Raw genomic sequence first — 71,080 nt, forward strand, 5'->3', positions numbered from 1 at the left:
TGTGTGTGCGTGGGTTTTCTCCGGGTTCTCTGGCTTCCTCACACAGTCCAAAAACATGTAATATGGTGATTAGGTCAATTGGACCCTCTAAAATTGACCGTAGGTGTGAGAGTGAATGGTTGTTTGTCTCTACGTGGCAGAGGACATGGTCTACAAGAATACTGGATCAAAGCTGGACTCCAGCAGGATTGAAATTTAAAGTTTGCAAAATAAACACGTGGATTTCCAAATCATTGTTAATAAAAAAAATGCATGTATACAATTTTATATACATGTACAAACAGTATGTGTGCATTTTTATTAAAAAGTAACTGTAAAATTGTGCATGAAATCAGACAGTATACATATCATGATTTATGATTCAGAATTCTTTCAGCCTTTTTTCAGTTTTCTGACAATGTTGCACATTTTCTTCTTGTCAAATTGTTTCTAGTTACTTGAAAACAATATTTCTCACGCACACATTTAAGCAACGAAAATTGAAAAGTAATCGCAGGCCCCAGCGAGATTTGAACTCGCGACCCCTGGTTTACAAGACCAGTGCTCTAACCCCTGAGCTATGGAGCCCTGCGTGTTTCAACGAGAGTTCAAAATTGGTTATAAAGCGTACACAGACTAAGACATGTCTTTGTTCGTTGTATATTTAGTTTATTTCCAGATAAATGTCAATACATCGGTGACACCGTTGTCTTACATGGTTCCTGCGCAGAGTTCTGTAGTTCAGAGTGAGTGAAGTACGAGCGTGGACTGGGATAGATTATAGAATACCCCGTTTGTCCACTAGATGGCAGCATGCAACCATGTACAAAGAAAGACGGGATTGACCTGCAGGAAGACAATCTTCAGGACGTTACTGCTCGAGACTTTCAGGGTCGTTTTAATGAACTTTTAATTTTACTGCTTAACTCAGACATGCACCGTGGGGACACCTCTATGACACATAAAGCAAAGACGTGTTAGAAACATTCGTGGATTTTGCAGCCCCTGTTTCTACCGGTTACCATGGGGATTTCTGGGCGTGGAAAAGGGGAAAGAGCCTGGGGGGGATGTTGTGCTCCCTGTCGCTGAGAGATCGGTTCCCTCACACGCCAACTCACTCCACCTTTTGTGTGGTGACACTCAAGGATACGATCAACATGGCGGAGTGTAGTTGTCCTCGTTGTGGACGTGTTTGTTCCTTTTTCTGGTTCTCCTCTGTTTGTTACACATACTAACGTGAAAGAGCGGGGTTTTGTTTCTTTCACTTGGGCTTGAGGGGGACAGACGAAGAGCCATGGTGGAGCCGAAAGGGTAGAAGGTCCTGAGTTTTGTTCCAGAGAAGCTTGGGCGAGGAGAGGGGACCCAGACCTTCACACTATCAGGTGGGTTAGCAGTTTTAAACTCATTCATCACATTAGGTTCAATCATCACAATTCACCCAAATGCAGTTTGTTAGTTACACTCGTGTGTATTCAAAACCCTGTGTGTGTGTGTGTGTGTGTGTGTGTGTGTGCAGAAGTGTTTCAAGAGACTTTGGGGCCCCAGTTTTAAAACTCCTGGGGGCCCTACATACGAAAACAAAAGCCTATTTATTTGCATGCAGTTTCTACAGAAGCCAGTCTGTTCTGACAAACTAGCTGTTGTTAGCATTTCATTTAAAGGGGGATTATGTGGACTAAAGCCATTGATTTTTACATCAACGTCCAGGCTCAGTTTCCCATGGGACATTTGTCCGGGACAGACATTTTCACAATAGAATATCCAGTAATATATATATATATATGTCGTTCTATATATGGAATTATGTGAACTATCGTGCACTTTGTGCTCCTATCACCCACCCCCTACCAAACAGTTGGTTCTTCCCACACAGTTGGATTTTTTTCACTTAACTGGCCCCCTCCTGAGCACATTTGAAGCTCATGTGGCCCCCAGGTCATTTGAGATGGAGACCCCTGCTCCAGAGCCACCTTGAGCCAACATTTGTGCAGCCTCAGGGGCTGCCTCTCAGTTTGGGGGGCCCAGGCAATGGCCTGCATCTTCTACGTCACTGCAGGGCCACTGTCAGCGTCACACTGCACTAAACCTTGAGCAGTTGTTCGCATTTAATAATAAATGTGTGAGTTTTGCGTTTTGATTTGAGTCTTCAGGCCTTTCCCTCCCAGTGTGTGTGTGTTGTGTTCAGTGAACGTGTTCTGCTGAGTTTGCGCTGATAGAAGCCAACACTTTCTCAACATGTCACTGGTGCTACGCCCCAAACACACACACACACACACACTATGTAACTAACAGCCTGGCGTGGCAGCTCACCGATGCCACGGTTTCCAAACTGATAGACGTTTAATTGCTGCTCCTGAAGACGGAGCCGCCAACGTGTTCGTGTTTGAACGAGACTTTGAGGCTTTTTCTTGCACCATGTTCGGGTCCGGCTAGCGAAACAGGCCGCCGCTGGAGATATTTACGACTCACGGGAGAAGCTGCCCGGTCCGCCCGGGAGAAAGGAGCCGCCGCAGAAATAACAGTGGCCGCTTTGTTGGTCTTGTTGTGACCGCGGTGCTACGGTGTTATAACAAAGGGAAGGAGGACGAGGAGCGGACACCGTCGTTTCCTTCTCTCCGTTGACCATGCGAGGTGCTCGGATCTCCGCGGAAGAATGTGTCGCTCTCTCCTGGCGTTAGCTCAGCCTCGGCTCAATGTAAGCTACTAAACTCTAGCGTTTTGGGGAAGAGTGTGCCTGTTATTACACCGTCTAAAACACACGTTAGGGCGATAAAAGGAGTGTTGTTGTGTTGTTGTTGTGTTGTTGTTGTGTGCTAACAGCAGCCGCCGCTTGCTTTCCCTCCCTGTCTCGCGTCTTAACGCCGCTGCTAGCGAGCAGCTAACAGTTTCTCGGTGTTATGTCTTCGTTTCTCTCTCCAGGGCCAACAGTAACAACATGCTTATGGCCTCCGCCGTGGTGGTGTGGGAATGGCTGAACGAGCACGGCCGGTGGCGGCCCTACAGCCCCACCGTCTCCCACCAGATAGAGGCGGCTATACGGAGCAGCGACCCCCGCGGAGGGAGTGTCGTCCTCGGCCAGGTGGACAGCCGACTCTCGCCCTATATCATAGACCTCCAGTCCATGCACCAGTTCAGACAGGACACAGGTAAGGACCTTAGAGGGGAGAGTGGGGAGAATGTGTGTGACAATTGTGTTGTTGTTTTTGTGTTTGTTTTTATTGACATAGAAGTGAGCTGATGTGCTGTGAACAGTGAACATGTATAATGACATTCAGACTATCACACGTTGCTGTGATTATTATTCCTTGGGTCACACTTTGATTACAGATTGATAGAGTTGCTAATTTGAGGATCTACTGTTGTCTGTTTGCAAGGGTAGATCACTTTTGTATTTGGTAGAAGGCGACGTAAACACAAGCAAATCCAAGAAAACATTTTCCATTTATTTAAGCTAAACTTGCGCAAATGTCCTGGATATAACCTGAAAAAGTTATGTTGGCTAACATGAAATATCAAAACTGAAGCAATGCTTTTCGATACATCATTTTTTAGAAGTTTTTGATTTATTTTGAGTCTTTGCGGATGAGAATCACAATTTAAGCCCTCTGTTTGCAACTGGATAGACCTACAACCAACCAGACCAATGAGCCAGATGACGTATGCAGAGCTACCTTTTCCATCCGGAAACACACATGCTTGTTGTAGTTTTCTACGAGCGATGCCTGTCAAAGTTAACGCTTTAATCGGTTGCCAAAATTAACACGGTAAAATAATATAAATGCAGTTAACGCAAGAAGTTTGTTTACTTCTGGTGTGCTCTGACCTCTGGCATGAAAGCGGAAATGGCGTGTTTCCACTGGCTCACCGCAGCACGGTTAAGTTACGTGTCCATTAGCATAGGTACTACTTTTTTAGTACCTGCCCTGGTGAGGTTCCAAGCGAGTGGAGTTGATACGATGCATGACATCGCCAGAGTGCCGTCACAGGAAGAGACGTCTGACACAGAAATCAAGCCGAACAATACCGAACTGTAGATCAGTTAAAACTACAGAACAATCCTAAAAATGTGGGTAAATCTCCAACAACTACCAGGGAAATGTAAAAAAAATGAATAAATCTCAATATTTAACAGAGGGGTCAGGTGTGTTTAGCAACAGCACTTTTGTAGTGGAGATGCAGCCTAAGTCGTGTTGAGCTGAGGCGAAATCACATAGTTCTATGTGTAGTTCAGTGTCTGATTACTCATTCATTTAGTCGTTTGAAGAAAAGCAAACTTTTAATCATGATTAATCTACACTAACGAATTTCAAAATGTGAGATTGATTTGTTAATTGTTTTTAATCTATTGACAGCCTTAGTATCTAGTAATAGCATCTAACGACCTTTGACCTGGGGAACTCCGTGGAGGAAGTCACAGTTGAATCTAAAGACGGCTGCTCTCTGGTGGCCGCCGTCTTGGATGTATACAAAAGCTGCTAGATGACACTTCTCTGTTGTTATCATGTTCAGCCTGCTTCTAGAGAGCCAGGGGTTTGTGATTGTTTTTTTTAGGAGATTCTGAAATTGACCAAAACTGCATCCTCCTGGTTTTTAATAAGACAGTTTGACTGTCTCTGGTAAGCCGTCAGCCAAAGACGCAGAGATGTTTCACAGTCTGTGCCTGCAGAAGTTACCAAGAATGATGCAGCTGTGGTCTTCTGTTGTCCCCTCATGACACAGAAAAATAAACACCTTTTTCATTTTAGGCCATGTTGAATCCCTCGGGGCTAACTGCTAAAACTTACTGGAAGTTAAGGAGCTGGCTTTTAATTTAGCGGAAGTTGTAAGTGACACACTGTGCATGTGGTCAATTGTTAAAGTAGGGATGAGCCGATATGATATTCGGTATCAGTATCTGTCCATAACTTGTCAAAATCACTGGCTTGGATATCGGACAGATAAAAATGTAGAGTCTGATACAATCCAAAAATCCTATATATTGTGTATGACTGTAACAATGGAAATCAGCAACAGCGTTTTAGCTGAGTCATGTTTGGGCTGTTTATTTCTATTTAATAGGAACATTTGTTACACAGTTGGAGGATTGTGTCTTTAAAATAGCTTCAAATGGCACAAATGTGTTGTTAACAGCTTCATAGTTGAAAAATGACTGCGTCACACAGACATCAGTATTGGCAGATACTGTATCGTACATGAAAAAGGGCACTGTGCCATCTCTAGATAAAAGGGGACGGACTCTGAATTAGGGATTTCCCGATGTATTATTATTATTATTATTATTTTGTATGTGTGGAATGTTAGAATAGGCTTGATCAAGTGATGTTACTTAAACAGAGAACAATAGTCAGCAACAGTAGGTATGAGAAAAACTCACCCATTTATTATTTGAATAAGCCCTTCAAGACTGTGTGTGTGTGTGTGTGTAGAAGTGCTGTTGCACAGAGAGAAGAGGTGGCAGATTGTTGGGTTGAGATCCAGCAGCATGATGATTTGGGGCAGCTGCAAATGACCACTGCACCAGTGAGAACCACTGAACAGCATTCTTAAGCCTTTATCCATGAGCAATCCACACACACACACACACACACACACAGAGGCACATAGCAGCTACACACACGTCACATGAAGTAAAAAAACAGAGAGAACTTGATGCTGGAGAAAGGAATATTCTTGGCTTAATGAGCAGAGTTCACAGTAGTTGCCCTCTGCCTCTCTCTCTCTCTCTCTCTCTCTCTCTCTCTAGTCCTTTCACAACTGTTCTTTCTCCTCCTTATACAAGTGTTCATTTTAGGTTTTGGACAATTTGAAAATGTCCTGTCACGATCGGAGGTGGGAGAAATGACCAGTGATAATATTAAGACACTTAACCCCCATGTTGCTCCTGACACCTGTGCCAGCAGCGTGTGAATGGGTATGAAAGCCGAGTGATGAGAATGTGCTGCACATACTGTAGACGCTCTGCATGAAAGTGTAGTTTGAAGCAGCTTTGAGAATACAAACCATTCACCGTTCATGACTTGTTATATACAGTATGTAGAACAAAGATGTTTTACATACATTGAAATGTCATAAAACAAACCTTTTTACTTGCATTTTTTGAGTTTGATAACACGGCGATGTTTCTGTCAAAACTGACGCATGGCTTCCATTTTGTATAATTCAGTTTCAGGTTGCATTTCTTGATGCAGTGTCAGACTGTGTTAAGAGACGCTGGTTTTCCAAAGTGCACCCAAGTCCATGTGTCTGTGTCCATCATGGTAGCATGACGGTCATTCACATAATACCACCTTAGGGCTCAATGTTCACTCATATGCGGCAGCTGTTTCCACTCTTTGGCCTTTACACACCAAGGTTTCCTTGACTTTCTGAATCTTTTCACAATGTTATGAACTATAGATGGTGACAGACCATAATTGAGAGAATCATTTTGTTTCAACTGAATTATCTGATGAAAGTTGGCACTAAATGGTGAACCCTGACCCATTCTTGCCCATGGTAAAGTTCTGTGCACATGCCTTGGCGATCACTTCTTTCTATGCCCAACGCGCCGTCCCTGTGCGCTCTTTGCACGCGGGTCCAAAATCTGGGCTGCACGCCGTCCCTGTGCGTTGATTACACACCAAGCACACGGTGCACATTTTGCATACCAGGAAGTCCCTTTGGTGGATGTTTGTCAGTGAAAACACGGAAAATCTGGTAAATAAAGGTTTACGTTATTGAATAAATTGGATATTTTTGGTTTTATTGCATTTTAAGAAGCATCCCAACTCTTATAAATGGGGTTTGTAGATGGTCAGAAGCACAGTGGTCATTTACGTTTGACTTTGACGTAGGAAAGGTTGAAGTATGCAAGTGTGTGTTGTGGGGGAGTTGCAGAAGGAATGAGATAATTGGGGAGTCTTCTGTGCCGCCCCCTCCCTCTTGTTCACTCCACCGCCACCATTGTTGGATTTAGTTATAACAGATGTGAGTTACTTCATTGTGGCTTTGACACACACACACACACACATATGTGTGAGGTGAAAGACGGAGGCAGAAGGGAGGGGTTGTTTTGCTTAGAGGCCATGGTTTTTTTTCTACAAATGTGAACTTTTCTACAAGTTCACATTTGTAGAAAATAAAGGGAGGACAGACGGACAGAGCAGATTCTGTCTCATTTGTTTCAGTGGATTTTATTTATTTCTCCCTCAGTTATTAGCATCTTTAAAGTGGAGATGAAGCAGTGAAATATAGGGCAGGGTATTGATTTAAATGTTTCAATACAATATGGATATCAATACCTGGACATTGTTGATCATTCCTGAAAAATCCTTTTCAAACCAATAGTGTTGCATTTGTTGTTTACTTTTATTTTCAGCTCTATGATATTTCAGACCGTGGTTTCATTAACAAAAAAACAAACACAATGTAAACCTTACCCAGGTTGGCAGAGGCTAATGTGAAGATAAAAAAACTTAGTTGTTATGTCAGCCAACACTATGAATAAGCACATATTAACAAGATAAGCATGTGTAGGTTCCAGTTTATCCATGAGGCTTCCTCAGTTCTGCCTGACTACTGCTTACCTGTCTGCAGCATCTTTATTTAAAACTAAGCAGGTCATTTGAGCTGTGAGTGAGGGCCTTGTTGAAGTCTCTCGGGTGAAACTGGCAGCCTGAATTGTTTCACACAACGGACATTAGAAAACAAAATTTAACGTAGCAACACATACCGTACATATAAATGAACTGTTATTTATTAAAATAAATAATTGCGCACCAGCAGCAAATTGTAACAGCATTCAAAATAAAGAGGAATCAAACTTATTTGTAAACATTTTGTGCTAACAATGTTACCTTGTAACATCTTTTGTTTTTTATAAGGGACTGTGGTTGAAGGAGGCCCCGCCCACCTGGTGCCGGTGTTCTCAAATGTATTCCATGTACTTGTCTTCCTGACATACTGTCATCACTTAAACCAGAGCAAGCCTATAAAAGCACATGCGGTCTCTTTTGGGGAATGAACTCCATCTCTGGTCGAACCTCCTGCATACACTGAGACAGCCAATCACAAGCACTGTTAGATCTCATCAAATGGCATACTGCATGCTTATTGGCTCACTGATGAGATGATGAGATTAATCTGAAGGTGAGTTTGATATCAAGCCCTTCTGAACTATATGACTGTAGTTTGTTTTATTTATTTATTTATTTATTTTTATCTTGGGCAAGATTAACTACAACAATCCTATTATTTTTAAATCTATTAGACTTGCCCAGTTATGTTTGAAGGTGATGTCACCAGGACAGACTGGCGCTGGTCAAACTTACTGAAGTAGGTTTGATAAAAGTGGATGTTTGGGTTCTGTCGTTCTGCATCTCTCTGGGATGTTCCACTGAGGAGAGAGCCAAGAGTTTAAGTAACTGACAGAATTTAATCCCAATCAAGCTCCCATTCTATCAAACACAGCAGAGTTGAGAGTGGTGTAAAAATCACGTCAATCCACTTTGACTTTGAACCTTAGCAGTTCCAGACTGTTGGCGACCATCAGATCCTGTTCATGCTGACTAAATTCAAACCACTTGTACTTCAACTCCCAAGAGGAGGGTGTGATCATTGAAATGGAATAGGCTTATGTAAATGCACATTTTTGACTTGTTAGTAAAAATCAGAGAAACATCTTGTATTTCTTTAAAGATCAACACGTCATCAGTTTCTTTGAAGGGCGTTGTCCAAAGTCTGAAGGCATCTTCTTTCCTGCTCCAGCAGCATGTTGCTTTTCTTGCTCCAGCTGGTCCTGTTGAAGGAGACACATTCCCAGACCCCCACAATGCCCTGGGCCATTGGGGTCACCGTAGAGGGGGTAGGGTTTGGTTTGGGGGACCCCGAAGAGATGAAGGTTGGGGGGAGGCAACAAGAGAGGGGGAGGCGGTGACACCAAACGTTTTTTTTTCTGTCTGTGTTTCCCATTCAGGCAGTTGGTTTTGTACTGATGTCATGGTGCTTAAAGTGATGCTTGACGTTCTTTAAATGTGGTTGTATGAGCAGCACTGACTTACTGGCTCACTCTCACTGAAAACATGGTTGCCAGGTTTTTACAGAGAGTGTTGTCTTACAACTTAGTTGTACAATATAGATTCTGCCGTAGGTTTTTTGTCCCTTATCACATAATTCACCTGACGACATGATTTCAGTGTGTGTGTACCTGTATTTGTTCCCTTTTTGGAACCTTTTCTGTCATAAACACTGACCTAGTCCTCATGGAGACAAAAAATCTAACTTATTTCTAAGTGTGTGTTCACAGTGTTCCAGTTGAGAAGTCTGAGAAAACATACACACAAACACATCTCCTGCTCGCCAATGTTGGCAATACCAGTCGATAACAACAGCAGTCGGGTTGGTGCGGCTGCTCCGAGTTTCCGAGTCGAAAATCTAAGTTCAAGAATCTATTTTTTCCACTACAAATTAAATTCACCATTAAGGGCTAAGATTTTAATGGTGGTCAGGTTAAGGTCAGGGTTAGGCAGCCATTGGTTACAGTTAAGAGTGGGATAATGCTTTGTTTAGGCTGACCCAATGAATGGAAGTCAATGCAGTGTCCTAAGAAATCAAACTGTGCATATTTGCGTGTGTGTGTGTGTGTGTAATGGCCGGGGAAACACTGTTGCACTGCTGGTAACGCTCGGGCTTTATTTTAGGCCAGTACAAACGTTTGTTTGGTCATTTCATGAGATTATTGACCTCGCATCAGGAAAATCACAGTGCCAAAAAGTCAAGCAGTAAATACAGAAGTTTCATATATTTACTGTGTACTGTAAACCACCCACTACAGTGAAAGTTAGAGGTGCGGTGCAGTGCCACATGATACTTGCCTAGTTGTAGTACACAGATTTATATGTGTACAAATGATATGTTCTACAATTGCAGTGATGTGATGAGCTAGTGTGAAATGGGAGTTTTACTCCGATTCACTTTAAGTGACCCCTCTTACACATTTGTAACCTAACAAAAGAATGAATGAATGAAGGTAATTGAATATCATACTTCCTCCTGGTCCACCTGCTTTATCTCACTCCATCTCTTTCTTTCTCATCTTTACTCTCGCTCTCGGTTTTACCCGTTAGCTGAAAGTTGACTCCGAGCTTAAGACTCCGGGGACGTGATTCATTCACAGTGAGATGAAGAGAAGGTCAAAGTAAGTGGCACACCAGAGTCAGAGGTGATGGCGTCAAGAAAAAGTGGGAGTGGCAACAGAAAATTGAAGAATGTTTCTGCTGCGAGACTGAAAAGGTCAAGTGTTTTAAACTGGAGATGCAGAAAGAAGCTCGAAGAGAACACTGACGAGCTGTGTTTGAAAACAGTGCTCAGTTAAATTAATACAAATTAAATGAGCTTTCATTCAAAGTGCAGGACTATGCCACTACATTAATGGCACCTTGCATAGCTCTGGTCAGTGCCATCTTAGGTAGTGAGGAACCGGTGGCAGTTTAGGAACAGATCCTGATCCCTATCCCTAGTCAGCACTGTGGATTCTGCGTGTTCGTTCTGTTTTCCACATCAAGTCGTCATAAATCACCAGGAAATGGCAGGAAGGAAACTCAGTGGAAGGAAGATGAAAGAGACAGAGGGGTCACACCACAGCCTTTTTTTGTTGTGAAACTCTGCGTGTCGAGTTACTGTTACTGTGAGGCCTCTGGTGGGGCATCACCCTGCTCTACACAACTCACACTCTACAAGCGGATGTATAGAAGCGTCCTGTGTATTGGTGAACAAAGATTCCCCCCCAATCCTCGTTTGACTTGAAACAACGTTATTGTTGTTTTTGCTTTAAATAATAAAATAAATAATTTTGCTTTGGAGACAAAACCAGACATTTGGAAATATCATCATTTTGAGGTTTGATGAACACTGGTCGGTATTTTCTGACATTTTATGTACCAAACTATTTCTTGATTAATTGAGAAAATAATTGTCAGATTATTCAATTATGATATATATATTTATATTTAGTTGCAGCTCTAGAAATATTCATACGAAGGATGGAAATAACTATTCATATTAATCAATGAATCGTTTGGTCCATAAAATATCAGAAAACCTTAAAAAATATTGATCGTGTCCATCAAACATGGAAATGATGATGTTCTCAATGTCTTATTTTAATCATGAAAAAAAACTTCAAACCGATTATCGATTACCAAAATAGTTTAGTAATCGATTAATTGTTTCAGCTCTAGTGATATTAGTTTCAAGACAGAGGTTGTGGGTTCAATTCCCGGCTCCTCTAGTCTACATGCCGTTGCTCCTGACAGCTGTGCCGGCAGCGTGTGAATGGGTTTATAAGATGAGCGGTGGAAAAGGTGCAGTATGGAAATGAGTGTGAATACAGTGAAACTGTGGCATAAAGCAGCTTTGAGGGTGATCAAGACTAGAAAGGCGCTCTGTAAATACAAGCCGTTCAGTCAGTGAGCAAGAGGATGAAGAAGGCATGTGAGCATGGAGTAGCCTGCTGACATCGATCTGTTATCCATTGTTGTGGTTACACGAGCTCCTGATAGTTGAATGAAAATTGTGTACGTTTTGCCTCTTGGCTCATGCCGGAGTCACTACCACAGGCAGGTGTAAGATGGTGAGGGGAGAAATAATGTTATTAGGAAAATAAAAGCCTGGACTGAGTTCATGCAAGGACTGAAATCAGTTTCAGCTGGGTCACGTCACAGAGGATGGTTTTCTGTTTCTGATGGGTGGATACAAAGTCACAGAGACATGAGGTCACTAAGTTTTAGGTGATTTAATATATTCAGAGGCCTCTCCCTGCACAGTTCTGACCCTTAGAACTGATACTATCTTGACTAACAGCAGTTACAGTTACTAGATGACAGCCACTATACAAACATTCTTATTCTTTTACCGTTAATAGCATTTCTGTCGTATTTGTTTTGCAGTAAATAAGCCGTACACATAGTCGTGTTAAATCTTTTCCCTAGACCTGTTGCTACACAGTGTGTGTGTGTGTGTGTGTGTCACAAATACCATGTTAAGGTTGTTATCAACTGGTATTGGTTACTGGTATACGGTTGCATCCATTGTTATTTCCAACTTCTCTCTGAAACGCAGTGAACTCGGAGGGGACATCACTCCAAAGTTCCAAAGTAACTGACTGTGGTCCAAAATAATTGGAAATAAAAGTATAAAAAAGCCATTACAATAAAGGCAAACAAAGGAAACAATAAAATCTCCACAGTGAAACGTCTGTCACCCCCCTGAGGATTTCTGAGTCATCACCAAAAACACTGTCGCTGCATTTACATGGCGTATACTTAGAATCCACTAGTGAAACTTGTTGTGGGCTCTTCTCGGTGGTTTCTGCCGTACTTCATCCGTTTGCTGCCACAATGTTGCTTTCGTGCTTCCGCTTCAAACTCCAAGACTGGTGATATAAAACAAATCACTTTCTGTGCACGACAACACAAAAACTAAATGGCAACAAAGTTGTTCAGCTGAGCATGAGACAGATTTATTCTGTTATAGCCCACTCAACAGTGTGTTTTTTAAATATCTATATTTCAGTGTGCACAGTAGCAAAACGTACATTCAGATTGAAGTCAAATAGCAAATGAAACCTTAGTAGAAGGATGAATAGATTTTTATCTAATCATAAAAACACTTTCCCACTGGACACAAACCCCGAACATCTGGCTTTTGTCTGCAGTGTGAATGGAAACAGTCGGCAATTCAATCACGGGTCAAACAACCCTGCAGCCCAGACCTGCATTTTCATGTCACTCACATGAAATATTAAGAATTTTACCCACGTGATTGTTCACCGAGATCAGTCTGCTGTGATGAAATCTGATATTGTCCCATTAATAATGACGTCTTTATAAACACACACTGAACATCGCTGATCAGATTCATTCGGACATTATCACTGAAATGTTACAACTGCAGATTATTTTCATCATCGATTAATCTGTCAATTATTTTCTCGATGAATCGTTTGCTCCATAAAATATCAGAAAACTTTAAAACATGTTGATCGGTGTTCGTCAAACCAGGAAATGATGACGTCAAATGTCTTGTTATGTCCACAAACCAAAATAATTCACTTTTAACGATGTCTTTGTTATCCTGAGCAAAGAAATGAAGAAAATATTCATTTAAGAAGCTTAAACAATCTGGTTACCGATTATCAAAATAGATGTCGATTCATTTAGTAACTGATTAATAATCGATGAATTGTTTCAGCTCTAGAAGAGAGTGCATGCTCATCACAGATGCTGAATTTTCCCACAGATGAGAGAAGCACAGCTTCGGTCTACGATGCATGAAACGGGAACCTAACATGTGTTCCTGGGCTTCTCAGTCCAATACCATGTGTCGGCATATATGTGTGTGTGTGTGGCATTGACAGAGAGGACAATGCAGACCAGATGGCCTCTCTCTCTTTCTCCACCTGCCCCAGGCTTCTTTGTCCCCTCATACCCTTCCCACACTGCTCCCTGTATTCCCCTGTTTGCTCAGACTCGGTGATGACTGTGATACGTGTGTTTGTGAATTTAGCTGCTCCATGCCTAAAATAAATAACACATCTATTTATCCACCTGGTTTAGTTCATATGTGTCATTTCTTAGTAACTTGTATTAGTAACTATCTTAATACTAGTTTCTTAAAAAGAAAAAAAATATTTGTTTTTTTACACCTACACAAACAAACAAACACATCTACAACTTTAGACACACTGTGTTTACGCTGAGAGAGGAAACATCTCAATTCATGTTGTCTTGTCTCTGACACACACACACACACCACAGTGTGAAAAAGAAGACCTTGAAGCTGGGCCACTCACACACAGCTGCACATAAAACAGTTTGAGTCCGTGTGAGTGGAGAGAGTTGGGCTCGGCTGCACAGGTGTGGCGTGGTCCACTGCAGAGGGTATCCTGCTGCCCCGCCCTCTGAGCGACGCACAGACACGTTAGACTTCATGAGATTGAGATTTTACTGCATGTACTGTAGCTGGACTGGGGCTGTCAGGATTACGACCGGGTCTTTCTTTCCCAGAAATATGAAAACAGGTTATTTGAGATCAGTGCTTCTCAAATTACCACCTGAGAAAATATTGAGCTCTCGACGTAACGCCATTATCACCAACGTTAAATTATAGTGGTGTTAAATAGGCCAAATCCATTCTCTCGTCGTCATCCTCTTCCTCACACATACGTCACACGCTGGTTTAGCCAAAGCAGATTAAGATGGAGTGAGAGATAATGTGTCTCTAATTATTATTATTCATTTTGAAACTTTTTTTTGTTTCTGGTTAAAATTCCTCAGCTCCAGTCACATGCCCTGGTAAACACAGTAGAACAGTGTCAGCAGCAACACTGCAGTTGAATAATACTTTTAAATCTACCTCCAGAACTCCAGATTAGGAGATTATTTCGTATTGGAGTAATCTGTCTGTTACTTTGTTTTATCCATAAATGTTAAACAGCATTTCCAAAACACTTATGGAGCAAGGAAACAAGAACATGAAGCTGAAGCTGTTTCAATTATTAACCCGATTGAATATCGTATCAAAGTAGCTGACGATGAATTTAATAATCACCGAATTATTGATTCATGTCCCAAGAATCTGGTTTTCCATCACCAGGAGTTTGCTGATCACATTTGACAGATGCTGCAGACATGGGGTTACAGCGTATCCCAGCGTCTTTCACTGTTATCTGCATAACACACCTTCCACTTTGCCACACGGTGTCCTGCACAAAAGAGTCTGAGGTTTGTTGAGAGCACTCAACTCAACTCTAATCCCTTTCATGTCGAGGCTCGCTGTGTAGAATTTGATATGGATTTTACATTCATGACACAGTCAAAGAGGCTCGTGATGTCTGTGCCTGTTGTGAGGACCAGTACGATCTGTGGCATCATTTACAGTCTACGGCAAACTCTTCATATCTAACCTACATCCAAGTGAATTATTCATCCTCTCTCTCTCTCCATCTCTCTCTCTCTCCATCCAACCAAACAAACAAAAAAAACACCCCCATCCATTGAAGTCCCTTCTTTTGATGTGTGTGTGTGCCTGTGCTCCTCTGCCAATACTACCTCTTTGTATTAGTGTCACTCTTACACACACACACACACGTTCCTCGTGTCGTCGTGGCATTAACTGAGTAACCCGTTTCCCCTGGAGACAGAGGGAGTTTGTGGTTGGTTGAATATGGTCCCACAGAGAGAGAGACAGTGTTGTTATGTTCATCATCATCGTTATTTACCTGCTTGTGCTTGGATTGCACTTAAAAGTGAAAACACACGTTTGTTGTTGCGTTCGCAGTTTGTATTACTGAACATTACTGACGTGACTGTAAACTCTGGCTCAAGAGTGTTTACTGTAAACCAAACTTTAATGTCCTTGTAACTCGTCCAGTTTAGTTGTTTTGATGCTTACGACCACAAATGTATTTATTATTTTTGCTTCTGTGACTCCAGAGAGAGAGAGTGTGTGTGTCATCTTGATTTTAAGTAGACTGATGATCATATGTGTCAACATGAGGACTGATCTTCAGAACTGGGGGTGGTGTCAGGCCATGTACATGTGTTGCATCTGTTGTCCTAACACTTGGACTGCATGGCTATAATTCATATTTAATAATGATTTCTTTCACAGACATGCAGCTTTTCGTCATTATCACAAAAAGAAAAACGATTTCCCAGAAATATTCACTTGGATTGGAGACGCCGTATCGAACGACATAACAACTAAGGGTTTCTTTGTTTCCCCTCTTGTTTTTCAGGAACCATCCGTCCGGTGCGAAGGAGTTTCTACGACCCCGCCTCGGCCCCAGGTCAGGGCTGTCAGTGGGAGTGGGAAAACGATGCAGGGACATGGACACCCTATGACATGGAGGTGGCCATTGCCATTGAGAGTTCCCACAACCGCCAACAGCCCTGCCTGGACCTGACACCGCTTGGCTTCTGCTACCTCATTGACTTTCAGAACATGACACAGGTTTGTATAAACTCAGTGACGGGATCGACATGAGACTCCGCCTCTTTCCTGAAAAGGCCATGTTGAGATTTCAAGCTGTTTTCTTTGTCCTGCAGGTGAACAGACAGAGCCAGAGGTGTCGGAGGATCCAGAGGCGCGCTGACATGACCTACCCTCTGGTGTCTGGTCCTCTCCCTGTACCCAAAGGTGGAGGTGTTGGAGTGGGTGGAGGGCTAACGGGAGCGTTGCTTGGTGTTGGAGTGTCAGGGGCCAGCATGGGGACTGGAAGCTCTGTCTATCCTAATGGAGGCTTACCAGCTACTGGACTGGGCCAGCCTTGTTCCTGCCAGCAGTGCTTGTTGGTCCTAAGTGTGAAGAACAACACAGGAGGAGCAGGGATACAGACTCTAGCTCGACGCCCCCTTACCGTGCAGCAGCCCAAGAACTCGGCACCCATGGCCTCCAGACCACTGAGTCCATCCAAATCAGCCACTCTGGGGCGAGGACAGCTGCAGAACTCCCTCTCCAACTCCAGCTACTATCAGACGTTGCCACATGGCCTCGCTATCTCCAGAAACACTGCCTCTCCCAGAAGGAATGCCCAGCTCTTTGCTCAGTCCCTGGCCGCTCTCACCGCTGGCACCTCCTCTCTGGCTCTCACCTCGTCTTCCAACAGGCCGCCTCCGCCCTCCCTCCCGCCGCCACAGCCGCCATCATCCAACCCCAGCGCGAACCCTCCGTCTCTGCCGGCCAAGCTCTCCTCATCCTCAGCCAGCGATTCAGTGCCAACTGCCACACTAATAACCCCAGCCTGCAACGTGACCATGCCCCCTTCACCTGTGCCATCTCCATCACCAATGGTCATGAAGCCACAGCGGGTACCGTCGTCGACAGCGTGCCATGCCCCATTACCACAGAGGTCAAGCTTAGCCGGGCTGAGCAGACCAGCTTTACAGAGGATTGCTATGGCCCAGTCCAGAGCACTCATAGCATCAGGGTGAGTGGATGAAACACACACACACACACACACACTGAGGTTGGGTACTGAGCTCAGTATTTGACCAAATGATGTCACATGGTCTCATGTTAAGTCAGTTCATGATACCTGAAGGTGCATCTTAGTGAAGAGATCATTCAGTGATTGTTCTGAATGTTGAAACAGAGACGTTTGGATTCATTTTTCACTCAAACTGCAGGTTTTTTGTAATTAAAGAGAGTAAATGACCAAAAAGAGAGACATTTCATGTCCGTTCACACACCTTTTCTTTTTCCCATGTCATGCAGTCCTGTTCTAACTATTTTAGGGCTAACAACTAACAATTATTTTCATAATCGATTAATCTGTTGATTATTTTCTCGATTAATCGATGAATCGTTTGGTCCATAAAATGTCAGAAAACCTAGAAAAATTGTTGATCGGTGTTTGTCAAACCTGGAGATGATGATGTTCTCAAATGTCTTGTTTTGTCCACAAACCAAAATGATTCACTTAGAATGATTTCTTTGTTATCCAGAGCAAAGAAATGAAGAAAAGACTCACATTTAAGAAGCTAAAACAATCGGAAATCTTGTTTTAATCATGAAAAAAAGCTTTGAACCGATTAATCAATTATCAAAATAGTTGTGGATTAATTTAGTAATTATTTATTAATTGTTTCAGCTCTAAACTATTTATCAAGTCTGTACAGAACTGAAGTGACAAGTATTCAGCACATGTTCAGTCGTGCAAAACGACTGCTTACAAATCTGCTCGCCTGCGCATGCACCTTTAAATATACACATATCACATACCAATATCTGTCCATGCAACTGACTGCTGTCATGTGTTGTTGTGGTATTTCCTTTTGTCGTTATATCTCGGGGCATTGCAGCCATTTGGCATAGAAATTGTGTTTTGTTAATCACTTAGCAAAGAATGACGGACACACAGTGTGTCCTGTGAGAGGACAACCAGCAGACTGAACACTGCAGGTTAAAGGTATAGTTCAGTGTGTTTTTTGCAAAGCCGATCATTTAATCTCAGTATTTAAATGTAAAAGTATTTAACAACGATGTCATTAGACCATTCAGGCACAGTGGGCATGCATGTGCCGGTGTAAACAGGAAGCTCTGCTGTACTTATGCTATGTTCCATTTACTTTGGAGCTGGGAGTGACTGAGTGACCTCAGAGTTCACCACGTTTCAGAGAGAGGTCAGTAAAGGCCGTGAATGCAACTGTATCCCGGGTTAGCCACTGTGCTATACCAGTCGATAACAATGCTCTACAGACAGCGTTTGTCTGTGGATCAAATGAAACGGTGCAACGTGTGCGACTGATTTAGACGCTAAAAGAAGCTGTGTTTGTATGGTGGCAGTTATCTACCCATCGAAGGCTCGCTCACTGACCGCGGAAATTCTGAGTTTCGACTACAAATGGAACGCACCAGTATTCAGAAAGTCCTATTAATGAGAAACAACGATCTTTACACGGAGACAATGTTGACAAAGTGGATGTGAAAGTCATGTTTAGTGTAGCCTTTTCATTCTCAGCCAGTTGTCACTTTGTGGCTGATAAGAATCAGGAAGTAAATGGGAGTCATTAGCAATGAGATAGCCATCGTAAAATGTAGCGAAATGTCAACTTTTTGACAAAACACGGCTTTGTTTCAGGAAATGTCTTTGTCTACACAAACCCCCCCAAAGCCTGCTCTAAACACTGTAGAATACATGCCAGGCATGTGCATACACACAGTACTGTGTAAAAACTCTGTTCAAATTAAACTTTATTTCAATAAATAAACATTATATACAATATATACAATCACAGAAACAGAGACGAAGTTCAGGGCGACTAAGGAAAGAAAATAAAAGTTCTCATGAAACAAACGGACCGATTTTAACGTTTTTGTGACTTAAAAAAGGCAATTTTAAGTCACATTCTTCAGGATTGCAACAGGACAAACACGTTACATTTCACTTTCCTGGAAGTCAACAGTGATTAATCATCCCATGTTCTGGTGTAAACAGCAGGTGTTTGTATCACTTTTCATGTGAAAAATCCTCCCACTGCACAGCAAGTGATGCATTTGCAATTTGACTGTTACAACAGAGGTCAAAGAAATGTGAGTCTTGCAAATAATCGCCTTTAAACTGGCTGTGAGGTCATGTGGATTTTTATTTTGAAGCCCCCCTCCCCCTTGGCCCTGTTGCTCATTTCTCTGCCCCTCCTCCTCTCCTCCTCGCCTCCTCTCCTCCTCGGCTCCTCTTGCCTCTCCCGTCGCGTCTGAGCAGTCTGGGCCCCTCAGAGCTTCATTGTTGGTCTCCACGGTAACCTTTGTTGGATTACCCGAGTCTGGGCCGCGTTAGTAGCATAATGTGGAGCCGCCATGATTTCCCTCCTTCACAAACTCTGCCCTCAGTTTTTTTTACTTATTCCTTCACTGCTTTTTTATTTCTACTTCCTGCTCTTTCCATCTATCCCTCTCTTCTGATTCATAATAGTTAATAAAGCTTAATTAGGTTAGTCGGGGTGGGGGTAGTGTGGTGGAACACCCCCCACCCCCTCATATAGATGTAGCCACATATTTTTTGGTGGGTGGGGGAGAGGTATGTTGACAATGGTGCTGGTTAGCATTGTTGCCACCATTGGCCCAGACAAACACAACCATGAAGGAGACGTATATAGGTGTGTGTGTGTGTGTGTGTGTGTGTGTGTGTGTGTGTGTGTGTGTGTGTGTGTGTGTGTGTGTGTGCGTGTGCGTGTGCGTAGACAGTCTCAGACTCAGACAGAGTAAGAAACAACAGGCTCAGACTCAGACAGAGTAAGAAACAACAGGCTGATGGGAAGTGGGGTGGATACAAGACAAAGAAACGAGTCAGCAAACTGTCAAAGATTGATCACACTGCTGTGCCAGAAGGAGGTGACACAGTCACCACTCACTGTAGCTGGTACATTGTTTCCCAGCTGTAAAGGCGTTTAACAAACAGACACACACTGTCCTTCTCAGTCACACATGGAAGGTAAATATCGACGATCCACAGCTGCAGTGGAAATACACTCTCTGTCTTTGGTGTGAGGGAATATGAACGAGACAAACTAAACCAACGAGAGGAGAAAAACATTTGATAGTTAGAAGTTCTTCTTATATGACTCTCAAAAACAGGCGAGAACTGAGAGGAGGAACTGTGTAGAGAAAGGAAAACATTAATAACAAGCACGCGTGTGTGAATTTCCATCATCAGGATCAGGAGTCATGGGGAAAATCAGGAGTATTTAATGTGAAATATAAAAGATATTTTACATCGGAATGGATGATGGATGTAAATCTTGTGTCCTCACTGGCAGACATGTCTTCATTTGACTGTCACTACCTCATGTAACCAGAGCCATCACCAGATATTTGTTTTATTCCTCCCTTTGAATCAAATATTCCCTAAAATCATCTGTTTTATCAACAACAACAAAAATCATTCAGAGGTTATGTGATTTCACTGTAAGAGTTTGAAGCACATTGTTTTTCATGATTGTGTCAGTGGGTCAGCAGAGTAGTCACATCCTCACATGTTTGGTGCAGAGAGACTGTTATGAAGTTCACCACTGGGTGCAGCTCCATGTTTGGCTGCTATACACAGCGATGCATCTCATCTTCTCGAATCTTAGGAAAGTGTGAACAAAAATGTGGTGACACATGCTTTGACCTCCAGAAAACCTTTGACCTCCAGAATAACTGTCGGCACTGTTTGGCTTGTCTTGCTCGTAGCTGATAAACAGCAGGGTTTTTGTTTAAAATTAGAAATCCATAATCCAAACGTCCATCTGACGTTTTAAGTAAAAGAAAGTTATGCTGCTTCCTTTATCCACTACAGATCCAGACTAAAATAACATTACTAGACCACTTCTCAGTGTTCCCCATATCCTGAATTATTTGTGGCCCCACATAGATGTTTTGTGCATCTCATTGATTTACTTGGCTTCTCTTTAACTGCTCTCTCTCTCTCTCTCTGTCACACACACACACACACACACAGAGAGAGTCTGGTTTCCATGGTTTACACGTGACATAGATGTACATTAACCTCCTGGAGACTTACTCTAACCTTAACCATAACTACAAAAGCCTAACCAAACAACATGTTTTCACCAGAGAAGCACAGAAAATTCAGCGACCGAAACTTATCGGCTGAAAATGGCAAAAAAAATGTGTTTTTTTATTTTTGTTCGGCCGAAACAGGACGTTGTGATGACACATGCAAACACTGCGACCAGCACGCGACTGTCCAAGATCAGTTTGTTGCACCAATAAAACGGTTCCAACACGATGTGAGCACACGGTGGAACAGCGGCGCAGATCATGAACTCGCCGTGATACATTCGATGAGATCCTCCCTAAATATTTTCATAGATTCTTAATGAATTTATTATAGATATATTATTCTTTATATCTATACAATTGCCTTGACTTCAGTGAGGTGAGTAAACACAGTCCCTGTTTCCTGATTTTCGGGTTTGGGTGCATCCCTAGTTTTCACCGTCAAATGTGAACTGCATGAGTTTACATCCAGGACAGTGTTTCCTACACAGAACATCTTTAAAAAAAAAGTTTGTTTGGTCATTTTCATCATTTTGAAACATTCACATATTTGAACAATTCATTTGTCGAGCTAATGAAGTTGTAATTATATTTATGTTTAGTCAGCAGCAGCAAACGTCATCACTCTGATTTGTGAATTGTGTGGTTTCACCCTCGAGCAGAGAACGTCTGTGTGAAACTGCATGTCCATAAAGTGCAGCTGTATTTGTGGGGGAGTGTATTATTGTCTGTCGTCTAAATCAGTCCAGCCGATGTCCATCTGGCCTCAGGGGAGTGGGAGGAGGCGAGAGGGTGAGGGCTGCAGGGAGAGGGGAGGACAAAGCTGAGGGAGTGTGTGATCTGGGGGGGGAGAGAGCGGAGAGTAGGAGGGGGCAGGATTGGGGTCACCGGGGGTCAAGAGAGTGGAGTCTCAGACAGGCCCTTCCCCTCCCCGGCCAGAGACGGGATCTTCCTCATTATAAGTTCCCAAGCCTCAGTGTTGTCACTTTCCCTGAGAGCTTCATTGTTTCCTGTTTCTCTCCAAATAACTTCCTCCTTATTTGGGTCATGTTTATAGAGGACATGTATCTATACATAGATACTGTGCATGTCTATTGTAATATGTCTATTTGCTGGGTGTCTTCAGTCTTCATACATCTGTACTTTTCTCAGGGTGTCTGTTTGTTTTTATTGTAGGAGGATGATGCTGATTAACACTATATGTATCACATTATTTATCATTTCAAAAGATTTATGAACACAGTTGCTCAGTTTGGAACAGGAATCCCTCCCCACACAGATATACATTCATGAAGAAAACCAGTGAATGTGTGAATTATGTAAATCAAGTGAAACTGAGAATTAATTCTCCTCATGACGATGAATGAAGAGTTCTCTGAATCATGATGGAACAATTTAAAGTTCACCTCTACTGTTTGTTTTTCATATCACTGTGTGGGAATAGCATTAATAAACCACGGTGATAGTTGGATCAACACCTATAAAGACTTCTAGACACCTATAAGACAGTTGTAAACACACATTTACAACTGAGCTGCTGTAAATGTGTGTTTCCCCCCTGGGGGAGGAATAAAGTCAGTCATTCATTCATTCATTCATTCCTCACTCACTAACACAGCAGCCAGTGAATTGTATTATTAACAGGTGAAGTGACTGTGGTGTCACTGCAGTGGTGAAGAGGACGTCACTGTTCCTTGATCTAGTCCTGATTACAGGTGTTTCCCCTCCTTCATCACCAGCAGGTAGCCTATTTAAAGCAGATAGACCATCATAAGATCTTAAACCACTTTGTGGGCGTTACGACAGCCGAGTGCTCACCTCACAGAGCGAGTCTCACGCTAATCTGATCCACGTCGATGGAAATGTTTCCTAAATAATGCTCACACCACGTCAGTCTTTATTACACTGACCACGTCAGTCTTTATTACACTGACCACGTCAGTCTTTATTACACTGACCATGTCAGTCTTTATTACACTGACCACTGACCACGTCAGTCTTTATTACACTGACCACTTATTCTTTTGACTCTTTATTCTTTACACTGACCACGCCAGTCTTTATTACACTGACCACGCCAGTCTTTATTACACTGACCACTGACCACGCCGTCTTTATTACACTGACCACGCCAGTCTTTATTACACTGACCACTGACCACAGCTTTATTACACTGACCACGACCTTTATTACACTGACCACGTCAGTCTTTATTACACTGACCACGTCAGTCTTTATTACACTGACCACGTCATTCTTTATTATAATAAAACATTTAAATTTACTGATCAGTGTGTCGTGATATGAGACGATTGAAGGTCTGGTCATGTGTTGTTTGTCTGAAGCATGGTAAATAACATCACACACACACACACACACACACACACACACACACACACACACCATTGAACCCATTGCCTAGTGTGCTGTCATCTGTCAGTAAGTGGGCTTAAGTGAAAGCAGTTTAGTGCACTGACAGTAATCCTGTTAAAACTAAACCAGCAACAGGAAACAACAGATCATTAACACACTCTGTCTTTACTCTACGTTGATGTGTTGGTGTAGTCGGGTCTGTCCCTCCCTTCACTCGCTCAGATGTAGTTTGAAGGAGGTGTTGTTTTGTCTGGACCTCATACATATATATGTGTGTGTGTGTGTGTGTGTGTATATATATATATATATATTTGTATATACATTTAAAAAGGTTTGTCTGTCTGTCTGTCTGTGAGCAACACAGCTCAAAAATGAATATTTTTATGAAATTGCATGGAGAAGGTGATGTGAATCCACATTTTTTAACCTGTGTACTGACATGTTGAAAAACTGAGCGGCACAGATGAGATTTGAACCCTGTGAGTAAGTGATGCAGGTCAATTTAGCAAGCTGTTCATGCTGTGCACCAACTTAGGTCTCCTGACTTCTTCAGAAAGAATTCAAAGAAGTCAGATAATCAGTGACTTCATTCATTCATTCATAGATTTTTGATCCACATAACGGTCAAAAAACCAGGATTGCGCTGAAATGAATCACGACAAAAACACATTTGTACATGCGCACAGAGCTGCTTTATCAGAGATGACGATGACAGTGATCACACAGGCTTTGTGATGAAGCTGATAATCCCCAGTGAGCAGCTGTATGACGCTCATCACATGGAAACTCCATGGATAAGCTCTGATCAACACACACTCCAGCTGACAGCGACACGGGGACACTGATGTGGAACAGAGAGAACTGCTCTTTGTGTCTTCGTTCTTAACAGGATACTCATCTATTCAGCTGAATTTTGGTTTTCTTCACTTGTCAAAAATGACAGTGATTTGTTTTTCAAAGTGAGTGTGGAGTGTTCAGTCTGTGTGGTGGGTCAGCCGTCACAGAGGACGTTGTTAAACAGTGTTTGTGTTGTGTTGCAGTGTGCCCACCGTCCCAGTGAAGAACCTCAACGGATCCAGTCCTGTTCACCCTGCACTGGCTGGTAAACACACACACACACACACACACACAGCTGTTGTCGGTCTGCTTTGAAGCAACATTGATTTTGATTGTGATTGTGTGTTTCAGGGATCACAGGGATCCTGATGAGTGCTGCTGCTCTGCCCGTGTGTCTGACCAGGCCTCCTAAACTGGTGCTGCACCCTCCACCTGTCAGCAAGAGTGACATCAGACCAGTGCCGGGCTTTGGCCACTGCTGCAGGAAGACGACAAAGAAGCAAGCTCGCAAAGGTTAGTGCGGAACAACACGACGCAGACAGCTTAGATTTTAGCCACTTAACAAAGGGCTCACATGATCAATGTCGTAACTATGTCGTAACAATAGGATTCTCTCGCCTGGAAGCTGAGGTTATGTGTCATCATGTGACACCACACCACAGTCCAGAGAGAAAATCATTGATTTGACATCAGGACATGCAGGAGGTGTCACAAAAATGATCTCACATTTCGAGCAATCGTGATTAAACGTTTGCATTTCAGACACCATTCCTTAATTTAACACAGAACAATGTGATTTCAATGAGACTCAGGCCTATCAAGTGACAACCAGGTCATCCATCCTGCCGTCCTGTAACATCACAACAAAATAATCCACCCGGAGAATGTCCTGAGAAACTCAGACATTCACGTTGTCATGATCACAAAAGAACAAATGAACCAACAAACGTAAGAAACCACAGTCAGCCACGCAGGGTAGGAGTCCAAACAGCAGTTACACTTTCTTTCCACTCGTTGGCGATGTGGAGGAATTCCTGTGAGCAGGTCTCAGCCAACAGCCAAAGGATTGCAACTTCCTGTCATTGTCGATAAACTGCGCCGTGACATCCAGGTAGTTCTGTTTGTTTTTACCTTCTTCAGCGACTGTCTCCGCTTCTGGTCTCTGACTGACTGCAGGCCGGCGTTCATGTCAGACACACCACAAGGAAACAAACTTGTGTTAAATGATTCAATCGCTTTCATCTCGACTGTGTTAATCGCAGCGTTTAACGCGTTAACTGTGACGGCCCTGGTTTATACCTAAGAGACACAAACTCACCACATGGGCAGCAGTAGAGCAGCAGCTCCTGTGTCCCTGCAAACCAACAGCCATGATTTTTTTGGTGTGGGAGAGAAATTTGGCCTTAAATGAAGTGGTTAAGGTATTTTTCTCCTCACTTGCAGCCATTGTCGCTGCATTAGCCTCCGTGTCTCACGCTGGTTCTTGGCACAGGGGCCAGTGTGGGGATCTCTGGCCCCTGTGCCCAGATCAAGACCCCACACTGGGGTCTTGATCTGCACTGCCTGTCACTCATGTATCACTGCTGACCCTCTCTTCTCTGTGTGCAGGTAGAACTCCAGAGGAGGTGGTAAAAAAGTACCTGCAGAAAGTCAAAAATCCACCAGAAGAGGTACGGTGTGTTGTGACATTCTGTAATGCTACTGTCTCTCATAATTCTGGCTTTTATAAAGGATTTTGATTTTCCTTTCCTTTTCCAGGACTGCACCATCTGTATGGAGCCACTGGGGGGTCCGTCTGGATACAAGGGTCCAGGGGTGGGGCCTGTTTCCAAGGCAGAGTCAGTAGGGAGACTAGCACAGTGTGGCCATCAATACCACTTCCAGTGTTTAGTGGCCATGTATAACAACGGCAACAAGGATGGCAGGTCGGTCAGAGACACAGCCGCCCACAGCTGCTTCCTTTAAGAAACTCAATCAACACCACCTCTCTTTTCAGTCTTCAGTGTCCCACGTGTAAAACCATCTATGGCGTGAAGACAGGCAACCAGCCTGCAGGGAAGATGGAGTACCATGTCATCCCTCACTCTCTGCCGGGACACCCCGACAGCAAAACTGTACGCATCATCTACAACATACCGCCAGGAATTCAGGTAGTGCCGTGAATTTAACTCCTCCCTCTTTTTACACATGAGCCGGGCATGGCAGCAGTGGGCGGGGTTAGGCGAATCATCAGTGCCCACAGATGTGAACCCTCCTCTCCTCTCCTCTCCTCTCCTCAGGGACCAGAACATCCCAACCCCGGGAAACCCTTTACTGCCAGAGGCTTTCCCCGACACTGCTACCTCCCAGACAGTGAAAAAGGACGCAAGGTAAACACAAGCCACTGTCGTGACACACAGAGTCCACGACAGAGAACACACACAAGTACACCACTGTCCTCATTCTGGCTCGAGCTCATGTAACAACTCTCCAGAGCAGCAGGTGGCAGCAGACCCACAAACTCATCACACGCTGACACAGATCTGATCATGAGAGTGTGATTGTGCGCGACAGTCAGTCGGCCTCTGATTGATCTTATTGTAGTGTGAGTTGTGTTATTTTGGTCCTGAACTATGACCTCTCGTCAGGTACTGAGACTGCTCCTGGTGGCGTGGGACCGCAGGTTGATCTTCTCAGTTGGAACGTCGAGCACTACAGGAGAGTCTGACACTGTCATCTGGAACGAGGTCGGTGCTCCATACATGGATCCTCACATAATCTGTTGGCTTCTTAAATGTCAATATGACAAAGACATCTTTTTGGTTTGTGGACAAATCAAGACACTTTGAGAACATCATGACTCATCAAGATCGACATTTGTCAACATTTTCTGATCAAGAGATTAACTCAGACAATAATCAACACATCAGTCAATAATGAAAATAATCATTTGGTGTTGCTCTAATGTTCAGTAAAACTGAGTAATATATATGTGTGTGTGTATATATATATATATATATATATAGATATATATATATATATAGATATATATATATTAACCAAAGTATAACATACAACATATATATTTATATACACATTTTGCCCCAATTGCAGAGGTCTCTCCGTTCCCTTGTGGTACCAGAGTAATGGTACGGTGTAGGCGGAGCTAGACCCATGACCCAAACATTTACACAGGCATATATGCTTCATGTCTATGTTCAACATCTCATTCTCTGTTTTTGGTGTGTCTGTGTTGCAGTGTTACAGTGCCACATACAGGCCTGGCACATGTACTGCAGCATGTAGAGTAGTGGGGAGGGGACAGTTGTGTCATCTTGTCACTGTAACCTGGGCAGTCGTGGGTTGTTGCTCGACCACCACTCTTGGAACCAGGTTGACTTTAGCTTGGTTTCATGTCTACAGGAGCTTGAATCAGTGCTCTCTGTGATACGAGGATTATTGTTATTATTATTATTCTGTCCGACTAACTGTAGACTGTCGGTTCAGAGTTTATTCTGTGACGTATGCACATCAGATCTGTTGTCACTGTAACTTGATCTGGGGTAAAAAAAAATCTAAAATATTAGATTAGGAAAATAATTAGGCTTAAAATGAAATAAGTGTTTTTAAGTGACTTTTGTAAATAGAACTTTGTCTATTCCATGATATCTTTATTCAATATGCTGTGTATTTATACTTCATTTAAAAACGTAATGAACAGCAACAGCCATAAAAACCAGGAAACGTCTTCACGGATACTTTATCACGATCCAAAATCTAAGATACTGTATGTACTATCATGTATCGATGTTGATATAATATGGATCTATTGCCCAGACCCTAACTCTAAGTCCTCTGTCTTCAAGGTCCACCACAAGACAGAGTTTGGCTCCAATCTGACGGGCCATGGCTTCCCTGACCCCGGACACCTGGACAACGTCCTGGAAGAGCTCCGAGCTCAGGGCATCACAGAAGACGACGCGCTCGTGGAGAAATGAGAGGACAGATCGAGTGTGAGCGAGGACAGGAGTGTGACAATTACCAGAGGACAACAGAGGAGGTCCACCAGCACTTAGAAAAGGAGGTGCCATTCTGTCCAGACTTTCCAAGCAACACAAGCTGGAGTTTGATGAAGCAGCACCACAGAGAGGAAAGCAGTGCAGGGGAGGTTCACTCACTCAGCGAGGTACTAACTGTTTGAAAGTAAGAATGAAACCGCTACTAACGACGTTTAGGACAAGAAACAAGAAACAAGTTGACTTTACTGAGACAAGGAATAAGAGAGACGGAGAGTGGGGTGCTTCAGAAGGGTTCAATAACGAGAGGGAGTGAAAGGACAAAGGAAAGAAGACGTGGGGGGAGGGGGGGGACACTGGAGGAAGGACAGCATGATTAAAGAAGCAGAAAGAGAGACTGTGGAGTATGAATGTAGAATAGGACAGGAGTAGAGATTTAACTTGTGACACACTGTTTCTGGTACTTGATGATGGAAGGACAGACAGACAGACAGACAGACAGTGTGAGTGCTCTTTGTTCAAACCACCTGCCTGCTCGTGCTCAAAGTCCTGTGCCGTTGCTCCCTCTTGTGGTGTACCTCATGAACTGCACCTCGCATTTTCCAAGCTACAGGAACAAAACAAGAACGGTACCATGGAGTTATTTATATCCACCTGAATCCATACTATAATCCTCATTTAACGTCATTCCATAACTTTACCTCTCACGTATGACTTCATGGTTTTATATGACGTTATTTTATTTTGTTTAACTTGACAAAAGACCAAACTAAGGCATCTGAGCTTATTTGAAGTCTTACTTTTGGGTCAGTGTGGTACGAGTTAACCTTTCATACACAGGTACCAGTATTTACATGTAAATGTGTATTTTATTTTGTCCCTTTGTGACGGTTCATTGGCTGTAGATGCTGTTGTGACGTAGCGATAGTTCAACACCAGTGAGAGGAAGCCGAGTCCATGCTTCAGTGTCTGGTTCTAGTGGAAGACGTTTCAGCATCCACACCGTGTGAGTGTGTGTGTGTGTGTGTTTAAAAGCACATGCAGTCTATATGCAGTCCTCATGTGTGTGTGAGTGAGTGCCAAAAACAAAGTCCTTTGAAAAATGTTGAGTTTCGTTGAAACTGAGACCTTTTGAACCGAAATCCCTGTTTGGGATTTTCCATCGTCGTCATCAATGTGCTGGTACCGACTCATGTGGACACACACGTACACACAAAGGCAGTATTCAAACAATAATGTGGTCGCGTGGACCTGGTCAGTGTTAGGACCTGGTCCACACGAAGAGTGCCACCAAGGACAGGATCACAGCATCATTTCAAAATAATGGAACATTTCCAGATACTGAGATTGATTTGACTCCAGAACGCCGTCATCACATAGATAATTCATGTTTTTATAATCAATCCTTCTTTTCATTCATTTTCTTGATCAATCGTTTTAAAGAGAGTTGCACAATAAACACAATTGAAACACAATGTGGGCGGAGCATCTCAGAAGGGAAACCTGAGATTACCACATAACTGAGATTAGAGATTAAGAGATCATCTGAGTTAGCTACCGTCCCAAAACTTCCTTATTTACCAGGTGATCCTGCCTACTGGAGCTTTAATCACTGACCAGTGAGCTCATGTCCACACACGTGTGTGTGTGTGTGTGTGTGTGTGTGTGTGTGTGTCCTCCCACTTTAGTTTTTGATGCCTCGACTTCTTAATTATTGCTTTTAATCTGAAACATAGTTACTTGTTAGCATTATATTATAGATTAATTTGCCTTTTTTCATATATGTTGTAGTCATAATACTCTTTTTTTATTTGTTACGATTGTTTTTACTGTTTAACTGTGTACAGCCTTGAAGCTGATTTAAACTTGTCTTTTCTTTGGAAAAGGAATTTGATGGTAGACTTTTATCTGAGTGTAAAACGTGTCAAACCCAAGTACTCTTGCTCGTCTGTGAGGTAACGGACACTTAAAGCTGCTGTCAGTGACTTCCTGTCCACGTTGAGGGGGCGGGGCATTTATTTACAGACAAATAGCCTGATGGGGCGTTCCATTTGGAGTCAAAGCAACCTCATCAACCCAGATATGGGATTAGAAGACCACTCACTGGTTTCACACTCTTTCTATATTTACTTTTGTTTTTAACTGTAGACACATGTTGCTGTGCAGTCACTAATGACCTGTGCTAACAGCGGCTCGCCCCAGTTACATTTGTTTTGTGCGACTTCTCAGCTGGAACATGGTAAATTCGGGGGCGACGTCACTCCCAGTTCTGCCCCTTTATGACTTCTGGCTTGTGATTGGTTACAGTGTTCTCTCACATGTGTCCTTGAGTTGTTGACTGTTCTCAGACAAACAGGACCTTCATCAACTCTCCAGACTGTCTGTCAGAAGCTTCTCCGTGTAACACGAGTGTGGTCACATGATTGTGTCAGAAGTATTTCTTTTCTCCACGGATGTTAAATCTTAGAGATTATGTCACTGACAGCAGGTTTAATTTGTTTTCTTCTTTTCTTTGTTTACATATCGTCTGTGCAGCTCCTGGTCTGCACTGAGCTTCAGCTCCTGGTTTCATGTCCTCATCTCTTTCATCAGCACAGCGATTCATGTGCAGGTGACGTGGTGAAACTGGTTTATTTTTTTAAAGCTATGAAATGTTCTGAAGATGTTTTTTGTCCCTGTGTTGGAGCCGTTTACTTTAAAATGACACAGTTACTTACATTGACTTTAACGTGTCTGTCTGTTATTAAAGGAAAGGCTTTGGTTAATAAACGTTCATCTACTGAGAGTTTGTTAGCACCTCGCCTAAATCGCTGAGTCTCATTCCATCATGGTATTATGATTACTACGATTATTGGGGATTAAAGGGGTAGTTCAGTTTTATTCAAGTGTGGTGGTATGAGACACTGACACTGGTGCTGTCAGTTTTAATAATGCTTAAGAAAATCTGTGGTTTTAGCTTCTGGTCTACTGCTGCCTCGTCACTTAGGTAAATGTGGATAAAGGATTTCAAATGCCAAGTCACAAAATAGCCCATTTGAACGTAATATTGGATGCAGCAGTGGAGCAAATCCTGTGCACTGTGACATAAAAGCGCTGATGTTATCCGTGGTTGCAGAACAAGCGTCAGCTTCCAGTAAGAAGAGGATCTGAAGTATCGCGATAACTCTGCAAATACCTGAACTCTCCCTTTAAAGGCTTTGGTGCGGGCCGTCTGCAGCCGTCTCACACCTGTATCTCACACCTGTATCTCACCATGTCAGTCACTCTCTTCATTGTTGATTTTCTTTCCGATGGTTCATGAAGGCAGCACCTTCTCTGCGTGTGTGTGAGTGTAAACGTGAGCCTTCAGGTTGGTTGTCGTCTGCGAGGCGGAGACAGAATTCAGTCCTGTGATAACAAATACAAAGTGTAAATAATGCAAACATAAATGCTGGAGTATGGATGATTAATACAGCAAAAAAGAAAAAAATAAAGAATGAATGAAACAAACAAAATATTGTTTTCTCTTCTTGCCTTTGATCTTCCCGTCAACGGAATAACATGCTGTTCCATTTATGGCTCCAAACACCATACACCTAGGGGTGGGAATCACAGGTTACCTCACGTTACGATACACGATACGTGGCCCATGATACCGATAATATCACGATACAACCATTCTGTGATAATCAATGTAGTAAATATCTAACTGAAGAACAAAGTGCATAAACTCGTCCTGTAGATGCCTCTGGTACAAACTCATTGTGTGCATTTATTTATCATCATTTTTATTATTATTGTTATTATTATTATTATTATTATTACTCTGTGATAATCAATGTAGTAAATATCTAACTGAAGAACAAAGTGCAGAAACTCGTCCTGTAGATGCCTCTGGTACAAACTGCACTTATCAGGCAATGGTAGATACTTGAGGTCTTAACTACAGGTTTCTGTCATGTTACATATAATATTTTATAAGAATGTGCAGGAAATCGATATTTGAGGAAGAAAAAAACACTGTTCCCTGACCGGGAATCGAACCCGGGCCGCGGCGGTGAGAGCGCCGAATCCTAACCACTAGACCACCAGGGAAGTGATGGTCGGTGTCGTACATGCCACTTCATATATATTAATATAGCATGAAATAGGAGGTAAATGTGTCTCTGAAGGGAAACTTCCAGTGTTCCTTTCTCGTTTGATGTGATGTGAGTAGGAAATAAAAGTTAGCGCGTGTATCTATGTGTGTGTGTGTGTGTGTGTGCGTACGTGTGTGTATGTAGACTTTTCCCAGCAGAGGGCGCTCACTACCCGCTTGTGTTCTATACCCGTTTGAGTCTCGATTATTGAAATAAGTGAATACAAGAGGTGTGTGTATAATGGTGATGTTATCAACTCATATTCTGAATTATAATCCCCACAGATTATGAACAATAGATGTTTTAGTGTAATCTACAGTGGTGAGACAGTAATAGTAACAGTTATCTCAAGTAATAGTTCGATATTAAATGGTCAACTTTACTTTGCACAATCACATGCTTAGTTACAGCAACGTAACTAAGAAAAAGAGGAAATTATGAAACATTCTATACAGTAAACATACAGTTTATAAAGTGTGCAGAATCTTTTTGGATGGAATCAACAGGAAGAATCTGACTATGACCATGGGTGTCACTTCCTGCCTTTTTGTCTGCTCACTTCCTGTGCTTAGAGTCTGATTATAGCAGCTGCATCCTGTGGATGTTAGCAGTGGGGAACCTTCAGGGCCTTCTACAACATTAATTATGGACCAAAAAATATGAGTATTAAATGATATATGTATATGTTGTATATATATATATATATATATATATATATATATATATATATATATTAAATGTCATTTTATTTAATACAATACATTTAATACATTTTCTCTCATCTATGTTCTAAAGTTGAGTTTACTGTCAAGTTCTCATCAGCAATGAAAGGGTTACTGCCCTGTGTTTTAATTTGGAGAGTGATGGGTCAAAAACAAAGCTCCTCGGCCTTCGTGAAGTTTTAACAGCGCACGTCTAACTGCAGACCACGCCCCCCCATGAGTGCTGCGCGAGGTTGAGAGCGCGGTGTTGTGGCTAGCTTGATAGCATTGATAGCTTTGTCAAGGCGGCCTTTCACAGACAAACTTCAAGTCATAAAAAATGGAAGTCCAACTCCAGAAGTGGAATTAAAAGAAAAGGTTCTGAAAGTGGAAAAACATTCTTATTAGTTGTTGACCGGAAGCTGCACAGTGAAAACTACGGGCTGCACTTTGACTTCCGCCGGCTGAACATTGAAGTGACAGTCATGGACAAACTTTGGCAAACTTTGAGTCCAGGAGCCATCAGACCTGCTGCACTTTGTGACTGAGAGCATGCCGCACCTGCTGCTGACCAGCCCCGTGTCCACCTCGTACTCGGCTCTGAACGCCAGAACCAGTACTGGACAGGATCGCCTGGGAGCTTTGGTACTGATGTCCATAGAGAAAGGACTTCTTTTGGAGCTCAAGTCAAAGGACACACTTGACGACGCTGGAAAGACCGAGAATGGATTTGGTTTTCATGTAAGGTAGGTCTATGTTGTAATCCGCATCAAGGGCGTCACTGTGTTTCTTAAGTGTGCTTTGAAAAGTGCTGGCTTTTCATTACAATATGCTCTGCATCACAGTGTATTGAGTGGCTCTGACACTCCTATTAGGGAAAAGGTCCAAAAAACACACATACACATACTAAAAACTGACAATGTGTGGAAGGATCCCCTCGCGGGTCCCCTCCCCGGCCGCCGGTGGACTGTGCCGCGCGGCGAACGTGAGGGCCGACACGCGCCGGCCGAGGTGGGATCCCGGAGGGGCGGGGCGGGGCGGGGCGCACCGCACTTCATTGTATGTTATCTGAAAATAGTCTTTGTATTAGCAGCTTGTGCATTTGAAATTGTCTTGTAGTTTGAGGATGATCATGAATTTATTTGTTTATGTCTGGTTTGTTGTGCGCCGTGATTTCATAGCGCTGTCCATGGTGATGAAATGAGCCTCGGTGTCACGGGGTGACATCATTTTATATATGTTGGCACTGAGTATGTTTATTTAATTCAACTATGTAGCCATAATGGTCTCCAGTTTTATGAAGTTAATGTTGAGAATGTTATTGATGTTATGGTCTATTTGTTTACATCCTTGTTGTCGTTAATTATAGAATTGCAGTTGTAATTCGTGGTACTGTTGCTTTTTTCCGCGATGATTTATTTACTCGGCAGTGATGGCTGAGGTGAAGGCCCAGCTGAAGTGCTCACGGTTAGTTTACTGTGCTGGATGAACATCCCCTGTCCGTGGTAATGTCGGGTTTAAAAGCTTAATTGAGCTCCTCGAGCCTCGCTACATTACGCCTAGTCGCCACTACATTGTTGACTAAACTATAATACCATTGTTCGTTTTCTGCTCTTGTTAGAGTGATACGTTTATTTTGTTTACACTCTTATTTTTTAATGAAGAATAAGAGCAATGACGTCACTGTTTTGGGCACAGTCAGTGATATTGGAGCTGTGGACAGTGGACAATATCGTCACTCGTTCCCACCATATACTGACAGTAAGAATAACTTAAGTGAACTTGAATTGTTTGTGCTTCAAAGGTATATTTGTTTTTAATGGATTTATTGAGGTTATTTTTGAGAGTTTTCTTATTTATTTTATTAAATTGTAGTATATTCTTATGTTGAAGGTTGAAATTGATGTAACCCATTGGTTAATAATAATTCTCATACCTACTGTTGCTGACGATTGTTCTCTCTTTGAGTAATATCAAATATAATATCACTTGATCAAACCTTTTCTAACATTCCACATTACAAAATGAGTAATAAAAGTACCTATGATTTGTGCTGATATCGTATCGGATCGATATCGGTATCGTATCTGAAGTGAAAAAGTGACGTAGCTTTCATGTTCATTATTTATGACAAAGGTGCTGCTGTTGGACAGTTAAATCATAAAAACATTACTGTTATCAGTACAAGAAGCAGCTGATACGACACATAACTGCTTCTTTCTTCTTATCTCCATCTCTCACACTCGACCAGCTGAGGCTGCACATGACTCTGGTTCTAACACAGATTTTTACTCCACTCTCTCTGCACACTGAATTACTATATAAAGAGCCTTGAGATTATATACAGTACGGTGTGATTTGGAACGACACAAAGTCAATTCATTTTATTTCAGCTAAAAAATATATACATCTCAAAACTTGGAAGTAAAAAAAACAAGTAAAAGTCAAAGCACAAAGTCACTGACTTTCTTTTATTCTAAAGGAACAGATCGTTCTTCATCTAAATTAGAATTCAGTGCTTTTCTGTTTAACCCTTAGTGCTCATGCAGCGGCACAGATCTGTGCCACAGGTGCACCCTTGGTAAATGACCATGGGAATAATACACAACTCCTTATATCAGTACTTCTCAAATAGTGGTATATAGTGGTAATAGTATACAGATCAAAAATAAATATTATCTGGTTCTCAATAGTATTTCAATTGCGTGAATTTCTGTTCTCCTGGGGAGGCATGACAGAAAATGCCACTGCCTTTATATGGACATCCGGGGTTTTGCCCTGCAGATAACAATGTCACCTATTGTCCATCTCTTCCTTTTTCTAATGATAGCTAACAGCTCTACAGATTATGAACACAAACTGTCACCTGCACCTGCAGAGACTGAGGAAAGTCCCATAAGATCTAAGAAATAAGGTGCATATGAAAGTGCGTTGCAGGAAAATGACGTACAGTACCATCGTCGACTTGATTCAATCACTTTTTAAACCTGAGCCTGTTTGTAGGTCTCTGCTCGAAAATGAAATGAGTCTATCTCAGAGCATGGCTCCACTGAGCTGTATCCAGGCCCCCTTTTCTTTTTTGTATTAAACCAAAGGAATGAATGAATGAATGAATGAATGAAATGAAATGAGAATCACAGATAAAGCATTGTTCACATGAAGTTGCTCATAGAAAATAAATGAATTAGATACGGAAAAACGGAAGAAAAATTGTTTTTATTTTTGTTTCTTAATGATCAATATATCGGCGGATAGACAGGAAGTGTAAAAACTTCAAAATAAAAGTAGCGTGCTAACTTATTTTCATACATCTTATACAATTGTCTTTATACACCAGTATGTAGTACATTTATTTTTGTTAAGTGAAACTTAAGTAAAAGTATTATTTTAGTGTGTGAATGAACGTCACCAGCAGAGGTCGCCATAACCCACAGTGGGACGGTTCACAGTTACATTTCATTTACCACAGAGCTGCAAACACTACATACACAACATACACTCACTGTAATATACTGCGACTGTTCAAGACGTCAATAATGTCAATATAATATAATAATGACATCAGTCACTGTGGTTTATTATGGGATGTCAAGTTACTTCCCCATCAAAAATGAATGATAGGGGAGGAAGTGTTTGAGAAGTGGGAAGTTCATTCATAAACTCAAGAACACACCAGGACCTGCTCACTGCTTTACACACTTTATTAGGCCAAAGGCAACATTAGGTTTGAAATGTTGTGACCTTGAAATGTAATAAAACAAAAGTGATAGAAAAAGAGACAACAAGAATTGAACAATATAAAAAATAATACAAATATATAACATATGCATAGAGCTCAATTCTGCCAACAGTGTTTTTACCCGGTAATAATAAATATTAGCTGATAGGTCACTAATTCTTGACAGCTGTTTGAATGAACGACACAGAGCCTTTGAATAATTGATTCATCGATTACTCATTTATGTGCAGTGACTTTTATCAGCATGAGAAATGTCATGTGTGGCGTGTTCATGTGAACTCTTTGAAATGTGTGTGTGTTTACGCGTGAGACTTGAGAGCTCTGCTGTAGCTGCTAGCATGAAGATAGACGAGAACTGACACTGGATTTGTTAATGCAACACAAAAGCTGAATCGACAACAGGAAACAGCCAAACAATCACCTGTGAGTGAAGCCGGTGTGACGGCAAATCTATAACTGATCTAACCGTGTTATTCTGGGTGTAAAGAAACATGAATTTGTCCCAAACAGGACGAATACACGCAAACACCGAACACATTTTCAGTACGTGCGTGTATACTTTCTAAAATTATGTTCAGTGGTAACCACGGTAACGCTGACCACAACTTCATCATACTTCCTCATTTACCCCGACGACACAACACAACCGCCAAGTCTGGCATGTTGTCATCGATGTCAAGGCCAGTTTAACATTAGCACAAACAAACCTCGTGTGGAGAAAGCCGAGCTCCTTCAGCTCTGCTGTGTGTGAACAGTGAGATACAGAAGCAGTGGACAAAGACAAGTGAACAGGATGAAGACGACACGACTTCACAGGACATGACTTCACAGGATGAAGACGACATGACTTCACAGGATGAAGACGACATGACTTCACAGTCCAGCTGACATTGGCTAACACAATAACTCATTTGAAATGTGGATCTCGTGGTACAAGCAAAAAACAGAGTTATTATAATTATTATAAATTATAAAATCTGGGTCCAAATATAAAATCTTTGGGGAAAAACTGCTCTAGAATATGGAAGTACACAGCGACACAGAGACCAGCTAGTACTGTTGCATCAAACCAAGACACGGTCACTGTTTCAAATCCCAGTTAGAAAGAGAACCAGTGTTTGCAGATGTGGATTTTCCGGGCACTGCTAAAAAAGTTAGAGAAACCATTAGGCATATTCTAATGGTTCCTAATGGGGTTTCAATTCCCACGAGACCATTAGGATCCATTAGGATCCATTAGGATCCAGGATCCATTAGGATAGTTTTTTTCTAATGGTATTCTACTGGATTATTCAGCAGGGTCTGTCTTCCTCCCACAGTCCAAAAACAACTGGCCACTCTAGATTGTGATGGACTGGTTGACCTGTGCAGGTAAACCCGGGTGGGACTACCATCAGGGGACTCCTTAATATTGGCCCAATGACACACTGACTTCACAGTGGCTGTATGTGGGCGTCCACAGTCCACTGCTTACTGTCAGAGGTTCTCAACAGTGGCAGATTGATCTGGCACCATGTGCTGAGGCTGTAGTGTGCTGTAGATTATGGACATGTCAGCGGCTGCTGGTGGATCAGGTTTTTCCTGGTGGAACAAAAACACAGGATGTGAGCACTGAACAACTCTCAGCCAGAGGAAGTACTGTATGTGATCACTCTGAAACTGAAACATACACAATAAGTGATTGTGGTCCTCATAAATGTGGATGTGGTCTCTTTTGACTGTGTCTGGATGAAAGATGCATGCGTTTGTGGTAGACTCACACAAATATGAAAGAAATCATTAGGTTGTTTGAAGTGTGGCTGTGTGTTCTGACTCAAAGACGTCACCGAGTCAAACTCACTGGTCACCAGATGTTCTCACTGAAAACATGTCTACCAGCACTGACAGGGAAGGTGGATTTGATCCACTTAACGATGTCATAATCCCACGTCTCTCTTGCGTTTGCTTTCATGGCGTCGTTCATTGTTGTTGTTGTTAACCTCAATAACTCCTCTTGTTGTTAGCTTGTGTTTTTGTAGCTGGAACAATCATTGATCTGTTTTTTTTTTATTAAAGTAAAAACAAATAAAAATCAAAAACTACAGTTTCAGGTCATAAAACCTGTTTCCATGTGGACGGCCCCTAACTTTTCCTTGTGTGAACCCCAGCAGGTAAATTGGCAGGAAGATTCATCAGGAATCGTTTGCTTTTGTCTGGCTCAGAGCTGGCTTGTCTAGTTGACCAATCCTGCTTCAGACTGAGCCACAGACCCTCCTACCTCATTAGCATACGAAACAGAAATAAATGAATAAATACATTTTAAAAAATCGACCATTAAAAATCACATTGATAAATAAATGTATTAAATGTATTTTTTTATTTTTTTTATTACTTTATTTATTAGTATCAGTTTTCCTGTATTTATTCATTGTTTATTTATATATTTATTATTTTATTTTTCGATTTATTTCTGTATTTATTTAATCATTGTTTTTTCTTTCTTTTATTTATACATTCATTTATACATTCTTTCTTTCTTTCATTCTTTCTTTTATTATTATGTCATTTATCGTCCTCCATATGTTCGTATCTTATGCAAACACACTTAATAAAACCATAACTGCTTTTATGAGCCTAATGCTTTCACAACAGTGGCGCTCTGTCCCTGACATTACGCTCTGTTTACACTTGAAATACAAACCCACAGTTTATGACTCACTGAGGAAGCATTAGGTTTTATTTTCAGTGAACCTCCGGGGATAGATTTAGGATAGATTTAGAGGATACATGGTGACTACAGTAAGAGCAGGTGTGTGTTTGTACGAACCTGATTCTGTCGTTCTTTACATACACGTATGTCACTATAGTGAACTTCTGCCTCTCCTGAATCTGCAAAGATACAAAGTTGAACAGTTGAAATGTTTCTGGACTCAAATATCTTGCCTCTGTATGGAAACTACAGTCAAATGAGGTCAAACACAAACACTGTTGCTATTGGTTGAGGCTTCAACTGCTGTGTAACATGGGAAGCACCTGAAACATGACACCATTAGGCTATATTATTTATCCAAAACAAGATTTTACAACATGGAAAGTCCCATCTGTCGCTGCTCTTTCTCTCTCTTTATTGTATTAGTTATTTTTACTAAAGTCTACTTTGTTTTACTAACATTCTGTGAGACATTACTTATTTCAATACTTTGATGTCATGTCTGGACTCAAGTAAATTTGCTCTTTATGTGAATATATCTTAAATAACAGGTTTTAATGAAGGATTAGTTTGTAAATCAGTAGCTACATTATTCACACATTTGCCCTTGTCACAAATAATATTGTGATTTGAATAACGATCTTTTAAAAGTGGAGTTATACAGTAATATGTGATGGAGTATTGATGAAGACACAAACTATATTCTTGATGATATTTCATAGAATTTCAAAATAAAAGCGTGTTGATATGGACGGTAAATACTGTAGTGCACAATGATTTAAAATGAGACATAACTCATGAGACAAAAAGACGTGCCTTGTGTTTGCTTGGTTGTCCTCTTGTAATTGAAACAAATCTTCATGATGATGAAAACAGCAGGGACAGAAATCACAATAGACACAATGGTGAGTGGAATTATATCTGCAGAGACAAACAAACAAACAAACACAGTGACTTAATGACAGTTATGATCATAGATTTGCTGAAATAATCAAAGTTTGTCCTCACAGTGTCTGTAGTTGTTGTTGTTGACGTCTGTGGTGTCTGTGCTGCACAGAGTCTCAACAGTGAGCGCGTGACTCTTCCTCTCAGCAGGATTCTCAGCCACACAGTTATACTGAGAGCTGAAGTCCTGCAGCTGCACAGTGAGTGACAGAGGGAGAGCAGAGCTGCTGCTGTTCACTATCTGCTCGTCTCTGTTCCACGACAGCGTCGTCTCTTCAGCTGCGTCCACAGAACACAGCAGAGTGCAGCGGTCAGCGCTCACACTCTCTCTGGTCACTGCTGGCACTGGGACGCTCGCTGGAATTTAATGACACATTTAAAATATGGAACATTTTGTGAGAAGACTGTTGATGAATTATATACACAATATACTCGTATATACAGTCTGTGAAAGTGTAAAGTGTAACTAAACCCCTGAAACCACTGTTGTCAGGTGTAAACCAGTGTAAATGGATATCTGTATATAACGTTATTTACTGATCCAGCTGTAAATCTCCACAGTTTAACGGAAAGTTAAATCAAACTCATCATGGGTCTGCTCCCTCCCACTTAAAGAGGAACTAAACCCCGGTTCTGAGGCTGACTCCGCCCAAAGCCTGATTTTGAAAATCTACAAAAAGTGGGCAGGGAGTTATCGGTGAGTGAGGAGGGGAAGGAGGGGCATGTGAGCACCACGAGGGGCGTGATGATCGAGTGACAGCGAGCGCAGTGGTGCTGTGATATTCCCATGGCAGCTTAGAGTAGATTCAGCGTGAGATACACGTGTTTCAATACCTGACCGACCTGACAGTTGACAGTGTATTTCTATATAATATGTACATATATACACACATTCCACATTGTACTGTATCATTTTAATAAAAATTACATTCATTAATTAATAAATGAAGTTAAATATTGAAAGTGTGAAAATAATAACTATATATATGCACACCCGTGTAAAGAAATAATTAATTTCTATTGAGTTATAAATGAAAAAATGAAAGGCCTTTTATCTGTAATTTCAAGAACAGTGTAGATTATTAATTTGGATGCTGGCGTACACAGGCTGACCTTAGTCTTCTGTCAGAAAAACTGCAGCTACTTCAGAGGTTTATTTTACCCTTCTTTATTTCTCAAAATGGGAACAGTGTACAGGATGTGTTGTTGTGGTTTCCTGAGATATATAAATAAAGGAACAGTAATGTATTAGTACATTATAAGGTAACATAGCTGTGAACTAAACACACATACAAGAAATGCAGCGAGAATGATGACTACAAACAGTATTCTCTATTGGCCACACGGGGGCGCCTCAGACCGCATCATGACAATATATCACAAGCAACTGTAATAACATTAATATTGGTCGATGTAGAACCCATCCATGGTATAACACACACAATCAGAAAAGTGTCATATGTCTAGGACACATATGTAAAATAATCTGAACATATCAACCAGCCTGTGTTAATATATCTCACATTACAATGTCGTGCGCGAGAGTACAGGTTCACGCCAGGTATAGCAGGAGACAGCATAATACTTGACAGTGAGTATAAACTTACTTCTCATTTACGCACGACAAACACAATGTAACGGTGTGGACAACTACAGGTTTGACTCCATTCACTATGGAGCCTAATGGTGTCATGCTGGTGTTTTTTGAGTGGACAGCAAAGTAAGAATTTCATTGTACAGGGAAACGTGTTTCTTTACTGTGCATATGACAATAAACACTTTGAATCTTGAATCTTGAATTCAATACAGTCACGGCTGAAGAATACGTGCACAGCACTCCGCGTAACTTCACTGACTTTGCTGGCTTCGGGGTCACTCGGGACTACTCGGGTTCTTCCGTTATTGTTCGGAACGCCACAGTCACGTCACTGAGCGATAACGGAAGAACCCGAGTTGGCGCCGTGACTGTGGCGTTCCGAACACAGCAGAGCAGGGAAGTTTGCACAGCCGCCCCCAAATTCCCCTGGTGAATTTGCAGTACTCCAAAGATCCCTGCTGTTCATCCAATCAGTCTCAGTCCTCTGGCATTGCTGGCAGGGGGATGAGTTTAGCTACAGGCCGTGTGTATGTAGATCCTTTGATGTTTACTTCAGCTGTACGTATACAGCCGTCATCACCGGGGATCACCTTGGTGACTCGTCCTATTGGCCACCGAGCTCTTGGCAGCTGTGGGTCAATAATCATGACCACCTGATCGGGAATGAGGTCCACCTTAGAACTATGCCACTTCCGAAGAGGTTGAAGGTTGGGGAGATAATTCTTGGTGAACTGGAGCCAAAAGTGATCCGCTAGCACCTGACTGTGTTTCCAGCGGCGACGTCCAAGCAGGTCACTATCGTGATACACAACTTGTGGTAGTGATGCATCCCGCCGCCCCATGAGTAGGAGATTTGGCGTTATAGGGTCAGGATCTGCGATGTCTGATGTAGCATAGCCAAGGGGCTTAGGGTTGAGAATTCCCTCGACTTCTATCAGGACCGTCCTGAGGACTTCCTCTGGGAGCACTCGGTCTTTCAGGACGACTTGCAGGGAAGCTTTAACAGATTTGATCTCTCTCTCCCAAACACCTCCGAAATGAGGTGCAAGTGGTGGATTAAATCTGAAGCTGATGCTCTGTTCAGCAAGCTGGTCCTGTAGTGCTGGTTCAAGTGTGGCGAAGGCTTCTTGCAGTTCTCTGTCGCCTCCTCAGAAATTAGTGCCTCGGTCACAGAGAATCTCGAATGGTTTCCCTCTTCTTGCCACAAAGCGTCATAAGGCAAGCAAAAAGGAGTCAGTGTCCATACTGCACAAAAGGTCCAGATGCACACCGAGGGGTGAGACATTTAAAGACAATACCCCACCTTTTCTCGTGTCTGCGGCCTATTTTGACGTTGTACGGGCCAAAACAACCTACCCCAGTAGACCAGTATGGGGGTTGGTTGATGCGCAACCGTGCGGCTGGCTGGTCAGCCATCTGAGGAATGACGGGCTTGCTGCGCCATTTGTGGCACTCTGTGCAGCTATGCTGATGTTTTTTGACGGCCTGACGTCCACGAATGATCCAGTATGTCCTCCTTATTCCTGCAAATACACGGTCAGGACCTGCATGGTGCAACCGGTTGTCATAGTCCTGTATGAGCAACTTCGTGATATGATGGTTTGGCGCCAGGATGATAGGATGGATGGTGTCCTCTTCTAGAGTCTCTGCCTTTCGAAGGCGACCTCCGACCCTCATCAGCTCCACATCTTTGTCGTAGACAGGGGATAGAGACAGCAAGCTGCTATTAGAGCTGAGAGGTTTACCTGTTTGCAGGGCAGTGTACTCTCCTGCTGTGCTCTCTTTAGGATAGCAAATTCTGTGTTTACTCTGTTCGCTGCTGTCATGGGAGGGGCCGCCGCCCCGTGTAGGGACTGGAATGTGGCATCTACCAGTTCTGACCAGGATTTGGACTGGGTTACATCTGACACTGGAAGGCTGCTCACTGTGATGTTTACACTGAAGATGGTATCACGGGTTTCTTCAGCTGGTGTAGATGTGGAACTTCTAGGATCAGTAGGCCATTGAGCTGGAGGCTGTAAAAGGAAACTTGGGCCACTTGTCCAGCGGTTGGGCTTCACTAGATCCACCAGAGATTTTCCGCGGGTGATATCATCAGCAGAATTGTCTTCTGAAGGCACATATCTCCAGTTGTCTGCTTCAACTAGCTCTTGGATCTCTGCTATCCGTGTCCCCACAAATACCTTGTACTGCTGAGATTCGGATTGGATCCAGTGCAAAACAGTCGTGGAATCTGTCCACAGTGTTGTTCTCTTTACTGGCAGAGTCAGCTCTGACTGCAAGACCTTAGCCAATTGTGCACCTGACAGGGCCGCACACAGCTCCAGGCGAGGTATTGACAGTTGTTTCTTCAGCGCTACACGGGATCTTGCCATCACAAATGCCACCTGTACCTCTCCGTCACTATCTTCGACCGCATGGTTGGTTCAGTCACTGGGACGGTTCGGTGTTTGTATCCAAGAGTGTCAAGTCTGCAGTACCACAGGAGACCGAGTGTTGACTCCTGTGGGTCGGTCTTATTCGCAGTCAGCCATAACTCGCATCCTGCTGATTTGGCTTCAGGAGGTAGATGGGCGATAACATCAGGCATGTTGCTGGACCACTGTCTCATATCAAAGCCTCCACTGGCAAGAAGAGCTCTCATCTTATCGATGAACTGTCTGGCTTGATCCTGAGACTGTACAGACTGGAGACAGTTGTCTACATAGAATGCCTGCAGCACAGATTGGACCACGTCTTCATTGCCCTCACTGTGTTCTTCCACATGACGCTGTAAAGCATAGGTTGCACAGCATGGGCTGCAGGTAGTCCCAAATGGCAAAACACGCCACTCGTAGACCTCTGGGATGTGCTCTCTCTCACCATCACGCCACAGGAAGCGGAGGAGTGGCTGGTCTTCAGGGAGGAGGCGCACCTGATGAAACATGCCGCGAATATCTCCACTGATGGCCACAGCATGTTCTCTGAATCTCAGTAGCACACCAAGCAGTGGTGCACTCAGGGTAGGACCAGGGAGTAGGTTGTTATTAAGGCAGGCTTGGTGATAGTTGAATGAGCAGTTGAATACTACTCTGGCTTTACCATTATGGTAAACAAGATGGTGAGGGAGAAACCATGACTCCTTTGTACTGTTCACCTCTTCAGCGTTGATCTTGACAACATATCCAGCTTTCTCCAATTTGTGTATCTCCTCATTATACACTGCAGATTGTTCTGGGTCAGTAGCAAGGCGGCGCTCTGTTGATCGGAGGAGAGCTGTAGACTGTAGCTCCCTTTAGCTGTACCTTGTCCTGTCTGATTGTTCTCAGGGATAAGATTTCTTCTTTCCCCTTTAAACCAAGGTGATGTACAGCGGCCGGTAGGATGATTGTTCTTTCAGAGCCGTCGTCAAGGACAGCGTACGTGTTTTCTTCCCATTGTGCAGGCGTACTGGGACAACTTTCAGCATTACTCGACCTGAATGGCTGATTTGGTCCATGTAAACCATGCTGGGGGATGTACTCACAGTTAGGACAGTCTCTGTTTGAGCCACATCATGGAGCACAATGAGGTGTTGTTCTCCACAAGTGGAACAGGGCTTCTTTAAAGTGCAGTTGTCAGGGGTGTGTCGTCTTCCACACCTCCAGCATCTTTTCTTCTCTTTAATCCAGTCAGCCTTTGCATGGTTTGTGAGTTTAGCAAAATCACCACAGACATTGAGGTAGTGTTCTTGATTGTTACAGTGAGGGCAATAAGGCTTAAACCTGTCACGTTTCTTAGACTGTAGCGGGGTGTTGGATGCAGGAGCTGGATTAGGTTGCTGAGCCCCCTGGTGGTTACCAAGTAGAATGTTGTAGACTTTACCCTTTGCTGTTTCGCTGATCTGCGCTCCCGGCTATCAGCATGTGTGGGTTCTGGTGGACATGCACTCATCCAACGGGACACCTGCAGGGTCTGGACTTTCCTCTCAAGCCACCCTGCCAGGTCTGGAAGAGTATATGTCCTGTCGCTGCCACTCTGGATAATTCCCCTAGTGAAGCAGTATTCAGCAAAGACATCTCTGAAGTTAGCAGGCAGCTTAGTAAGCAGTGTGTCAACATGAGAACCGCACAGCAGTTCTGGAGATAAGGGACCTTGCATCGTGCTTAACATACCTACAAGTGTTCCAACTGCTGCTGCAAAGTCTTCAATACCTTGATAGTCTCCAGCCTTCACTGGTGGAGCGTTCAATATGGCATTAAGTTTGCCCTGTACAAGCTGTCTGGGCTGACCATATCTTTGCATGAGGGCTTGCATGGCAGTAGTGTATGGCGTTGCACTGTTGATGAACCGCTTGGCTATTTGAAGTGCAGCAGGAAAACGGAGATGGTCGAGAAGGACTTGGTACTTGTAGTCTTCGCTTAAGTGTCTGTGGGGCCCGAGGATACTGTCCAGGCCCTTTTTGAGCAGCAGGAAATCACTCTCCCTCCCTGAGCTGAAAACGGTCAGTCTGGGCTTGGGAATGCCATATGATGAAGCAATAACCATCTCTAGAACACCTGGGGTATTATCTGGAGGCCGCACCGGTGCAGTGGGATGCTGTGGATAATAGTGCTGGACCGGGGGAGCAGGATATTGTGCAGGAGGATAGGGATATTGTTGAGGAGGGGGGGGCTGCCAATGTCTTGATGTGTTGTATGCTGACTGTGATGGGGCAGGTGCAGTCGTGACCGGCAGGGCAGGAACTGCGGAGACTGCAGGTGGCACCAGTGAGGTAGCGGGTGTTGTTCGTATCATGTTGCCTGGGGGCACGGGTTGTGCAGGCGTGGCCCATGATACAGGGTCTACCTGGTCAACAGCAGCTGATGAAACAGAATCTGTCCGTCTCGTCTGTGACATGGGAGCAAATTGTGTTGTCTCAGCCTCTGATGCTTGATCCACATTGTCTGCCAGCAATGCAAAGGATGCTTTGTCCGCAGCCTTGGTCAGTGTAGGAGAGGGTGCAACGTAAACCGTTGAGACTGTGGCTGTGTACTGATCTTGATAGAGGGGCACCAACTGAGCTGGAATGTGTGGTGCAGATGTATACTGTGCCGTCCTATCAGGACTGTGACACATGTTGATCCTCTCTAGATGGGGAAGGCTACTGTACCGAGACATATCCACAGCATATCGATGTGGGCGATGTGTAGGGTGAGTAAAGCCAACCTGCGGGTGAGGAGTCAGTCTTACATTGTCCATCTCAGCCTCCAGCTCTTTCATTTGGTGTGTTATAGTCTGCCAGCGTACCTCTAGATGCTGAAGTCTCTCATCAGGGCTCTCATGGGTCTGATATGTGGGCCCTGGATAGGGAAGGTTATATATGTGGATGTCACCGGCGACACTGTCCCTGTCATAGTGGGATGAAGGGGTTGAAGCGGGTAGCTGAGCCCGTAGTCCTCCAGATGTCCGGGAATGCGTCGCACCCTGCTGGGACGGGGACTCGGTGGCTGCTGCCCATCATAATATCCTCTGCTTGTAGCCATGGTGCAGCTTGTGTACATCCGGCTCGAAGGACCACTTGTAGATTATTAATTTGGATGCTGGCGTACACAGGCTGACCTTAGTCTTCTGTCAGAAAAACTGCAGCTACTTCAGAGGTTTATTTTACCCTTCTTTATTTCTCAAAATGGGAACAGTGTACAGGATGTGTTGTTGTGGTTTCCTGAGATATATAAATAAAGGAACAGTAATGTATTAGTACATTATAAGGTAACATAGCTGTGAACTAAACACACATACAAGAAATGCAGCGAGAATGATGACTACAAACAGTATTCTCTATTGGCCACACGGGGGCGCCTCAGACCACATCATGACAATATATCACAAGCAACTGTAATAACATTAATATTGGTCGATGTAGAACCCATCCATGGTATAACACACACAATCAGAAAAGCGTCATATGTCTAGGACACATATGTAAAATAATCTGAACATATCAACCAGCCTGTGTTAATATATCTCACATTACAATGTTGTGCGCGAGAGTACAGGTTCACGCCAGGTATAGCAGGAGACAGCATAATACTTGACAGTGAGTATAAACTTACTTCTCATTTACGCACGACGAACACAATGTAACGGTGTGGACAACTACAGGTTTGACTCCATTCAATACAGTCACGGCTGAAGAATACGTGCACAGCACTCCGCGGAACTTCACTGACTTTGCTGGCTTCGGGGTCACTTGGGACTACTCGGGTTCTTCCGTTATCGTTCGGCGCCGTGACTGTGGCGTTCCGAACTCGGCAGAGCAGGGAAGTTTGCACAAACGGATTTAATTTCTGTTCATCAATGAACACATTTTCTCACTTGTTAGTATTCACATTTTGCTTCCTCATCACCTGTATTAATAATTGTAAATTATGGTCATAACATTTATACCATGGATATTATTTTAAATTGAGGTTTGTAAGTCCCATAGCATTGTAAGTGGGCATGTGCGTGTTGTTATTCAGCACCGTTTTCTGTATGCGTTGCGGGACCTGTGTCCGTCTCATCATATGTATACTTTGCGTTCCAATTGAAGAATCATACTTGTGTACTCCCCTACTTGACAAGTATGTACTCCAGGCGTACTTCTCAAGTATATACTTCCCAAGTACGCAAGTACCTACTTGCATACTTGAGTATTGAGAAACGGCCACTGGGAGCTGAGGTGACTGAGAAGGAAGATCATGACAAGATGCTTCTATTGGCTGTTTTACCACAACTCGTCCACATATAGGACTGTGGAATGATCACTACTCCAGCACTTAAAATCATGCAATCGCTTCTCTGATGTCAGAGGGTTTACTCTGGTCGTCACGGCAACGGAAAGTCAACACGGATGTTACTATTTGCATTAGATAATAATGATGATGATAATGTATGTGAGGAGTAACTAACCCTGTGTGTTTACTGACTGTTTTATGTTTCAGTACAAAAATAGTGAGTTTGGGTGAAAGAGGGAGATTTCTATTTTTGTTAAAAACTCAGCACCTTAAGACACAGGAACTGAAACTGAACTGTTTACACATGACAAACACAGCTGGACACGATCTGAGGGTCAGACGTGTTATTCACAGCGAGGAGGCGGAGCTTCTCCTGTTGAGCAGCAGGACTGGTGTAAAAACAGCTAATGTGACCATATCATAGAGCAGTGGTTCCCAACCTTTTTCCCTTGAAGCCCCCCTTGCTTGTGCCCAGGACAAACCAGGCCCCCCCGACCCGAACCCCTGTCCACGGCACTCACACAAAAAAGATTTAAGTAAAAAGTTCATATGCAGAAATAAACAGCAGTTGTAGGTTTTTGTTCCTCTTCTCACAGTAGATATAAATAAAAACGGTCTTTGCTTCCATTAAATCAAAACTAAGGCATTGACTTGTTTTCTTTTTTGAGTCTTTGGTACTTTCTCACACAACAGGAACACGATCAGGTGTTGTGATAAATACCTTAATAAATAAAAATAAAATTCTAGTTTTTATTTGGATGATAGTGACTTGTAATTATCCAGTAGTGTCTGATTGAGATGCACAAATATAATTATATTAACCTCACAAACTCAGAGCAACGTTTGAGGTCACATGAGGAGTTGGATGTTATCACCAGTATAGTGATCAGTATATTAGTGGAAGATATGTTCACTTACCATAAACTTTGAGTTTAAATGCAGAGGGAATTTCATCATTGGAGAAATCAATAGAATAATCCCCTGTGTTGTTTCTCTGTAATCCTGTGAGTGTAAACAGTCCAGTGTTTTTGTTCCACAGAATTCTGTCACTGTAAATGTTTTTCAAAAGTATTTCCAGATTTCCATCTCTCACCATAGCAATATTTCTTCCTCTAAATATAAGAAATCCAAACTCGCTGACAGGGACAGGTAGAGTGATGTTTCCTCCTTCAGTGGCTGTCAGCTTCTTCGTCACTTTGTCAGCAGCAGATGAGCTCATGACTGTAACACACAGAGACAACAACTCTGATTATTAACAAGCTGTCAGATACACAGAGGTGAGACACAACAGCATCAATACATTTGATTTTAGAACAATATCTCTCTCCAACACAGTGACAGTGTAAAGAAAGGCAAAGGGTTCACGTGGTTCAGTGGTAGATCGAGTTGTCTTTCAAATGGAAGCTTGATATAAAACGAGTGTAAATCAACTGTGAGACTAGAAAAGTCTTTCATTTATAAATACACACCATTTACTCTAAACTTCTATCATTGAGTACAAACAGACACTCAAATGCAGGTTTAATGGAAAAATGATGTTCATACACACTAGAACTATGGCTGCTCATTATATGGATATTATATCTATATGGTGACATGATGAGACAACATCTGCTCTTAGATTTATTATATTTATTTATGCTTTTAAATATTTATTCTATTTTATTATTTGTTAATTTGACATATTTACAGTCCATGTGATTGTTTGTAACACACATAAATATCTTTTATCTGACATTAAAAAGCCAAAGAAATAATTTAATAAAATATATTTTACAGTGTATTATCACTCTCCTCTCTTGTTATTATGAAGCACAAACATCTCAAAGAAAACGCTCCATGAGTCCAGAGATTTATATCCACATATATCTCACAAATTAAAAATAGATGCAAATAATAAAGTTGCTGAACCATAAAAGGAGAAGTCGAAAGAAAAATATCGCTGACTGCATTCTGTTCTACATTAATGTTTAGTTTAATCTATTTGTTTATGTGATTGTTATTTATTACGTTTACTTGTCTTTGCTGCTGTAACGCTGTAAACTTATATCTGAACAAAAACGTCGTTATTTTTTATAAAACGTTATAAAAATGATTTGAAATACAAAATCATCCAAAGTGTCTTTGTCTGTGGTGGTTTGTGTAACACTACAGTTATTTTGTGGAGCTCGTGTTTTCAGGGCCGCACTTTGCAGACGGTCCCTCATAGAGACGCATGTTATTCTTCCAGCGCGGAATTCAGCTCACTTTGATGAAAATGTTACTGCAGCTCATTGATTACACAATTCTGATTGGGAATAGACCACGCTTGTGTTTATAGAACGTTTCGTTTACACGTTATTGAAGCGGAAAGTCCGAATGTGTCCTTCATATGTTCACACTGCAGCTCGGAGCATCACCGAGAACTCTGCAGTGGAACAGTAACACAAACGCAGCGATTTCCTCCGAGTCTTCCTGGTTCTTTCTGCGGGAAAGACGCATTTTCTTGCGCTCCTCTTTTAAAACAACAGGTTCAAATATCGCGACTTTATTCTGGTAAATTTACGACTTTAATGTCGTAAATGACGAGTTTATTCTCGAAGTCTGTGAATAGTTTTTCTCAATGTGAACAAACATGATTAAAAACATCTGTCTGGTCACAACTTACCTATGAAGAAGAAAACAACTGTCATCTGCGTCTTCATCGCACTGGAAACACCAAGTTTATGCTGTTTTTCACTCATCGACAGACAGACGGAGAAGTGTGTGTGTGTGTGTGAGAGAGAGACAGACAGGCAGACAGACAGGCAGAGAGAGAGAGAGAGAGAGAGAGGATTCCTGTTGTTTTCCCTGTTAACTCTTAAAGTTCCTGCAGACATTTCCTGTCATTCTGTTTGTTGTTAAGTCATGTTGAATTTTTAATTTTTAAAACTCATCTTAAAACCCATTTTTATTCCTCAGCATGAGACTCTGCTCTTGTTTTTAGTGTTTTATTGTTTTTATTTCTCTAATATTTGTATTGTTTTATTGTTTTTTATTATTTTAACATTCTTGTTGTTTTATTGTTTTTATTGTTTTAGTATTTTTATTGTTTTAGTATTTTTAATTGTTTTAGTATTTTTATTGCTTTACTTTTCGTTTTATTTCTTTTCATGTACAGCACTTTGTCTCAGCTATGGCGGCTTAAAGCGCTTTATAAATAAAGTTGAGTTGAGTTGAATGAATATCGCTCACATTTTCATTTGTGGTAAAAGTTAGAACTGTCGTCTCAGTTTGTTAAAGTTGGTAAAGATATTGACAGATTCAGACTTTCCTGTTCAATAACTTATAAACGAACCGTTCTATAAACACAAGCGTGGTCTTTGTTAAAGGTGCATTTTGTTTGTTTGTATGACTTTATCTCTTTGGTTTGGAGCTTATAATTAGTCAATGTAAGTGAAGAGTTTTTACACATTAAACTGAATCTTCAGTCAGAGGTGGTCACACGAATGAGTCAAACGAACAAAGGCAATGGCTCTGGCTGACTCTTGTTACCGTGGAAACCAACCACAGAGGATGGTTTCGAACACTTTCTCACACATCAACAGCACACTGTCTGTAGGTGACAAAGTTTCAGTGGCCACAGTTTCCACTGTGTGAACGTACAGATTTCTTCTTATAGAGTTTGTGTGGTCAGGCTGTAACAGAACAGATGCATGTGTCTGTCATGGTTTAACCCACACTCACGCTCTCACTGACACACACACACACAGATGCACATGCACACACACACACACACACACACACACACACACACACACTCACGCTCTCACTGACAGACACACACACACACACACACACACACTCACGCACAGATGACAAAAGAGTGGATCAAAATAGCCTAATGCAAAATTTGAATGCAGTTGTAGTTGGTTGGTGTTTGACCAGAGAGAGGCAGTAGATATGAGTTTGATGACAATATGTATAATTTTAATACTTGACTGAAGATTTGCACAAATGACTTTATTAGATACTCACACACACTAGTGTACACCTGGAATAAAAGGTGGTTTAGTTACACTTCCACATATCTGAAGAATCTTAAGGCATAAATGTCATTAGGTGAACTTTTAGTTGTGTTGATTGTTGTTGATGAGCCTGCGCGTGCACCGGGTTGGTTCTCTAGAGTCAGCAGAGACTCTGGGTCAGGACTTCATGCAACCACATGAAAAACCAGAGGCAATAAAATGGCATTGATCACACAAGACTGTTTTGTATATGAAACCTGTTTAGTCAGTGGAACATCTGCCACCCTCAGTCTGTTTGTCTGGAAAATCCAACTGTAACAAGAGAACATTGATCCCATGGAAAGCCCCGTTTTTTTCTCAGGCTGATGAAGAATCCCAGTCAAAGCATGAAACCATGAAACACTCATTTCATTTGTATTCCATGATATTAAATTGTATAATCAAGAATATACAGGAATCATTGTGAAAAAAAACACTTTATGTAAAAATTGTAAACATTAACATGTTCTCACAAATGGACGTTCAACTATAGCACTGGCTCCATGTTATCATAGATCATATTTAATAATCCTGCTAAAGGCTGATCCAGAGTTATGACTGTCCACACTAAGCCTTAAAGCAGGAAACCTCCTCAGGGCAGCTGGTGCTAATGAAATATAATAACAAACATGTGGTGACATGAATGTTCATGCAACCAACCGGATAGTTCAGTTGATTCAGAGTGTGGTTGTAGAGGTAACTCAGCACTGACTGCACTGTCACTTAAACTCACCATCAAACAGCGACTGTGTCCCTGTAACTGGGAACAATTCACCGTACGATGAATATCTTTTGGAGTTAGTCTCCGTTTATTTCTGACACGAGGGGGCGTGTCAAAGAAAACTCCCATCAGCACGTGAAACACGGGGGAAACAATAAACATGTACATGACGCGTCAAATTTAGCATGATAACCTCTACATATGCATCATGACAACGCTCAACAATACGGAAATCACACGAGCATGCAGCAGCAGAAGGGGCGGGGTGAGGGCCGGACACACCCTTAAATACCAGGTGGGCACCCCAGAAGTGAACGTGGGGGGCAGAAAATCACCTTCCGTATCGGGGTAAAATATAAAAATAAAACATTTTGTGTAATTATAACATGAAAAGGCAAAATAAAATAAATATCAGGTGTTTGATAAATTGCAGTAAATTACAAATATGCTGTAGTAACTGAGCCTGTTACATCCCCATGAGCTAAAAACACTGGTATTCTCAAGATGGTGCAAGAGAGTTTATGTTTATGTTCTGTTATCTTTTCAAGTTTAAAGTCAGAAAAAAACAGTTAAATGTTGAAATAAAGTGTCAAACATAATGTTAAAATGAAGTCAACTTAGGGCCCGCCCACACGAGACGGTATTTTTTGTTCAAACTCCGGCCTCGTGTTTCCGCGTCGAGAGAAAATACGATACTTTAGAAAAAGATGAGGTCACATTCCCAGCTCTCGCTTGTGTTGTCATTCATTATCTTTAACGACATATTAAATAAATAAATATTCACACGGAAACGACATAGAACGTAATCGTTAACAAACTGTTATTATATCTTTAATGTGTAAAACGTCTTCTTCTCTGTGTTTGGTGTAACGTTACAGCGCCACTTACAGTCCTGGTATATGTACTACGCCATATGTCTGATGATGATGTTTCTGACCCCAGTGAAGGAGCAGACGTGTTCTGTGGGCGTATAATGACCTATTCACCAGATAGCTTGTATTCAGTCAAGCTGCTTGTTATATAGAGCCTGTTTATAAGCATAGACTCTTTTCAACCTGTTGCTCAAACTGTTTACCAAAGTGGTTTCTGGTGCGTGGGTAAATGCTGCTAAATGATACTAATGTGTACTCACTGCAAACAAACCGAGCTGAGAACAGCCTCTCCAGACTCTGTGATTGGTTTGTGCTGGAACAGAGAGCGATTGCTGTGTTCACACAAACCCATTAGAACCAGTCGAGGGGAGAAATGCAACAACAAGCTACTGCAGGTCTGAAAACAGACACCCACACATAGAGAAAGACAAATCCAACATGTGCAGAGGGCGTCTTAGATTCAGTTGTCAAACTGGTTCAGACCTGTGTTTATTTTTCTAATCAAACTGTATCAAGGCCTGTTTTCTCACACAGGTAATATGACACCTGACATCTTCTTCTTCTTCTTCTTCTTCTTCACTGTCTCATCATGTGTTCACATGAGCGGCTGCTTTTTTGACACTGACATCACATGACACATGGGTTGTATCAGAACAAGGACTCTTGTTCGTGGTCTCCTCCCCACTGTCCTCATGTCAAGTTTCAAGCAATTTGACTAGAATATGGAGAAAAGTAAAGGTGTATTCGTTCATCATTCATTCATTCATTCATTCATCAAGAAATGTAGACAGTATTCTTCCTCCTGGCTCCCCCTACTGTCTTTATATGCACTTACAAACAATCACTGTAGACATATATATATACTGTACATATATATGTGTATATATATATATACTGTACATATATATGTATATATATATACATATGTGTGTGTATATATATATATATGTGTGTATATATATATATACACACATTATTATATATTTGTGTGTGTATATATATATATATAACTGACTTTATCTGTGCTTGATGTTAGTGTAGTCAGAGTAGATCATTTGTCTAATAGTAAATGTGTAAATTGTAAAATGTGTCAAGTCACATTATCCTTTGTTTTTATGTTATATTTATTATATATATTTTTATTTTATTTTATTAATATTTCTATCTGTGAGTTGAGAAGCCGCTGAGCACAAAGAATTGAATCACTGATAATAATAATGTAATAATGTAATGTTACTACAACAATGAAGGATGGGTTGGTTCATTTATTAATATATTACAGAGAAAAGCAGCAGCAGCATGAAGGTGTCGTACAGTCAAACGTCAACAACACGTAAACATTCATTTCTTCCAAAATTAAATAAGACACTTGACATAAAGCAGAGCAATCAGAACCATAATAACAGCATGTGTTTAACAATGAAAATGATTTACAAGAAAATCTTCAGATATTTGGACATTTGCTCCTTTGAACTACTTTATCTTTTTATTTCTTAACAGCCTCAACATTTCACTTCCCTTCCCAGCATGTTATCATTTAAAGTCAAACGTTGTTGAGCCTTAGAATCTTTATTCTTATTTATCTTGAAACATTAGTTGTGTGTAAATAAAGCAGATTCATGGTCAGCGCTTTGTTCTCGATCTGCCAACATTTCAGTGAACGATCACAATAATCATCAACAAGACAGAGCGACCTCAGTCTTCAGCAGCAGCTTTACGTTGCTTTTTATTCACAAAGAGCATCACGTCCACCGACTGTGGCTCAATTCACAGCAATGTTGTCAGAAAGTACGCTGGTTTTATTGATGAAGTCCAGTGACCTCATGTGGAGGATGCTTCACATGTGAGTCCACTATCTCTGCAGAGTCTGACTGGACTGATGTAGTGTGGTGTACACTGTGGACGTATCAGTGCAGTCAGTGGCTGCTGATGGATCATAGAGGCGGCGGCCTAGGGCGCCATCTACTGGAGGGGCGTCAGACAACTACAATGGAAAAAAAAAGAATAACATATACACAGTATTTATGAATGATATGAATACAACTGTGTGTTACGTCCCATAAACAATGAACATACTTCATGATATAATAATAGTTAAGACGTGTCAAATTTAAATGATCTGTAATGTAACAGTGTTTATTTATTTTATTCACATTTACTAGGATATATTAGCAGTGTTTGACGTAACGTGTTATTGTAATCAAATTACATTTGTACGTATCGCATTCTCATCATCCTCTAATATTGTCATGAGGACTATAGACTTATTTTTGTTACCTACGCCAAGCTGACAGACCTCCGAAGACCACTAGCTCCTTTAGCTTGCATTAGCTCGTACGGTAACCACACATTAAGTACAGGACTCAAAGAAGAACTGCACTTTTATTTACAGCAGGGTGATGCACAGCCTCTCTTGTTATTATGCGACTCGCTTCAATTCACCAGAGCGTCTTAGACATGATTTTAGGTTGATTTAAAGGGGACCTGAAAAATGTCCCCTGTTCAACGTGGAGTCCCTTATTTGTGAGTGTGTAACGACACCAAAGTCCCCTGTTCTCGCTGTTCACGAGTACACACACACACACACAGGCTGTAACATTGTATTTACAGATGATGATGGACAAAAGTCAGACGTGAGTTTGTAGCCTTGTTCTTGTTATTGTTTGTTCTGACACAGTTTTCTGTGACATGTTTTATTGAATGAAAGAGCATCAAAGAGATCGTGAGCACGTCCTCTTTTTACAAGAAAGATTCATGCTGATTTAGGCATGTTGTTTAATTTTACTGTGTTAATTGGCGTTTAAGGTATGGTACATCTCAGGTTATGTCATGGAGTAATCCAAAAGTAATGGAACTAGTAGTGTAACAAATTACTTTAAGCAGTGAGTAACAAAGTAAAGTAAGGCATTACTTTTTAAAATCAGGTGTGTTGGACTCACAGAGGAAGCATTTGGTTTTATTTAGAGTGAACCTGCAGCGACTCGTCTTTATATAGATTTAGATTTACTGCTGTTGGCAAACAAATGCAGTCATTCTCTCACTCTGCCTGGACAGAGACGTCCTATTCATGTGTCTTAACTTCTTAAGTCTTTAGAATTAGACAGAATTAGAGAGACATGTTCACTGAGGAATGATTGACACAACCTGCAGAGCTTAAATATGACAAGGAAACATGGTGAATGTCACACAGTTCATAAAAGTGTGTGTGTGTGTGTGTGTGTGTGTGTGTGTGTACTGACCTGATTTTGTCGTAGACAATATTGAACTTTAGTCAGTAAATCTGCAAAGATACAAAGTGAACACATGAGTTTTACACTTGAAATGTTTCTGGACCCAAATAAAGATGCACAACAGGCTAAGTAGCTGCAGTGAAGGGAAGAGCAACATGGCCGCCTTCTGCTGACCAACACGCTTCAGTGTGTGTGTGTGTGTGTGTGTGTGTGTGTGTGTGTGTGCGCGTGTTAAACAGTTAAACAGCAGTTTGTTAGCTAGTTAGTTTAGACAGTTATTAGGTTGTAAAACCGACAAGTCGTACAGGTTCTGATGATAGATAGATTCACAAAGGCACATACGAAGGTTAATATATAACAAAAATTGGCTTTGACAATGCACTTTAAAGGCAACGGTGCTTTGATACCAATTACAACAATGAACAGATAAATAGAATGAAAGATAAATAGCTTTGCCTGCTAGAAAGTTCTACACCTCCCACTTGGCCTACTGATTCCACAACAACTACGAATTCTACCTTTCAAAATAACATTCACCTACTGGGTATGAACGTGTTACACACAATATGAATAACAGATACAAGTGACAAATAAAGGTTTCACTGTCCATGAACACATTGTCCTTGAAGACACAGTGGCATCCTTTACCGAAACACACCACCAGCCTCCTGACATCTCTGTGAAGGATGGTGGAGGGACAGTTCTCCATCTCTTTGCCTTTCTTACTCTGTCCACTGAAAACCGGACAACTTTGACACGTCCTCACTTTCACGTCTCGTACTACACCGTTCACATCAAGATGGGCCTCGACAACTCGACTGAGCCTAAACTGGCCTCTCAGTGCATTCTGGTCAGCCAACCACACTAAGTCCCCAACTGTGACATTTCTAGCGGGTGCGTGCCACTTCTGTCTTTGAACATAGAAAAGCACCTGAAACAAAGAGTTTGAGACCTTTGTGTGAAGAGACAAAAAGACGTGCCTTGTGTTTGCTTGGTTGTCCTCTTGTAATTAAAACAAATCTTCATGATGATGATGAAAACAGCAGGGACAGAAATCACAATAGACACAATGGTGAGTGGAATTATATCTGCAGAGACAAACAAACAAACAAACACAGTGACTTAATGACAGTTATGATCATAGATTTGCTGAAATAATCAAAGTTTGTCCTCACAGTGTCTGTAGTTGTTGACGTCTGTGGTGTCTGTGCTGCACAGAGTCTCAACAGTGAGCGCGTGACTCTTCCTCTCAGCAGGATTCTCAGCCACACAGTTATACTGAGAGCTGAAGTCCTGCAGCTGCACAGTGAGTGGCAGAGGGAGAGCAGAGCTGCTGCTGTTCACTATCTGCTCGTCTCTGTTCCACGACAGCGTCGTCTCTTCAGCTGCGTCCACAGAACACAGCAGAGTGCAGCGGTCAGCGCTCACACTCTCTCTGGTCACTGCTGGCACTGGGACGCTCGCTGGAATTTAATGACACATTTAAAATATGGAACATTTTGTGAGTAGACTGAATTATATACACAATATACTCGTATATACAGTCTGTGTGTGTCTGTGCAACAGGACTGACAGATTATGCCGATTCACAAGAGAGACAAATATAACGTCTCAAAAATCCGTAACTGTGGAGAGCGATGAATGCGTGTGCTGGCGATGCACAAATGCAATTCTCAGTTTTACAAATGTCATATTATTTACAAATACTAAAAATCAATATACAAGTTACAAATGGGATTTTTTTATTTGTGGATCTCAAAACACGCATTCAAATCAAGACATACGTGTGGATCACCCTCTGCACATAAACAAATATTATTGGAACAAATTTAATCACCAGTATAGTGATCAGTATATTAGTGGAAGATATGTTCACTTACCATAAACTTTGAGTTTAAATGCAGAGGGAATTTCATCATTGGAGAAATCAATAAAATAATCCCCTGTGTTGTTTCTCTGTAATCCTGTGAGTGTAAACAGTCCAGTGTTTTTGTTCCACAGAATTCTGTCACTGTAAATGTTTTTCAAAAGTATTTCCAGATTTCCATCTCTCACCATAGCAATATTTTTTCCTCTAAATATAAGATATCCTGACTCGCTGACAGGGACAGGTAGAGTGATGTTTCCTCCTTCAGTGGCTGTCAGCTTCTTCGTCACTTTGTCAGCAGCAGATGAGCTCATGACTGTAACACACAGAGACAACAACTCTGATTATTAACAAGCTGTCAGATACACAGAGGTGAGACACAACACCATCAATACATTTGATTTTAGAACAATATCTCTCTCCAACACAGTGACAGTGTAAAGAAAGGCAAATGGCTCGCAGTGGATCAGTGGTAGATCGAGTTGTCTTTCAAATGGAAGCTTGATTTAAAACGAGTGTAAATCAACTGTGAGACTAGAAAAGTCTTTCATTTATAAATACACACCATTTACTCTAAACTTCTATCATTGAGTACAAACAGACACTCAAATGCAGGTTTAATGGAAAAATGATGTTCATACACACTAGAACTATGGCTGCTCATTATATGGATATTATATCTATATGGTGACATGATGAGACAACATCTGCTCTTAGATTTTATTATATTTATTTATGCTTTTAAATATTTATTCTATTTTATTATTTGTTATAGCAGAATTTGACATATTTACAGTCCATGTGATTGATTGACACACATAAATATCTTTTATCTGACATTAAAAAGCCAAAGAAATAATTTAATAAAATATATTTTACAGTGTATTATCACTCTCCTCTCTTGTTATTATGAAGCACAAACATCTCAAAGAAAACGTTTCATGAGTCCAGAGATTTATATCCACATATATCTCACAAATTAAAAATAGATGCAAATAATAAAGTTGCTGAACCATAAAAGGAGAAGTCGAAAGAAAAATATCGCTGACTGCATTCTCTTCTACATTAATGTTTAGTTTAATCTATTTGTTTATGTGATTGTTATTTATTACCTTTACTTGTCTTTGCTGCTGTAACGCTGTAAACTTATATCTGAACAAAAACGTCACGTTCAAAGTCACTTATCTCGCATTTGCTGTTTTTAACTTCAGTGCATTAACAGCTGTTTTCAGTACGGAGAACAAACATGATTAAAAACATCTGTCAGGTCACAACTTACCCATGAAGAAGAAAACGACTGTCATCTGCGTCTCCATCGCACTGTAAACACCAAGTTTATGCTGTTTTTCACTCATCGACAGACACACAGAGAAGTGTGTGTGTGAGAGAGAGAGAGAGTCAGACAGACCGAGAGAGAGAGAGAGACAGATGATCATGGTAGAACACTCAAAGCTGACACAAGTACAAACAGCAATGCCTTCAGCTTCTCCAGCTAAATCACATCATTCATTATTTGATGTCAAAGGCAAAAAGTATCAGTGTTACAACACAAGCTGGGCTAAACTGTAACTTAAGATTGAAGAACTAAAAACTGAGGGGGAATGAAAGGACTGCTTGACGACGTGGTAAGACCACCAGAGCCCATGGAGGCATTCGATTTGAACCACTCCTGAAAGAAGTTCAGTACGTGGTGAGTCGGTGCCGGGAGGCAGATGGATACTAAGTGGGTTAGAGAAGCTGATTGGAAGGGCCTGAATGTCATTCAAGCCAGAACAATCTAGAACTTTGGTCTTAAGAAAGGGCAGAGTGGTCACAAGTTCCAGTTCTTGATCTCAGGAACACCAATCCCCCACTTTAGTTGAAAAGCCAGTAAAAAGCCTGGGGAAGATCTTCAACAGCAGCCTCAAGGATACAACCGCCATTAAGAGCACGTGTGAGGAGTCAGAGGGCTGGCCGAAGAATGAGGACAAGAGGTTCTTACCCGGGAAATTCAAGGCAAAAGATGGAGTGACCTCTGGTGGGCAGAGCCACACTGCATCAAGTTCCTGGTCCAGGCAGTTTATGACGTTCTCCCCAATCCATCCAACTTGCACTGTAGGGGCTTAAGATTCAACATCATGCCCCCTTTGCCAGAGGAAGGGGGCCCTTGAACACATATTGAGAGCAGAGAGCTTCTGCAGCACTATCACAACTGTCCACAGGTCCAAACCCATGAAGCAATCATCAGCTTCATCAGAGGTGGAAGAGGAGCCAAAGAAAATGCCTAAAGAAACATCAGGGCTTCTCAACACTTTACAGAGACAAAGAATGTTGTCATGCTGGAGCTCACTGTGCTTTGGGAAGAGCGGATGGAGGAGGCCTTTGAGCAGAAGAGGGAGAAGATTCAGGATCTTGTCAGTGACTGCCACAGACAAGGCTGGAAGGCAAGGTGCTTGTCTGTGGTGGTAGGGTGTGGAGGCTTTGCCGGACAGTCCCTCTGCAGGCCTTCACTGTCTTCACTTTCCACTGCACTCAGCATTGTCTTTAACAGCACAGAGGCAACAGAAAAAGCCTCTTGGTGGCTTTGAATGAAGAGAGTGGATACATGGGTGTGCTGCCAGGGCACGGGCTCGGGACTGATCAACCTCTGTTGCCTGAGAGAGAGTGTCTGTTGTTGGAAAGAGCCAAAACACCCTATAATCTCAGGATATTTGGACATTAAGTTACATTGGTTTAACACTGTTGAATCATTACAGAGTCTCCTGTTTGGAGAGCTCTCTCCAGTGATGGACAGCGATGTTATTGCTCAAATGTGTTAATAACACATGCATGCTTGTTTGTGATGCAAAACGTGTTCGTTTTGTGACCCTGGCTCTCTCCCGGAACTACTTTTTCTCTGGAACTGGGGAGAGATCTCCAAACCACACAGAAAGGCTCTTGATCAAACCGAGATTCAAACCGGTTTGACCTTCTTGGTTGTTCCACCATCATTTCTCTGGACTGAAGGTGAATACTGAAAAAGTGGGTCCGGACATTTTTTGGGTTTCTTTTTGGAAAATGGTTTTCTGCTCACATGACAAAACCAGAGGGAGATCTTTTGGGTCAGAGGTGGTCCCAACAGCTGTCCAGCCTTTGAAGCCATCTAGTTGACCACATCTTGACGTTTATGAGTCAAAGCGTCAAACAAACAATGGCAATTGTTTGAGTCTGGCTGACTCTTGTTACCGTGGAAAGCAACCACAGAGGATGGTTTCTAACACTTTCTCACACATCAACAGCACACTGTCTGTAGGTGACAAAGTTTCAGTGGCCACAGTTTCCACTGTGTGAACGTACAGATTTCTTCTTATAGAGTTTGTGTGGTCAGGCTGTAACAGAACAGATGCATGTGTCTGTCATGGTTTAACCCACACTCACGCTCTCACTGACAGACACACACACACGCACACACATACACACAAACACACACACACATGCACACATAAACACAAACCCACACGATGTTAGCTATTTAAAAAATAAATAAAATATGTTTAAATAACCTTCACCTACAATATTTTAAGCAAGTCTTTGCAGCTTAAACAGTCTTTTGACTGGAAACCAGGACTGGACTGCTAATCTGGCATACCGGGCATTATCCTGGTGGGCCGACGCACCTCGAGGCCGGTAGATCAACATCTTAAGGCTGACTGCTACTAACAGCGGCCCAATCATTTCTCTCTGGAGTCGTCCTCATCCCTGCAACAGCTCGATCTTACATATACGTGTTGCATCATCATCATCATCAGGAGGATACAACCTCTTCTAACCCAGAAGGCGGCACAGGTTCAGGTCCAGGTTCAAGTCCAGGTCCAGGTTCTTGTCATCTCACACTTGGACTACTGCAACTCCCTCCTGGCCGGTCTCCCTGCGTGTAGCACGGTGGAGGTCATGTCATGGCTTCTTCTGGGATGGACTCATTCACCTTCATTGATGATGTAACACATGATGGCAGCAGCACAATGAACTCACAAGTCTACACAAACATTAAGTCTGCACCTAAAGATCTAAAGAGGAGACTGAAAGGAGTAAAGCCCTGCAACAAACAACAAGTGAAAGAGGCTGCGGTGAAAGCCTGGAAGAGCATCACAAACAAGGGAGACATTTACCTAAATATCAACTTAACTTTATTCTTGCACAAAAGTCAAGCTCTTTCAATGACACATGTCAATTTAAGGCCATCTTCCAAAACATCATCTTTATAAAGTACAGAGGAAGGCAAAAACCTTTACAGTGTTAGAGCAGAGTAACCCAACGATTCACACAATGAGCAAACACAAGGCATCAGTGGACAGAAAAAACTCTCTGACAGAACCAGACTCACACATGTGCAGCATCTGCCTCGGCCGGTTGGGGTGAAAGGAAATATGGGGGAGAGAGGAGAGGTGGGGGAGAGAAAGGACTAGAGGGAGGTGAGGGAGAGACAGAAGAGAGATTCCAGGAGCAACAACTGTATCAAGTTATAAGTTTATACAAGACAGTTAGTCAGTGATGACATGTTTAAACAACTACAAGCAGCAGCAGAGATTGTTACAACTGCTAATGCTAATGCTAATAATAATAATAATAGCCTCAAAACTGGATCTGGATCCTCTAGCCTGCAGGGGGGACATGGAGAGAGAGAGGGGACAGGAAGGAAAGAACTAGGGAGAGAGAGAACACGGTTAATGACATATAATGAAGTCATATTCATACCGGGAGTGTAAGAGAGAGTGAGTGTGACAGAGTGAGTGTGCGTGTGAGAGAGTGAGTGTGCGTGCACCACAGGAATTCCCCCAGCAGTCTAGTTCTATTGCAGCATAACTAACTGAAGGCTCTGCCTCCCATTCTGCTCTTACAGACTCTGGGGACCACAAGTAAACCTGTATTTTGGGACCAAAGTAATATGTTAGGGTGATCAGGTAAAATTATTTATTTCAGGTGTGAAGGGGCCTGATCAGGGTTTTAAATTGAATTCTATACTGTGTGGAGAGCCAGTAAGATAAGATAAGATAAAATGATCCTTTATTTGTCCCGCAGTGGGGTAATTTACGTTGTAAATAAATACAGTGTAGAGAAGCTAACACTGGAGTGATATGGTCTCTCTTTCTAGTTCCTGTCAGAACTCATACTGCAGCATTTTGAATGAACTGAAGGTTTTTAACAGACTTGTTGGAACATCATTCGCTGTCTGCACGGAAAGGTGAGGCTGGAGTTTTGACATTTTCCCACTCTGGAAGGCATTTTCAAAAAATATCACTTCAGGTCCCTAAAACGTCTCAGTCAAAACACAAGCATGTGTATTCACCTAAACCTGTGTACATGTAAACATGTGGACGGGTCCCGAGGCAAGGCAGCTTTATTTGTAAAGCACATTTCATACACAAAAACAATTAAGTGTGCTTTACATAAAAACAACAGTTAAATGTTGGAGACATTATAATACAATAAATCAGAGTACCAAAAAATGCAAAGAGAGAAAAACCAACCAACAAAAAGCTCAAGTAAAGTTCTATGTGCAGTGAAAGATTAAAATTTAAAGTGCTTTAGGGAGAAGTTTTTAAACTGGATTTAAAAATAGTTTCATTTGGTTCTGATTTCAGTTCTGTTGCTTGTTGTGTGCAGCATAACATAACCATGCCCAACATATTTGGTTTGCACTCTGGGCTCGACTATCTGACCTGAGCCAGTCCATCTCAAAGGCGTCCTGGGTTTATATTCTTCTCATTAGATGTCACAAATGTTTACACACTGGAGCGTTCACAGCACATTAGGCAGGATCACGGGAACAACTGTTGAGTTTCATTTGAAGGTCATGAAAATGCCAAATCCTGCTCAATCTGAAATTCATGAGTTCCTCAGATTTTAACCAGCGACCCTCTGGTTACAAGCCCAGCTGCCTTTCCAAGTAGGCCAAGGGCCGCCCCGCCTCAGTCGTCTACAGTAGAGTAGAATGTTGAAACATTCTAGTACACATAATCCAGCATGACGTGATGTGGCTGTTTACAAGCAGGAGTCTTGCATTGAATCACCTTCACTAACTCTTCCTTCCAGCAGCTCCAGAGGCAGCTGAAACATTTGGCTGCTAAGTAGAGCGCTCCTGCACCAAGGAGAATCTTGAGGAAGCTGACACCTCCTCCTCCTCCTCCTCCTCCTCCACCACCACCATAACCTTTCTTGCCTTCTTCATTAGAACCTACAAATGAAAAATCACAGGCAGCATTACAATGTGTCCATAGCTTTCATTAAATAACCAGCACACTGTGCTGAAGCTGTTTGCTGTTGCTGATGTTATTACTGTGTTTGGTCTTTGTGAACATTCTGTCTTTGCCACATCTTTCATCTAAAAATGGGCTCTGTTAGAAACGCAAGGGTGGCATTTTGTACTAGTGTTTCAGGGGCTCCCAACACACACTTTCCCTGTGGAGAAGATGCTTGTACGATTAAAAAAGACTGGCAGATTCACATAAACTCATTCTCATATGTCCCTAGATTTCCTTGGTTTCACAAACCTTCAGAAACATACTTGCTGGACAGACTGTAAAGCCCTTCGAGGCGATGTTGGGCTGTATGAATAAAAGTGACTTCACTCTTGGACGAGAGGCGAAGTGTCTTCAAGAGAAACTTCAACTCCATGTGCGACCGACTCGTGTTTTGAATAACCTGTGGTCTGTCACGCGTCAAGGCTACAAACTGCATCGCATTCAATGTGAACACATGGTGTGGATTATAAAAGGAAAGAGCCGTGAGTGAACACTGACATTTACCTTGATAAGGCTGATGCCACCCGGACCGCCAGTAAATTTGCCTCAAAGCTCGTTGTTTCTTGACTCTCTCGTCATTGTAGCTGTAGCTGTTGATATTTAACTGGCGGCTGAAGGCTTCTGACATGAACTGGAAGTAGTCTTCCTCTGTTCCTCCCGTGGATCCACTGTAGCTCTGCACTTGGTTGAACAGTGGCTGTGTGGAAGGTTGTGGGTAGTGCATTACATAGTAGCCCATCAGCGTGAGAAAGGTGGTGAGATCGAGCTGTGGGCTCTGCAGGGCTTGGATCAGTTCACAGCTGATTTCATACGTCCTGTCGGCACTGAAACTCCAAGAGGCGGCTCCATCATGCTGGGTGACGTACACGGTCTCCACCACCCTGGTTCTCGTCTGGTAACTGATGATGATGCGGTCAATGTTGTAAATACCACGGTTGCCATTCGAGCCATAATTCTCTTTCACATAATTAGGGAGGTTTGCAGCCCCCGGGTGGGTTCCTGTGTTCAGGTTTCCAACTACAAAGTACTCGACCTTTAAAAAAAAACAACAACATTCAAGTGTAACTAAACCAGAGCTGTCGCTTAAATGAATAATTTATTTCAGTGACCACGGTCATGATCTCGAGATGAAAGTACTTTCAAGTTTATCTTCATGAAAGGAATCGGAATTGCAAGTATTTCACGTTCAGTATTGTTATAAAACATCTTAACATTGACTGTATTTCACACCAAACCATGAATAAAAGTCTCACTGATTTAGACTTAGCTCATACCTCGTATCCTTTAATACACGTTAAACATCCACTCATACATCTGTTGTGTTCACACAGACCCAGCACAGAACATGAATGAGGCATCTGATGTCTGCGTACCATGCTGCTGTCGATGAGGCGTCTATGTCATTTATATGTCTGTGGTTCTCTCTCCACCATGTGATGCGCCTCCACCAGACCACGCCCCCTCACTTCTCCTCACTCTCCCTCCTCCTCCCCCTTACTCAGCTCTCCGCCCACTTCTACACTTGGGTATAATACTACCACTACAATGAAGCTACTTGTCAGTTTGCACTGTAAACCATTTATGAGTTTCAATTTTTTTTCATCTTCAACTGAACATAATGTCAATTTTGTAAAATATGTTCCCATTTTGGGGAAAACAAGACAATAAATAAATAGTTTCCCAGTTTTGGGATGAATAAACACATCTGCCTACCTAGAACACTGACAGTGGGTATTATCTATTATCCAATAGGAGTGAAGCCTGTGAACATCCGTTTGTAAAACGTCAACTTGGCGACAAATTGTGAATCTGGAGGCTTCGACATGGGGTTCTGATTTTCATGGGTTACACCACTATCTGAGAGAGAATAACACTTTTACACGTCCACTGGTATCAGGTTGCAGACGCTCACCACAAAATCTGTAGCATCACAGGAAGATATGATCAATCTTAGGGCCGTTACAGCGAGAGTGCTCTTTACCAAAGATAGTTACTCTAAGAGTTTAAATGTATTTTTTAAAAAAGGAATAAAAGATAAAAACCAACAAAAGACGTCACAAACCTTAGTTCTGTCCTTGTGTCTCCTCAGCACAGGCAGAAGTTTCTCAATGTTGCCATACGAGTGGAAGCCACAGTAACCTTTGTCTGGTTCACAGTGTGGCACCAGCTGTGGAGGCAGACACACACGTCACATATTACCTCTGCTGACGTACAAAAAGAAAATAAAGTAAATGCTGTCAAGGTGACTAGAGTATACCTTCAATATGAGCACAAGGTTGAAAAGTTCAGAGGTCACACAGCAGTTAGCAAACCAAAACAGGAGCTGAAGGCCATGACGTGGAAAAGGACGACCAAAGTCTGAATCCCTCAGTTGATCTAGTGTGCAGAGCTGCCACTGAACCATGGTGGGCATCCAGTGGCGTTTACTGGTCTTTGAAACAGGCCCAGTTATTTACACTGTACATCAATTCTTAGGAAACACGGTAATTATGTAAAACTGAAATGCTATAATAGAGTATCGAATATCACTTTTTGGACATGTTATATTATTATCATCATTATTATTATTATTATTGTTGATAATAATAATAATGATAATAATAATAACTAGTACCGCAAGCGGTAATCAACGGGTTCGAGCTTGACGGCTCGCGGGTCTCCCTGCGCCCACCTCGCCGTGCGAGTCCTCTAGCTCATCTTCCGTTCATTCATTGCTTGCGGTAGTAGTTATTTTCAGCTTGGACTATTTTCAGCGTCCATGTGTTAAGTTAGAGGGCACTTCCTGTTTAAAATGGCAGACTTCCTCTTTTTCCTATTTAATTTAATTTAATTTAATTTAATTTAATTTAATTTAATTTAATTTAATTTAATTTAATTTTATGATTAAGTGCAATATAGGCTATGGTATTGGTATTGGTATTGGTTCAATATGTGCAGTAATTGCAAGTTTTAATAAAAATTTAACCCTCCACTTGTTTTTTTTATTTTGGCCCCCCGTGTATTTGACTTTGGCATTACTGCTTTACAGACATGTTCCGGGCGGGTTTGAGGTCTCACATATCAAGTTTCAAGTGAATACAGCAATCCCAATTAGAGCAGCATGAGAAACTGTAAATGTTAGATTTGATAGATTTGTAGGCAAATGCCTCCATCATGTGGCGAACAAAGGTTACTGCACTGACGAACCACTCAGTAGAGTAGATCCTGTGCAGTGTTCTTATGTCAACGCCGTTGAACGATTTGTTATCATATTCAGCAAGCATCATCTACCATGTGTTTTACATGTTTTCATTCATTTTGAGTATGATACAATGAAATTTGTTAAAGTTATAAGGGAAATTGTGAACTTGTATTTTATGTTACCACCAGAAGGCGCTGTTTTCAAAATGTACAGTTTTTGCACAAGCATCTTCAGCAAGATCCCATCATCGATCGTCACGAGTTTGGTTAAGATCTGACCTTCCATCGCAAAGTTATAAGAGTTTGTTGTTGTAGCGAAATACTAGACGTCATATTGTCTGCCGTCAACAGAAGGCACTGTTTTTGAAAGTGAATATTTTCATACAGGCATCTTCAGGGATTGACTATCATCAATCCTAGCAAGTTTGGTTCAGATTGGAATAGCATTCGCAAAGTGGTAGCAGTTTGTTTTTTGTCGCAAATATCTGACTTTGCAGTGTTGTCATTGCAACACTGTTGAACAATTTGTTATCATATTAGGCACGCATCATCTACCATGTGTTTTGAATGTTTTCCCAAATTTTGAGTTTGATACAAGGAAATTTGTTAAAGTTATAAGGGAAATTGTGAACTTGTACTTTCTGTTACCACCAGGTGGCGCTGTTTCCAAAATTTACAGTTTTTGCTTAGGCATCTTTAGCAAAAGCCCATCATCTATCATCACAAGTTTGGTTAAGATCTGACCTTCAATCGCAAAGTTATAAGAGTTTGTTGTGTGTTGCGAAATACCAGACTTCATAGCGTTTGCCACCACCAGGAGGCGATGTTTTCAAAATTTACAGTTTTTGCATAGACATCTTTAGCAAGGGCCCATCATCGATTGTCACTTGTTTGGTTAATATCTGACCTTCCATGGCAAAGTTATGAGAGATTGTTGTGTGTTGCGAGGAATCGTGATTTTCGCCAACTTTGCCGCCCTTCTTCTTGTTCGCCGTGATACTTGATGAAAAGATTTTGATACCTTTGGATCCTCAACTTGTTCACAGTGACCTCAGCAAGTTTGAAGGTGATCCCATGAAAGCTCTATGACAAGTGCGTTCACATACCATTGGTGTGAAATGGCCAAAATCTGCAAAAAATGTACTTTCAATCCAAGATGGCGGCTTTCCTGTTCGTTTTAGAGCTTCGGCTACGCTGACTTTTTTGACCGTCTGGACCTAAGGAACGCGTGAGTACCAAGTTCCGTGCATGTACATTCAACGTGCTCCTCAGGAGGACAAGTTTTACGGGTTGTAAGAGTTTCACCTTTTGTTGTGAAAAATATGAATGAACACCAACTTTGGCGCCCCCTATCTCGTACACCGAGCGATATTTTAAAAAGCTTTCAGGAACTTATGCTCGGCAACTTGTTCACAGTGACCTCACCAACTTTCAAGGTGATCGCATAAAAATTCTAGGATTAGTTCATTCAAATATCAGGTGTCATAGTGTCTGCTGTCACCAGGGGGCACTGTTTTTGAAAGTGAATATTTTCATATAGGCGTCTTCAGGGCCAGATTATCATCAATCAGAGCAAGTTTGGTTCAGATCGGACTCGGATTCGTAAAGTTGTAGCAGTTTGTTTTTTGTCACAAATATCTGACTTTTCAGTGTTGCTGTGGCAACAGCGTTGAACGATTTGTTATCATATAAAGCTAGCATCATCGACCATGTGTTTTGAATGTTTTCCCAATTTTTGAGTTTGATACGATTAACTCTGTAAAAGTTATTACCGAAATGTTTATTTTTTGGATTTTCTGTTACCACAAGGAGGCGCTGTGCTAAAAATGTACAGTTTTTCCACAGACTTCTTCAGCAATGGTCCATCATCAACCCTAGGTAATTTGGTTGGGATGTGACCTTCTATCGCAAAGTTATAAGAGTTTTGTTGCCTGTGGCGAAACATTAAAATTTTCACCAACTTTGCCGGCCCCTTACTCTTACGCCATAATACCTATTGAAAAGATTTTGATACCTTTGGATCCTCAACTTGTCCAAAGTGACCTCACCAAGTTTGAAGGTGATCCCATGAAAGTTCTAGGACAAATCTGTTCAAATATCATTGGTGCAAAATGGCCAAAATCAGCAAAGCATTTACTTTCAATCCAAGATGGCGGCTTTCCTGTTCGTTTTAGAGCATAGGCTACGCTGACTTTTT

General features: G+C 42.0%; 5 protein-coding genes and 2 non-coding genes across 10 annotated transcripts; 1 reads left to right on the top strand and 6 right to left on the bottom strand.

The window, feature by feature from the left end:
- Window positions 1-494: 494 nt before the first annotated feature.
- On the bottom strand, window positions 495-567 carry trnat-ugu. Its single transcript has one exon. It is a non-coding gene; the product is annotated as a tRNA-Thr (tRNA).
- Window positions 568-1,050: 483 nt separating this feature from the next.
- Window positions 1,051-31,717, top strand: LOC122770727 (E3 ubiquitin-protein ligase DTX1-like). 2 transcript variants are annotated; one of them, XM_044027794.1, is made up of 12 exons: window positions 1,051-1,361; window positions 2,899-3,125; window positions 15,755-15,969; window positions 16,065-16,945; window positions 24,432-24,493; window positions 24,580-24,741; window positions 25,837-25,898; window positions 25,987-26,153; window positions 26,225-26,378; window positions 26,508-26,597; window positions 26,856-26,954; window positions 28,074-31,717. In XM_044027794.1, exons 2-12 carry the CDS (start codon window positions 2,915-2,917, stop codon window positions 28,203-28,205), a joined length of 2,235 nt encoding a protein of 744 aa, XP_043883729.1. In that variant the 5' UTR covers window positions 1,051-1,361; window positions 2,899-2,914; the 3' UTR covers window positions 28,206-31,717. The 2 variants fall into 2 exon arrangements, with proteins under 2 accessions (XP_043883729.1, XP_043883728.1); XM_044027793.1 differs by lacking the exon at window positions 1,051-1,361 and adding an exon at window positions 2,230-2,674.
- Window positions 31,718-32,225: 508 nt separating this feature from the next.
- Window positions 32,226-32,297, bottom strand: trnae-cuc. Its single transcript has one exon. It is a non-coding gene; the product is annotated as a tRNA-Glu (tRNA).
- A 4,432-nt stretch (window positions 32,298-36,729) lies between these two features.
- Window positions 36,730-51,502, bottom strand: LOC122770752 (T-lymphocyte surface antigen Ly-9-like). Its single transcript, XM_044027838.1, has 6 exons — window positions 51,376-51,502; window positions 49,647-49,949; window positions 40,479-40,772; window positions 40,287-40,391; window positions 39,588-39,649; window positions 36,730-38,362 (listed from the first exon to the last, which is right to left on the bottom strand). The coding sequence occupies exons 1-6, from the start codon at window positions 51,449-51,451 to the stop codon at window positions 38,258-38,260; spliced, it is 945 nt and encodes a 314-aa protein (XP_043883773.1). The 5' UTR covers window positions 51,452-51,502; the 3' UTR covers window positions 36,730-38,257.
- LOC122770735 lies at window positions 43,119-49,638 on the bottom strand. Of its 2 annotated transcripts, none has more exons than XM_044027807.1 (2): window positions 43,316-49,638; window positions 43,119-43,206 (listed from the first exon to the last, which is right to left on the bottom strand). In XM_044027807.1, the coding sequence occupies exon 1, from the start codon at window positions 47,230-47,232 to the stop codon at window positions 45,595-45,597; it is 1,638 nt and encodes a 545-aa protein (XP_043883742.1). In that variant the 5' UTR covers window positions 47,233-49,638; the 3' UTR covers window positions 43,119-43,206; window positions 43,316-45,594. The 2 variants fall into 2 exon arrangements, with proteins under 2 accessions (XP_043883742.1, XP_043883741.1); XM_044027806.1 differs by having other exon boundaries at window positions 43,119-43,209.
- A 4,102-nt stretch (window positions 51,503-55,604) lies between the features above and the next one.
- Window positions 55,605-60,779, bottom strand: LOC122770753 (T-lymphocyte surface antigen Ly-9-like). 2 transcript variants are annotated; one of them, XM_044027840.1, is made up of 6 exons: window positions 60,723-60,779; window positions 59,457-59,759; window positions 58,752-59,039; window positions 58,557-58,664; window positions 57,586-57,626; window positions 55,605-56,330 (listed from the first exon to the last, which is right to left on the bottom strand). In XM_044027840.1, exons 1-6 carry the CDS (start codon window positions 60,757-60,759, stop codon window positions 56,199-56,201), a joined length of 909 nt encoding a protein of 302 aa, XP_043883775.1. In that variant the 5' UTR covers window positions 60,760-60,779; the 3' UTR covers window positions 55,605-56,198. The 2 variants fall into 2 exon arrangements, with proteins under 2 accessions (XP_043883775.1, XP_043883774.1); XM_044027839.1 differs by having other exon boundaries at window positions 58,545-58,664.
- A 4,098-nt stretch (window positions 60,780-64,877) lies between these two features.
- Window positions 64,878-68,290, bottom strand: LOC122770750. Its single transcript, XM_044027836.1, has 4 exons — window positions 67,961-68,290; window positions 67,766-67,870; window positions 66,208-66,736; window positions 64,878-65,636 (listed from the first exon to the last, which is right to left on the bottom strand). The coding sequence occupies exons 1-4, from the start codon at window positions 68,114-68,116 to the stop codon at window positions 65,407-65,409; spliced, it is 1,020 nt and encodes a 339-aa protein (XP_043883771.1). The 5' UTR covers window positions 68,117-68,290; the 3' UTR covers window positions 64,878-65,406.
- Between the last annotated feature and the right edge of the window lie 2,790 nt (window positions 68,291-71,080).

Source organism: Solea senegalensis, linkage group LG6, assembly GCF_019176455.1.
Source record: "Solea senegalensis isolate Sse05_10M linkage group LG6, IFAPA_SoseM_1, whole genome shotgun sequence".
In the NCBI taxonomy this organism is placed as follows: Eukaryota; Metazoa; Chordata; class Actinopteri; order Pleuronectiformes; family Soleidae; genus Solea; species Solea senegalensis.

What these genes read in the sequence shown, in the direction of transcription:
- LOC122770753 (XM_044027839.1), bottom strand. Translation starts at nt 60,759, where the DNA reads ATGGAGACGCAGATGACAGTCGTTTTCTTCTTCATGG. An exon ending in ATTTAAACTCAAAGTTTATG is followed by an intron (nt 59,040 to 59,456) that starts GTAAGTGAACAT and finishes ATTAAATTCCAG; the next exon opens with CGAGCGTCCCAGTGCCAGCA. An exon ending in CGTCAACAACTACAGACACT is followed by an intron (nt 58,665 to 58,751) that starts GTGAGGACAAAC and finishes TTGTCTCTGCAG; the next exon opens with ATATAATTCCACTCACCATT.
- LOC122770727 (XM_044027793.1), top strand. An exon ending in ACTTTCAGAACATGACACAG is followed by an intron (nt 15,970 to 16,064) that starts GTTTGTATAAAC and finishes TTTGTCCTGCAG; the next exon opens with GTGAACAGACAGAGCCAGAG. An exon ending in TGTTCACCCTGCACTGGCTG is followed by an intron (nt 24,494 to 24,579) that starts GTAAACACACAC and finishes TGTGTGTTTCAG; the next exon opens with GGATCACAGGGATCCTGATG.
- LOC122770752 (XM_044027838.1), bottom strand. Translation starts at nt 51,451, where the DNA reads ATGAGTGAAAAACAGCATAAACTTGGTGTTTCCAGTGCGATGAAGACG. An exon ending in GACAACCAAGCAAACACAAG is followed by an intron (nt 39,650 to 40,286) that starts GCACGTCTTTTT and finishes GTATCTTTGCAG; the next exon opens with ATTCAGGAGAGGCAGAAGTT. An exon ending in GTAAAGAACGACAGAATCAG is followed by an intron (nt 38,363 to 39,587) that starts GTTCGTACAAAC and finishes TTGTTCCACCAG; the next exon opens with GAAAAACCTGATCCACCAGC.
- LOC122770735 (XM_044027807.1), bottom strand. Translation starts at nt 47,232, where the DNA reads ATGAAAGAGCTGGAGGCTGAGATGGACAATGTAAGACTGACTCCTCAC.
- LOC122770750 (XM_044027836.1), bottom strand. Translation starts at nt 68,116, where the DNA reads ATGCCCACCATGGTTCAGTGGCAGCTCTGCACACTAGATCAACTGAGG. An exon ending in ACCTTGTGCTCATATTGAAG is followed by an intron (nt 67,871 to 67,960) that starts GTATACTCTAGT and finishes CTGCCTCCACAG; the next exon opens with CTGGTGCCACACTGTGAACC. An exon ending in GACACAAGGACAGAACTAAG is followed by an intron (nt 66,737 to 67,765) that starts GTTTGTGACGTC and finishes TTTTTTTTAAAG; the next exon opens with GTCGAGTACTTTGTAGTTGG.